Source organism: Schistocerca serialis, chromosome 5 (assembly GCF_023864345.2).
Source record: "Schistocerca serialis cubense isolate TAMUIC-IGC-003099 chromosome 5, iqSchSeri2.2, whole genome shotgun sequence".
Classification (NCBI taxonomy): Eukaryota; Metazoa; Arthropoda; class Insecta; order Orthoptera; family Acrididae; genus Schistocerca; species Schistocerca serialis.
In genome coordinates, this window is record NC_064642.1 from 34021763 (window position 1) to 34093851 (window position 72089).

Genomic DNA, 72089 nt, shown 5'->3' on the forward strand with positions numbered 1-72089 from the left:
TGTGAGAATGCTCTGAAAAGCTAATCATTTACATTTCATAGCATCTTCTCCCTGTCGGTTAAATTTCGCGTCTGTAGCACGTCATCTTCGTGGTATAACAATTTTAATGGCCAGTAGTGTATCTTCACAGCCTTTACGTTTGTTAACCAGCTTCTCTCTGAAACTTCCTGGCAGATTAAAACTGTGTGCCCGACCGAGACTCGAACTCGGGACCTTTGCCTTTCGCGGGCAAGTGCTCTGCCATCTGAGCTACCGAAGCACGACTCACGCCCGCTCCTCACAGCTTTACTTCTGCCAGTATCTCGTCTCCTACCTTCCAAACTTTACAGAAGCTCTCCTGCGAACCTTGCAGAACTAGCACTCGTGAAAGAAAGGATATAGCGGAGACATGGCTTAGCCACAGCCTGGTGGATGTTTCCAGAATGAGATTTTCACTCTGCAGCGGAGTGTGCGCTGATATGAAACTTCCTGGCAGATTAAAACTGTGTGCCCGACCGAGTTCGAGTCTCGGTCGGGCACACAGTTTTAATCTGCCAGGAAGTTTCATATCAGCGCACACTCCGCTGCAGAGTGAAAATCTGATTCTGGCAGCTTCTCTCTATCCGTCCGAACAGATCTCAAAAGGCCCAAATGGTACAACCGACCGCACTCTCAGCCTCAGCCTATAGGGATCACTAGATGCGGATATGATATGGAGCGGCACATAGTGAGCACACTGTTCTCCCGGCCGTCGTCAGTTGTCGCGACTATAGCAGCTGCTTCAGAATCAAGGAGCGCCTCAATTGGTTTCACAAGGGCTGCGTGAACCCCACTTGCCAATAGCGCCCAGCAGACCCTGACGGTGACCTATCCAATGCCAGATCCGACTGCGCTGAACTTCGATGACCTGACGGGAACCGGTGTTACCACTGCAGCAAGGCCAAGGTATTCAAGGTATTCAAATTATCACTCTCTTGCTGTCTTACTGCAGCAGGCGTGGGAACGCATCAGTGAACGATTCACCAATGACAGAGGGTAGAGAGCTATTAATCCTGAAAACATCTCTGCCTTGTCGCGATCTAGTATTATAATAAATATTCAAAAACCATAATCATAAAATGATTAGTGGGCTGTGAGTGTATGTGAGTGGGTTGTGGCAATAACCTCTCGGTTCAGGATTTTAGTGGGCATGGAGGCTAGGCAGGTGAGGTAGTTTTTCTACTGGTGAAGGATGTTGACACCCGGAGAACCAGTGACGGTGGCCGTTATTCGTCCTAAGGCGTCAGTTAAACGGAGTTGGCTGGAAACATATTTACTGTTCGCCATTTTACAACATACATTGTCTTCACCAGCGTGGTGAAAGGCGTGCTGAGTAGCACACCATTGTGTGGGGAGGAATGTGAGTGGAGCGCCTGGAGACTGCAGGCGTTGCCGCCGGTCAGGACCCAGTGGCGGTGACGTGCGGGTAGCCTCATCGGGAGTCTGCAGGCGCAAGCCCACAGTGGCTCTCCAACGGCGAGTGCGGCCCGCCTCAGAGCTCTCGAAGATGGCCGCGGTCTTAGGTGTGTATCAGTGGCATACCGGGGATGGCGGGTGTCGTGAAGATGGAAGCCCAGGACTCCAAGAAGCAACGCGTCCCACAACCAGAGAGGCGGTAATCTGGTGCCTCACCCAACGGGTTGAGTTTGGCGCCTTGCAGTCACTTCGGGTGGCGCTTCACCGCAGGAAGGCCCAGCTGATCTGCATCTTCTACAAGTCACGTATGTGGCTGAACGGCAGTGGCAGGTTGCGGCGACAAAGTCTTAGCTGTCTGGCTGAGGTCTCGGAGGGGACGTCTTCACGCACATATCGATTCACCAACGAAATTACCCTGTAACTAGCAAGACTGTCATTCCATCAGAATCGGAGATGTAGATGGAATGACCGGACACTGAGAATGAAGCTTCTGAAAGGGGGGGTATTTAACCTGGACATAATGTCATCGTGACAGGCGATCTGATCATTTGCCCTTTTAGCTCCGGGTTGTCAGCGATGTTGTCCCCGTCTTGATGCCTTAGTTATTATTCTCTCTGCCGTCGCAATAACTATTAAAATTTATATGTGTGTCCAGGAATTGGATCTGCTGTGGAACAGTGTGCATGCGGGAAAGAATGCTATCATGTAGATACCTAATATTTTAAAGAGTGCTGCATTCAATTGTGAGACAGTACTGAAAGACACAGGGCAGAACTGCTGTCCTACGAACAAACAAAATTGTGGGTTTTTATTTCAGTTTAATGTTACTTGTAACAGCTTTTGCATTTAATAGAGAGTTCTTGTTTGATTACTTGTCAGATTTGTAACTAAGCTGCAGCTTTTACACGAAAAGACGTGTCCACTTGTCATGTTCTTTTTCTTTAATTTATAACACAAAGAGCTACATAGCTGACAGTGGAAAAAAGACTTCGCTCGACAAAGTCTAAAGAGAGAATCAGTCACGACATGTCTTGATTAATGGAGTGTTATCAAGAAGAAGCAATCCGTCACATTACTTCATCAATATTAAAAAAATAAGCACAGGAGATCAAATAATAAGCGATTATCTTTAAGTACTGCGTGAAAGACATTAAGTGAAGCACATTTGCTCGCGCATTTTTATACACAGTTATCAGTCCTTCCACAAGCTTGACACGGCCGCCAATACACTCCTGCCGCAAACGAGTCTTGTGATGCGTGTTTGGCACCTACACTCCATGATCCCAGTAGTGCATTCTAAGCGCATTAAAGCATTGACTTCCCTGACATTTCACTCCCTTCCACTGTCCCTTGCAGTGACAAATTATGTGTCATTAAACCGACCCTCTTCTGATGATGGTCTTTGTAATTTATTTTCGTGAGATCTTCATTTCTTAATTTACCTGTCTGATCCAAGATAAGAAGCTCTTCATCCAATATTTCTTCTAATAGTCTTAATTCTTTTAACGAGAGCTGCGCTTTCTTGATTTTATGATATACTTTAATTTCCTCAGGTATTTTGCATTAATCTAAAGCTTTCCTTCATGCATCTTATTGTACCATTAAGAACGCCGCTTTCGCTAGATTCACAAAAAATGTTATGAAGGCATTTTTTCCATTATTTTACTGTCTTCTGGTACATTCAAGGTTAGTAATGTTGTAACGAATACTGACACAGTTGTAGAATTGCATAAGCCCCTTTAGAACAAGAAATGTATAGTGACGGACCACGCACGCAGGAGAAAACTTACATAGGACACTGTCAAAATATTTTCTTTAATAACTCTTGGGAATGGAGGAAAGGGAAATAGATGCTATACTTGTAGTGCATTCAGTTACCTAAAATGTGGGCTGGAGCGTGTCAACGGCAATTAACTACCGGCGGTACCAGAAATACCACTACAAACTTTGGGGGATGTTTCCTCAGACCAAAATAATAAAAGTCTATATACATATTTACGCAAAGTGCCTAAAGAGAATATCATCTTCTGTGGTTATTTGTTTGAAGTTGATGCAGAAATGTTGCGCATATATACAGGATGGAAATGAATAAAACTGACAAACTGCAGGAACCGACAGCCTGACTGGAAATGGAGGGAAAAAAGTCCTATTAACATGTGCCCGGACACATGTGCTGACGAATGGAAGTTCCTCTGACCACCTGCCGTGTTTGTAGCCCACAGACGGTTATGCAGACTCATGATGCCAGTTCTGGTAAAAATGGATTCGTCGGTAGAGAGGATTGATGACAGAAATCCTGTAGTTGTGATGGTCTGGTGCAGAAACCGTCGATAGAATCCTTCTCGTAGAGGGTAATCCGCTGCCGATATTTCTTGCACTCTTGGCAAGTGATCGGAATAGCAGCGGTCGTCATCCAAGATGTACATAATCGCACTTTGGCTTACACCATGCTGGTGTGCCACTTGCGTGGAGCTTCTACTAGGGTTCGTCTCAATATCTTGTAGATGCTGGTCCTCCAAAACAGGTATACGCGCAGTCCGCCGCCTTCCCGCACGTTCGTCTCTCTGAAAGGACCCATGATCAGACAAACGCTCAAAAAGGGCTTGAAATGTGAGGCGATGACGTTGGTGCCTGTTAGGGTATTTGTTTTGGTTTAGCCGTGCTGCATCTCTACCGTTTCCATCTGCTTGGCCGTACACAAACACCATCTCGGCTTGTTACCGACAAGAATACCGGACGGTTCTGCTGCCTACAGTACGCTGCGTCAATCACACAGCCAGTAACACACAAGGAAAGCATGGCACGTGGTCAGAGGAACTTTCATTCGTCGGCCCCATCTACAGTTGTGACGATGCTTTTCCAGACACATGTTCGTAGGACATTTTTTACGTCCATTTCCAGTCAGAAATCCTTCCTTGCAGTTTGTCGGTTTTATTAATGTTCATCCTCTATGCACAGGGTGTCACGTAAGACGTAACTCCCCCTTTATTTCGTGAGCGGTTACGCATATCGAACCGTGGTTTTCGGCAAATGTAGTGGGTTGAGGGGCACGTATATTTTTATTTGCTTAATGTTCTTAGCTCTGGTATCAACTGAGATATTGAAGTAAGTACGTTTCTTTTAATGGAGCCGTATACCTTTTATAAGTGAATTCGATAGCTCTTGAGAAGACAATTAGTGTGATGATTTTGACGTTGAAATCAGTCGTAAAAAATTCGAGAAATGTCCTGGTATGTGAGGGCACAGTGGCCGGAAACGGCATTTGCGGTGTAAACACTGCCAAACAGACATCTCGGACCAGGCTGTGTAGTTGTATACCGTAAGGTAGGCCTGCGGTACGAGAATAAAACTTCATTTCCCCCTGAACCAACTTACGACCTAGATGCAGGTTCACCTACGAATGTTGTGTATGGAAATACGACCTGGCATATTTCAAAGGGCTTAGGAAAACTATTTCACATTTGTGTATCCTCCCACATTTACGTGAGCTGAAACAGAGAAATCAAGAATTCGTGAAAAACAAAGAGGTCTTATACGCTGCAGAAATCAACTGCTGTATTAAAGATCTAAATGTTAGACGGAACATTTGACCTATATTTTCCTATACGTGTCTGTGTGCTTCTTAGAGGCAAAATACATGCTGTCGGACAACTGTCTCTATCTACACTGTTCTAAATTATGTCATATGGGATACTTCCGTTGAACTAAACATTTTACAAAAAATACTTTGGCGGCCACCTGTACACCACAAAATAAATATTCCTCTTAAAAAACGTCGTTTCATGCTGAACGTAAACGCGTAATGGCAGCGTTACAAGCTACGTCCAATACACGCTGTCGACTTATTTGACGTTGCAATGAGATTTCGTACACACGTAAATGAAATAAACACGTAACCAATAATGATTTTGTACCCACCCAAATCACATAACATATATTTTGCCTTCCAAAAAAGTAACTTTATCTTTTATTTAGCATGTGTTCAGACCTTTGACCATGGACTGAAAGGCACATTAGCAATCGCCGTTCGAAAGAACGATGAACAGATATAATTACCGTGGACGACATGGTTGAGCACGCATTGGCGATCCGACGACACATATCGTCTGGCGTAGTTAGAGTTTCACCGAAGAGCGGATCTTTGGCCGGCCGAGGTGGCCGAGCGGTTCTAGGCACTACAGTCTGGAACCGCGCGATTGATACAGTCGCAGGTTCGAATCCTGCCTCAGAAATCGATGTGTGTGATGTCCTTAGGTTAGTTAGGTTTAAGTAGTTCTAAGTTATAGGGGACTGATGACGTCAGATGTTGTCCCATAGTGCTCAGAGCCATCTGAACCATTTTGAACTGGATCTTTGAATGCTCCCCAAAGGAAGAAAACAAGAGGAGTCAGAATTTTGTCCTGTCGAACGTCCAGAGAAGTTCTCACTCAATATTTCATCTGCAACACGGGACGAGTGAGTTGGAAAAAATGGTTCAAATGGCTCTAAGCACAATGGGACTTAACATCTGGCGTCATCAGTCCCCTAGACTTAGAACTACGTAAACCTAACTAACCTAAGGACTGCACACACATCCATGCCCGAGGCAGGATTCGAACCTGCGACCGTAGCAGCAGCGCGGTTGCAGACTGAAGTGCCTAGAACCGCTCGGCCACAACGGCCAGCAGTGAATTGGACAACCGTCGTGTTGCAGCCACGTACACTGGCGAATATCCAGTGGTACGTCTTCTAGAAGAAACGGCAGAATGTTCTGCAGAAAGTGTGCGTACGAATGGCCATTCATAACGACTGAAGTGAGGTCCCACAATATAATTTCCTATAATGCCGCAGCATATGTTTACGCTCCACGGCCGGTGATGTCAGACCTGACGAAGCCAGTGTGGATTTTCGGCTGTCGAGTAGTGTAAGTTACACAAATTTACATTAGGGTGGTTAGTAAACGTTGCTTCATCGGTAAAGAGCACACGATGGGAAAACGTAGCGTCCTATTTCAGTTGCTGAAGGGCAAACGGAAAAATTCTGTACGACGTTCGAAATCACGGCCGTCGTATGCCTGATGTAGTGGCAGATGATAGGGAGGAAATTCTGTTTGTGCAGAATGCGAATGACACTCGTCTGGCTGATTCAAGATCCCTTGGCAATGTGTCTCGTACCACTGTGCGGATTGGCTCTGAGCACTATGGGACTTAACATCTGTGGTCATCAGTCCCTTAGACTTAGAAGTACTTAAACCTAACTACCCTAAGGACACCACACACATTCATGCCCGAGGCAGGATCTGAACCTGCGACCGTAATAGCAGTGCGGTTCCGGACTGAAGGGCCTAGAACCTCTCGGCCACAACGGCCGGCACCACTCTGCGGATTCATTAGCGTCGTAGCCACAACAGGTTGTTTGTGTTCGCTGTCAGTTGCATCATATTTCTTGTCCTCTTTTTGACGTTCAGTCAGCTTGTTCCGCACTAGAGTCTTAATAGTTCATGCAATTGTACGGCGCATCGAACATTGTCGATTCGTATAGATAGCACAGTACTTAAGGCATTTTTTTTTTACATTCACCATAGCAAAGTAGTCTATCCAACTCCTATTCACTGATGTACGTGTCTGCACGCAACTAATGTTGCTCGCTTCCCGCGCCCGGGTTCTCGGGTTCGATTCCCGACGGGGTCAGGGATTTTCTCTGCCTCGTGCTGACTGGGTGTTGTGTGCTGTCCTTCGGTTAGTTAGGTTTAAGTAGTTCTAAGTTCTATGGGACTGGTGACCATAGATGTTAAGTCCCATAGTGCTCAGAGCCATTTGAACCATTTGAGCAACGAATGTTGAAGCAGGCATGAGCAGACTGTAGTGATGACAAATAAACAGGAAACTATGTTGAGCTTTTGACACAGCGTAGCACGGGAGCCCCGCTTGACAGCATTTGCATGGCTAATGCCGATTCCGGCCACCGTGCTCTCAAATTCTATGATATTTTTAGAATTTTTTAGGACAGGTTTCAAATTCAACATTAACAAACGCTATATCATAGTAAGTGTCTTCTCAAGGGCTATCGTATGCTGTTATAGAAAGTATAAGTTTCCATTTAAATAAACGTACTTGCTTTAATATGTCCGTTAATACCAGAGCTAAAACCTTCAATCAAATAAAAATAAAGGAGCCCCTCGAGGCTCTAGCATTTGCCGAAAACCGCATTTCGATATGTGTAACCGTCCACTAAACAAAAGTTGTGTTACGTCTTATGTAATTCGCCCTGTATACATGGAACACTTAACTAACTAAAAAACTAAATGCTGTAGCTACAGTGATTGACTTGTAGAAAACGATTCTGGTTGTGAGACCCTTCAGGGTGGTTTCTTAAAATTTAGACCTCTTAAAACATTATTTAACCCTTTTCTGAGCTTTTTAAAAGTTTCAATACAATATTTGTTTGACATCGCTTCAACCGCATCAAAAGTTGTATCTTGTCTCATATTTTATGATTCTAATTTTTTTCGCCAGAGGCACCGGTAAGCTGCACTACTGCGTACCGTCACAAATGAAGCACCTTATATAAAAGTACTGGCTGTTAGCAGCGGCTTCTCTTATATAGTAGGTTTTTTGTGATGAGCGATGATGAGTGAGTACGCTACTGTGCGTGCAGTAGCGCCAGCTGCCCTCACGTGTTTGCCTGTTTGGGTGAGCACAGCTCGTCGTGTTCGCCCCCGCCCTCACCCCTCCACCACCACCCTCCCACCCTCAAAACTGCCTAAACACATGACGACACAGCACGCGCAGTTTTGCTGTCGAATGTTGTGTGTGGAGGGGTGAGGGTATAACAATTTTGACACATAGTTTACGGTCACTGATGTAAGAAAAAAACGATAATCCATTACTTATTTTTCCCTCTTACGAGTTGAGATTTTTTCTTTTTTAAGTAGCCTATGTTGTTCCTCGGGCTTCAAGCTATCTCCATACTAAATTTCCATTGAAAACGATTGAAGTAGATTAGTCTTCAAACGTAACAGAGGGGGTTGTTTTTGCGTTTAGTAACGCTGGTATGGAGTGTGAATTAAACACGTGGATTCTATAAGCATTGGAGTTCAGCTGTTGCCTGCAGTTGTGCCGACATAGCAGTAAAAGGAAGTGAAAAAAAAACTGTAGTTAGGTTGTAAGACGCGTATATTTCTATTGTCTACTGTCAAATCACAATTTATGAGAGATGTTTATATTTTATTAATAGGATTAAGTAGGAATAATTAATATTTGTCATGTTGGAAATAATTGTGGTAGCAGGGAATGTCTGCACCCAAGTATTGTTGACAAGAGAGACTGCAAATTGATATAATTTTGAAAAGGGCGGGAGAGACCGCGTGTGGATACATTTTAAGAAAAGAGCGGGAAAGACAACGCATTGATACAATTTGTAATGGTAGCAGGGATTGTCTGCACCAAAAAGCATTGTTGGCAGGAGAGACCGCACTTTAGCGTTCGTAGGAAGTCAGTAGTAAGCGAGAAGTGAAGCGAGTCGGTAGCAGCTCTGAAGCGAGAGGTTGAGAGGAGTAGTGTGCCAGCCAGCCACCAGCTATGATTTACAAGAGATTATAAACGGATGTACAGAGACATCAACTAACTATTATCATAAGAGGAACTAATATTATTGAATTATTTTCTTTGCGAAACTCAAGACTACTGAAGGTATGTTTGCGCAATGCTAGTTGTAAGATTATTGTAAAAAGTAAGTCCCATTTGAACCTTTGTAAAATTATTTCATAACCAACAGTAAATATCTGAAGCGTTTTCAGAATATAATTAATTTTTGCCAGCAATGTTGCATTACTGATTATAATCCATCCCAAAAACCATCAACATAAGACTTTGCAAAAATGTTATTGTTGTCAAGAAAAAGTGTAACTATGAATTACGTAACTTCAGTCAAATTAATTAGAGAATAACGTCAGCTTTGCTAATAAAGAATAACACCAGCTTTGGTAATAAATACAGCCACTTATTATGACAGCCCACCTGCAGTTAATAGAGTATAGTAAACTAGAGTAAGTATATTCATGTCGCAGTTCGATATAGCAGTCAGATGGCGATCCAGTAACAGTTAAAAAAGGTAGGGAACAGTTTTGGGTTATTGCCACGACGACGACACATTCTATGTTTCGTCGAAATAATCAGAAAATCACTTTTAATAAGCAGCAATTAAATTTGTACGCGAAGATTGAGAAAGAGAATAAATTTCAAAGGGAAGATTTCATTTGTTATTATTAAGCAAGAGAGAGAAATCCTAAGGGAAGGTTACATAGGTTATTCTAAAGGGGAAGGTTATCAGTAACAAAAGAGGTATATGGGGGACGGGAAGGTTTCAAGGTGCAGAAGTCCTGCGCGTCTTTGTGTTATCTGCGGCTGCGATCGCGTATCATAATCGAATGCATGCTCACTAAAAGCCTCCGCTTGTGCTACATGTAAAGGCATGACGTCTCTCTGTTTGTCGTACAACATTTAAACGACGCCGCCATTGTGAGTCTTCAAGCATCTCACAAACTATATGACGCTTGGAGGTATGGATTAAACACGGTGATGATTTATAAGCTTTGCATTCAGTACGTTGGATAGTAGAATGTAAAACAAATCTAGCAATGAAAGTGTTTTCACAAATATGATAAAGTTCAAAAGTCAAAGACCAAATCGCTTTCTCAAAGACTAATTATTCCTCCATATTTCGCGTTATATTCTTCGAATCAACAAATATCTCGCACTACAGTAGATACTTTCTAAAGTACCCTATATTCTTCCTCAGCGTTCAAGCTGCGTCTATAACAAGTTTCATCAAAATCGGTTCAGTTAAGAGAAGGCCTTGCTCTACAAACACGGGCGGAGCGCATGGAATCATCAGACAAGTGAAGGCACATCTGCAGGCAACCCTTCCCGGCCGCTGGAATGATCGCAGTGGGCCGGTGGTGTGGCCATGGCGGTCGCCCTATCCCACCCCAATCGTAATTTTCCTGTGAGGGTGTCTGGAGGGCCTTGTGCATGCAACACCTGTTACGTCGCCGGAGGAGCTAGTGGGCAGCATAGTTGGGGCAGCAGGATGTCTTCGAGATACACCAGGTATCTTCGAGAGGTTACGCCGTTCAATGCAGCGTCGATGTCAGCCGTGTCTCGATGCACCTGGACAAGACTTTCATCATCTCCTGTAGTGGGCGTCCATTTATAGCATACGACTAAATAAGTGTAACGCCATTCGGAGGCCCCGGCTGGCCTTTGTGAAACCTTGTTCATATGTGATTGCTGGTCGGTGTTGTGTGTCTGATGTGACATGTCAGTTTATAAACTTTTTTACGTCCGCCACATTATTTCATCAATCTCAAACAAGTAAGCACAGAAGACCAAATAATAACCGATTCTCTTTAAGTACTGTGTGAAAGACATTATGCAAAGTATAAGCGTTCACGAATATTTTTATACAATATATAACCAAAAATACTACATTTTTGAGCTTTTAATCAAAGAACTTCTACGACATTCTCAGTTATCTTTGAGATATTCAACTTCAAGTCCTATGAGATTTGCGCTGCAACTCATGAAAAGTGTTGCACATCAGTGGTGTCACGAAAAAATTATTCTAAGTGTGTTCTTTTTGACGCTATAATTCTAATCCCTCATAGATAATTACGGCTTTGTAAATCATGGACGTCTGTTATGCGTTAGCGCAAGTGAAAGACCGAAAAAACTGCATCCTTCCAGGAGATGGCAGTCAGCTGCTAGAACCGCAGGAATGTGCGCTGACTTGGGGATGGGGTAAGTTGGTGACTGGTATTCTATTTGTACTCTAAATATCTATATGTATAGTCACTGCTAGTTCCACCGACCAGTGGTTTGTGTTTCAGTCGTACTGATATGTTTTTTGCAACAGGACTTATTCAAGTTTTTCTTTCAGGGGAAATATAAAGTACGTAAGAAAGGTCCCGACAACATTAACATTGCTAGAGGCGGTGCACATACACGAACTTGACAAGAATGGGAGTTGTTACTGGGCATGGTCCAGCTAAAAGAACCATCTCAGCATTTCTCAGATCACTAAAGAAAGGTTTGGATCAACTGTTTCATCACTGGACTTTTAAATAACTCTTCCAGGATAAGTATTCAGTGTCTTCACACTCTGCAGCTCTTATCTTTTTATCATTCTTAAAGTTCTCGGTGTAATGACTTAAGCAACATAGTATGACAACATGTCTCTTCCTAATGGCTTTCTTCGATCACCTGTTCTCCTTGCGTGTGAGATTAATTTCAAGTAAGAGACTGCGAGAGCCCATGCATTTACCTTAATTAACTTACGACTATCTATTAAATTCTCAGTAGAGAGTGTCGTTAGATGCCGTGGCTCGAAGATAAGTTCAGAAAAAGTATTGATAACACTGAGAAAGCTTGAGTGCAGTTCCATCATTTAACCAACTGTCTTGTAAGTTCTGTCATTTTCAGAATCGTCGTTATTCACTGCCGTAGACAGAGAATCGTTTTACTTCCTCACACTTTGTTGTAGCTTTCTGAAAGTTACTAGCTCAATATAAGATGGCTTAGCTGACCATCACTACCTATTTAGTCCACTACAGCTGCGCAGTGAAAGTAAATTTCCTATTGCTGGAGCTAATCTCTGACTACCACTATTTAGCACCACGATCGGTGTAGCGAAGTCTTCCAGCCCAGATTCTATACCACTCATTCCTCACAGAGTCTTCTGATATAAGAGCTATACGTATGAATCACATACACCATTTGCTCGACGAAAGATTCGTATCTACAAACTGGAAAGTTGCACAGGTCAGTAAGATTTTGGACGATATACTTCCATCATTATGAGTTACCTTGAAGGAAAAACGATCTGCAGACACATAGCGCGGATTAATAGTGTTGTTCATGTGCAATACAACTAGCTCTTTACTCTCATGAACAAATGAGTGCTATCGACAGCGTATCTCAAGTTTATTCCACATTTATGGAGGAATGTGATACAGGGCCTCTGCTGGTCCTAATCTATATAGATTATTTAAGAGACAATTTGAGCAGCCCTCTTAGATTCTTTGTGCATGATGGTGTCATTTATAATTTGGCAAAGACATCAAAGATCAAAACCAATAGAAAACCAATTTAGACAATATATCTATATTGCGCGAAAAGTGGCAGTTGACTCTAAATAATGAACAGTGTAAGGTTATCCGCGTGAGTACTAAAAGGAATCCTTTAAATTTCGGATACACGAAAAATCACTCAGATCTAAAGACTGTTAATTCGGCTAACTACGTTGGTATAACAATTACGAACAAATCAAATTTGAACAGCCGCATAGACAATGTTGTGGGGAAGGCAACTTGCACTTGATAGTCGTAATATTTTGAAGACGCAATAAAGAGACTAAAGAGACTGGCTACACTACTCTCTTCCACCCTCTGCTAGAGTGCTGCTGGGCACTAGGGGTTTCTACCAGGTAACACTGACAGGGCACACTGAAAAAGTTCAGAGAGCAGCAGTTGGTTCTGTATTAGCACGAACAACCATTAAAAGGAATGCATTTTTCGTTGCGGCGAGAAATTCTCACGAAAAGTAAATCACCCATTTAATAATTTTTTCATAATGTGCGGCCACAGTCTTAATATATTTCTTTAAAGTCAGTACCGCCATTAGACAGTTTTTTTTTTTTTGATTATTTTTTGCACGATCATGATTTCGGCTTAAAATGCCATTATCAAGTGTTTTAATGGTATACAGTGTCTAAGATGGCATACTGTCGTATTTAAAATACACTAATAGACACATTGTCTAAGAGTCAATATAATGGTATTTTAAGCTGAAATCATGATTGTGTAAATGTAACACTAAAAATAAGAAAAATAGTCTAATGGCGGTACTGACTTTAAAGAAGTAAATCAGCCACTTTCTCCTCAGAATGCGAAATTGTTTTGTTGATGACCACCTGCACAGGGAGAAATGGTCATCGTAATAAAATAAGAGAAACTGGAGCACTCACGGAAAGATTTAATTGTTTGTTTATCCTGTGGTCTGTCAGAGAGTGGAATTGTGGAGGAATAGTATGAAATGCGCTGGATGGCACAGAAGATGAAGTGGTTGCATCTCATGGACGAGGCTCTTTAATCTCTGAAACTGAACATTAGAACTACATAACAGGAAGGTCTATTAAATGTTCCATGACAGGTGTCGAGGCGAAAGTCTCTGAAATCGCGAGGAATGATTGCTGGGAAAATATGGAGAAAGTCTCAAAAGTTGTTTCTTCTGTATAAGCAGATGGACAATGAAGATAAGCTTCCTGTATCTTTGCATCGGAAGAAAGATTCAGATATTCCTTTTGACAGCGTATCAGTTAATGGTCTTGTTTGCCACAGTCAGAGCTAGCGAGTCCAGAAAATATATTGTGCCTAGACCGTGTAAGACCTACTTTCTACAGATTCCCACGCTTTATCTTAGTGTCAATAGCTGAAACTTTTATCTCAAAACACTTTCAGAATCTTATATGGACAACAAAAGGAATGATACATAACACGCACTTTCTCACGCAGTTAGAAGGTGCTGCCTAGCATTAAACAGAAACACGATATGCGGTGGAGTGTGGACTGTTTATTAACGCTTTCTAGTTATTAAATAGTCCGTCTACAGGTAGAACATCATATTTGACTTATGCACAGAAAAAGTGTGTCACGAGTAACCTTCAAACCGAAGAAAGACTATTCCACTTCATAGAATTACCGCTAGATTGGATGTTCTCTGACCGTCACAAGTTTTTGTGTCTTTTGTAACAGTGCGTTATCGTATTTACTGAATATTAGTTTGATGTCAATAGACCAAGAAATTACTCACGTTGCTTTTCAGTACGATTATCATGCGCACTATGTCTTATGGGGTAGAGCCTCTTGAAATTATATTGTGTAATTGTGTTAACCTCTAAAGTCCTGAAGTTTGATCCGAAGTCTGATTTTATTGAAACTGATATTCCCAAGCGATAAGGACACAAATAAGTCAAAAATACAGAGAAAAATTCTATTTTCATTTTTACATATATTTTTCAGATGGTATCATATGTGATACCTGCAGTCTATGTTAATACAATGTAATGCATATGAGTGTTACAACAAAATTATTCTTATCAAATAAAATAATCCTGTTTTTGTGTGAGAAAATTTACTACTTATGAAAAATTTCTTTCAGATGTGAAGCACGCGAACAATTGACATGTGCTACATCGTACAAACTTTTAGACCTCTACAACCTTCTAACCTTCATTCTGATCTATTTTTCTGTATGTTGTTCATCATCTGAGGCTTGAGCTTAGCATTTGATGACCTTAATGGTAAAGCTTTTGGTGTTCTTGTTCGTTTTGCTGGTGGACCTTCATCATCATTACTCTCATCATCGTCATTGCTCGAGTCTGATCTTTGCATATTTTCTGGCACACCATAGAAAATAAGATTTTGTGCAACATCAAGCTTGAAAGCTTGATATTGCATGATGTCTTTTCTCATAAATTTATTACTTTGCCTTGATTGCCTATATTCTAGCCAAGCGGCTGAAACAGCAAAATCTATGAAGTGGTGGATCACGTGTACTGTCCATTTGTCAGTTCTGCTTCTCACTGGGTATTTTCCCACTACCCTATCCAGGAGGTCTACACTACCTATATATTTGTTATATTTGGTAACTGCATTTGGCCTAGGAATTTGGACATAACCTTATCTTTCTTTGATCAACGTTGAATTTGGACAGTGGGATGAACACCAAAAGCTGAAGATGCAACTTAAAAAGGTTTATTGTCAAACCATATCATTGCAGCTATTTTTTTATCACTCCTAAGAAGCTGATCAAAAGAACCTCTCCCTTTTCAAATCCAAATCTCTCTTGAAATTTACAGCTTTTGGAAGACGATTAGCCATGATAGTCCCAGTTGCTCACATTAGACCATGAGTTAGAAGACTATCTCGTAAGGGGACAGATGAGATACGAAGTATCTGTCAATGTATATGAGTGTCCCAGGTGGCAAGGAACCTGAAAGATTTAGAAGAACGCGCCCTCCAATATCAAGGTTGTCAGGAACTGGAATTTTTCCAGACAGTGATATCTTTACGCTTTCTTTGGTATAGCAAAAATTCAAGCGGTATTCCGTTGGATGTAGCTAGCTCAACGTTCTTCAAGCCAACTGGGTGAGATTTGCCCCTAACATACTGTTTTGTTCTTATTGACCTGTAAAGGGTACCGTCTGCTCATCTATACATGCATGAGTTGGCCAGGGATGATTTCAAAATGCATTTCTTAGTCTGTCAAGGAGTGGTCCTATCTTCCATTAGCTGTCACTTCGTTTTGTTTCCTCTAATACAATATTATCATTAACCAGTTTCAGATTATTTCTTATCTGGTAAAGCCTGTCTCCCCCCCCCCTCCCCCGCCAAACTTTCTTAATTGTGCTCCAGTACAGTCCAATGACTTTCCTGTTAGTGTAACATGAAGTAAATTTGTATAATAAGCAATATCATCAAACAATGTTTGGTCAATACATTGTGTTAAATATTCAAATGGTGACTTCACAGTTGTAATTTCAGGTGTTGCAAATTCTGGTACTTCAGGACTAAACCTAGAAATTAAAGTAAAATAACATAAATCTTTGCAAACTATATGTTAAATGTGCCATACAGATTTGTATCTAGCAACTACTTACTCTGCCATGTGTCTCTATTTTGCACCTTTGTGTTGGGTCTCACTCAAAGGTACCCCATCGTCAGCTGATTCGGAGTTTGTGATCTGACAGCTCATCTCTTCTTCAGACAGCTCAAATTCACAAATATTTGGATCTTACACTGACAAAAGTTCTGCTATTTCTTCATCAGTTAGCCGTACAGCATGGAAAATGGTATTACTGAGTTCATTAATTTCATTAAAGTAATTCAATAAATACGTACCCAATATATTTACATGTAAGGGAAACACGTAATTTAATACAAGTTATCAATGACAGGAGATTTATAGTAATGGAGTCCCGAGGTATCAGGGATGATAAATGCAATGAAGTAGGACATTTTGTTCATGAAGAGTAGTTCCTCGGTAGATATATTTATTTAAAGGGTAAATGAACCATTTGCGAATATAAATATGCTTCTAATTGTGTGAAATTGCAAAAGATAAGAATGTTTACCTTTTTTAATTCCCGACATGATGCATGCCGTCGTAACACTCTCTTTCCAGCTGCTGCTGCCACCTATTGATAGCGTGAAGAAATTTAAACAAATGACGAACAGAATGCGCGGAATGTATACTCTCTGACACCGGCAAGCGCTCACGCTAAAGCGGTCGAAAAACGCGTGAAAAAATTCTAGACCGGAGGTGTCATATAATACCTACGGACACTAGAGTTAAACTTATTTTCGTATCTTCTGAGACTCAGCTATGCTTGAAAGGGCCATTATTCAGCTAGGAGTTTACATATAAACACGATATTACGCCACCAACAATTTACTTGCAAACAAGTGACGTTAAAATAAGAGACCTGCTTCGAAAAACAACTGATGCTGTTAAAAATGAATTAAAGAATAGATCATAATGGAATTCTATCAAGTTTAAAATTTATACGGCTGATTGACTAATATCTTGCTTATACTTTCCTTTTCCTGAATATCATGCTTCCCAAACAATGAAAAAGTGCAAAGTCACTCGTGTTTATAATTTACCACCGAATATACACTTAAGCAAGTCATATAAATCTAAGTGCCCTGATCTTAATATACACTGTTGCTATTAAAAGTGAGTAAGAGAGTATGTTGCTGTTGTTGTGGTCTTCACTCCAAAGACTGGTTTGGTGCAGCTCTCCATGCCACTCTATCCTGTGCAAGCGTCTTCATCTCCGAGTAACTACTGCAACCTACATCCTTCTGAATCTACTCATTGTATTCATCTCTTGGTCTCCCCCTACTATTTTTACCCCACACTATAAAATCACTCAGCTATCTTCACTTACTGTTATTTGTATTTTGCCTATACTGAGCCGTTAATACTGAGATGTTTCCCACACCATCTTGTGTTGTGGCTTTATATGTATGAGTGATTGTCTGTGTGTGTGTTCTGCTGTATAGAATGCATACGCCGTTGGTAGGGGACAGGGCGATGGATGAAACTGCTTTCACACTATATGCTTCCGTTGTTATGGTGATCTGCTCCAGCTGTCCACTGCTGCAGATGCTGCATTGAAGCTGAAAGTGTTAATCAAAGTTGCTGAGAAATATTCTTCTGGGCTCTGTTGCATAGCAATCACATTTGCCTTCAGTTCTTAGAAACGTTGGTGGAAAAAAAAGAAGATCTGTGAAATCACTTCTTTCCCAAAGAAAGCATCAAATTATTTAATTAGAACTGAACACTCCCGTTGGAATTGTTCTCGAGCTGGTATTCATTAATAGATCACACCTGATTATACGTCGTTTGTGGAAATAATACGTACCTTATGGAAATGAACCAAGTTTTATTGACCTTAATGTCAATGAAATTCTTCTCGCAAATGAATTAGAGATTCTCTATCATATATACAGATGTATATTCAAATGTCCTTCAAAATCTCGCAATGGTGTACTACAATTGTGCACTACGCAATATAGAGCAGACTCCTCTCTCATGAAATTAAACCTTAACAAGAACGAAAGCTTACCATCAAAGAATAATTATCTAATACTGTCACATTAATGCATAGCAATCTTATTACATGATACATTATATTTGCCTCTCTTGTGGACGAACGTTTTTGGGGAAAACAAACATGAGTGTTCAGACAACACTATTTTGATGATTGTTCATGATGCTGTATACTATTAATGTCCAATATATCTGTAGTAACATTTTTTTGTATTAGTCCAGTTACCATCAATTGTATATTGAACTTAAATTATACATTTGGGTACATATACATAATGTGGTACAATATTGTGCTAACAAGTCTGTGTTGGTTGGTAATTATTGAGATGCAGCTTATTTGCATAGCTCATTTACCCTGCATTAGTTACTTTGTCTAGGGTGGCATGAGATGTGACCAGAATCTTTTTTCATCATCACTCAAAGCTTCTGTCACACGCCTTGGGACTTCCCAAACTGGTAATCTAGCCATTTGCCCGAGCCCCACAAAGGAAAACCTCGGGGTAGATTTACCATCGCCGTACTTCTCATTTGCAAAATAAAAATTTCATTGAAGAATACTGAATTTAAAGAAATTTAGAGAATAATTCCCTTTGAAATGAATTTTAACACTATTCACACAAGAAACGCAACACTATTAATCTCCTGTGTCTTGAAGTGAACCATCGACGCGTTGGGTTACATCCATCTACGATTCCCTTTTATTTGTCATCCCTGGGTAGCTGATTTGAATTTTGTTCCCATTTCACTATATCCTCGTGGGTATTATTTTTTTCCAGCATATAGTTTACATGAAAATAAGAGTCAGTGTAAGTTCTGTGAAAAAGGTGTTTGATCGATGCTGCACTGAAATAGAATCTAATCTAAAGTCCTTTCTAATTCTCTGTCCTGAATTCGAAATATTCGTAAGTTATAAGATGTTCATAATTCTTATCAATAACCATAGGAAGCACTATACGCTAATCCAACTAGTGATGCCATCTCAGCTTATGTTCGTCATCTTTCAGATGTATCTTAACACTTGTCGCTGTGTTTGTAAGTGCTCAGTATTCGCCTAGTTGGTAACTTCCTAAGTAACAATTGACATGACAAAATTTACACACAGAGATATGTTACAACACTGATACAATTACAAAGCAAATGTCCATTACAAAAGATTGAAATAAAGCATAAGCAGGTGTGTAATTAGGCTGTTTAGGTTTTTATGTTGGTAACGCCACGTAGGCCTCTGTATGAAAATCATTGACTGTGCTGTGTGCAGTCTGTGGCTGGTTTGCATTGTTGGAGTAATATTCGCCATTGTAGTGTTGGGCAGTTGGCTGTGAACAGCGCGTAGCGTTGCGCAGTTGGAGGTGAGGCGCCAGCAGTGGTGGATGTGGGGAGAGAGATGGCGGAGTTTTGAGAGCAGACTATCTGAACTTGTGTCTGTCAGAAAAAGGACATTTGTAAGACTTAATGTCATGAACTGATATATATATATATATATATATATATATATATATATATATATATATATATATATATAGCGTTGCGCTAAAAATATTGTGTGTCAGTTTGGCGTTGATCAGAATAAGTAAAGAAGGAAATGTCTAAGTACGTTCAGTTTTGCTCAGCTATTTGAAAATCAAATAACGTAGAACTTTTCCAGCTTTGTCGTTTATAAATTTTTTCTAAGGGGATGTTTCAGGTGTAGTAGCTGAGAACGGGTTACCTCTTCCGAACAGTATGACCTCAGCTCAGAGAGTTAAGAAAGATACAAACCTGCACTGACATTCTCAAAATTGACACAAGCAAAATAAATATCTTGCCAAAGACTAGATTCATTTGAATCATTAACCCATTATGCATTATGAGAACTAGTTGAAGTTATTATTATTAATTAATCTAAAAATTAAAAGAAATCACTCATACTGTAGTTAAATTCTCTGCATTATGGGAAGAAAATTCATTTCTACATTGAAAAACAAATACATAATGTCTGCATACATCTCGAACATGATGTCTAAAAAGAAAAACTTACTACTAAATTGCAAAAAGAAAGAAAATATTCTTAGTATGATTCATAGTTTCAGTATAAAACTGTCTAATCAGTATTAATTGAGATGAATCATGTTTTCAGAATCTTAAGTCACTGTGAAATGACTTAAATGATGAGGATACATTTCTTTCACCTAATCGTTCCTCACATCCTCCAAACCATAAGTCCCTGGCTGAGGTATTTTTGTAATCACAAATGGTCCTTGATGCAATAATTGCCATTTTTGGTTCCTCCTCTGTATAAGTGAAGCCCTAGGATGGGTTTTTACTAAAACTTAGTCTTTCACTTGATATGTTTTTATTCTTCCTAGTCGATTGTCTATGTAAATTTTTCTTTTCTTTGCCTTGTCGATTATATTGAGTAAGGCGTGGTGTACTTTATTTTTTAGTGACATTATGTCAATTGCTGTCTTAGGAATTGGTCGAATCCAGTTATTCTGGTCCTGTTTTCCAAACATCAGTTTGTACATGGTGTACCCTGTCATAGTATGTGTCATGTTATTCAAAATTTCCTGAAACTGGTCAAGATAATAGATCCATTTCGTTTGCTGGTTGTGGCAATATGTTCTCATGACCGATTTCATTCCCGAAAGATACGTTCCACAGGATTTGCCTAAGGGTGGTACACTGATGTTCGAATCTGTTTTATACCACAGTTACTTAGTCTTTTGCGTCCAACGAAATCGAGTGAACGTTGACCCATTGTCAGAAAGAACAGCCTCTGGTCTGCCTACATTGGCTATATAATATTTGACCAGTTTCTTGGCTATGGATGAACCAGTAGCTGATTTTAAAGGATATAGTTTGACATATTTAGTAAATAGATCGAGAAAGGCCACAATATACTTGCATCCTCCTCTTGATGATGGTAGAGGACCACAGACGTCGACCGAAATGATCGACAGTGGTTTAGTAGGGATAATAGGATGTAGGAAACCCATCACATAAAAATTTCCTGGTTTGGCTAGCTGACGAATTTTATATTTACTTAACTGTCGGTATACTTTCCTGCGAATATTTGGGAAGTAGCAATGTGCTTGAATCTTATGAGCGCATTTTAATACTCCAAAATGTCACCAAGTGATGTGCGTGTACAAAATTGAGTCATCCTCGTTCTTCTCAGGAATACACTCTCTCCAATTATCTGAATCAATGTGCCCTCTGAAAAATAAGACGTCGTCCTCAGTTTTGTACAGTCGCTTCAGATATTCGTTTCCAGGTTTTCCTAAAGCTTCTTTTGTTGAAAGCCAACGAGGATCTGCATTTTGTAGTTTTCTCATGTGTTTACACATTCTTAGAAAATGTTTTCTACCTTTTTTATTAGTCATTAACAGAATTTTGTATTCGGATGGATTGTCTTGTTAATTGTTGACACATCACCGTCTGGTATTCTTGACAGTACATCGGTGATGAAATTATCCTAGAGGGTGGCACTTTTCCTCGTACATCATGGCCTAGCGCCCTCTCCTGCCACAGTCATTGGTAATGTTGTGTCCGATTCACTTCTCTTTCTGACTCACTTTGTAGTGGATGTGGTACAGCGTTGTACACACTGGTTCCGAATTCGAATAGAGAGCTTGCCGACATGGTGTTTACTTACAGAAAGACAAATAGCAACGGGTGGCGGGCAGCAAGATTGTATCAGGAGACCTATCCCCGCCGACAACAACCACAGCATTCAATGTTCGCAACAGTGTTTCGCCGTTTGTCTGAGACAGGGTCGCTTCAGGAAGCAGAAAATCATGAAGGGCGAACACGAAATGATCGGACACCAGTCTTAGAGGAAATTGTGATTTAACACTGTGTAATGCGACCGCCGTGTCAGTACCAGGCAGTTGGCTTGCCAGTGGAGGGTGAGCCAGATGACCATGTGGAACATTCTCCATGACAGCTGTCACTACCTTATCACTTGCAGTGTGTGCAGGCTTACTAGCGACAGACTTTCCACATCGGGACCAGCAGTTGATTGGGCAACCACGATCCTCGGATTTGCGTCATCCGTCCTATTCACATATGAGACCACCTTTACGTGGAGTGGAATCTTGAACTTTTATAACAGTCATTTGTGTGATAGCATCCAGAACTCCTTTAGTATGGCGACAGCGATTCATCAGCATCGGTGCAGCCAGAAAGCTTGCGCTGGGATAGTTGGTTACCATAGTTTGGGACCAGCCTTCCTTCGACGTCGCCTAACAGGCCAGAACTAGTGGGGTTTCTTGCGGATGAGTTTGCCTCCCCTGCTGGAAGAAGTGCCTTTGATGATCTGAAGGGTTATGTGGCCGCTACATCATCGAGCTCCAGCCCATTTCGCCGTTAACGTCCGGAGGCATCTCAGTTGTGTCTTCCCTGGTCGATGGATCAGACGATGGGGTCCAGTAGCATGGCCTGCGCGTTCACTGGATCTCAACCCGTGCGATTTCTGGTTATGGGGTCTCTCAAAAGTATCGTGTAAGCAGAGCCCATTCCAGATGTGGAGACACTAGAGCAGCGTATTCATGCTGCCTTTGACACTGTACAGATGCAGCCTGGCCGATGTGAATGTGTGAGACATAAACATGCTACAGCGCGTACAGGCATGCATTAAGGCATATGGAAACCATTTTCAGTACATACTTTGACTGTGGTTGCATGTTACAGCGCGTATTAGACCGCACTCTCTGTAACAATATATGACCGAATAAATGGTCTTTAGCATGGGAATCATGCATTCCCGGACCTAAGTTCTAGACCGTTTTTTGTTCCCAGTCCTCTCATCGATCCCTGCCGCCGTTGGATAAGCAGCTGCCAGCAGCAAGTCGTATACTCTTAGCTCACTTATTTGTTACATAGTTTAATTCTTAATTTCTTTGCGTGTTTTTGGTACTTCCATTGTTTAATTCATACATTTCGGGCGTATTATAGTATTTGAGAGTTGTAGCATCGCGTTTTAGTACCTGAATTGTGTAAAATCGCGTAGTCTCCTTCCGCCGCCGAACAGTGTGTCAGCCGTGCTCAAGTAGCAGCATTACTGCATTTACTAGGCAATCTTGTATTTTAATAACTGTTTAAATTTAGTGTCGAATTGTTTGTGCTCTATGTAGATTAGTTCAGACGTTCTTTGCACAACAGTTTTTAGCATGGGTAGGGACTGCAACTTCTGTGTTCGGATGTAGGCTGAGTTGGCATCCCTTCGCTCCCAGCTCCAGGCAGTGTTGGTTTCGGTCACATAGCTTGAGGCTGTTGCCAATGGGCATCACTGTGGGAGTCCTGATGGGTGTTTGTCGGGGACGGCTAGCTCGTCCCACGCATCCCCCAATCGGACTACGACTGTGGTTGCCCGGGATACTGCCCACATTGAGGCTGATCCCTCACCTGTGGTAGACTGGGAGGTCGTCTCGAGGTGTGGCAGGTGGCGAAAGACATTCCGGAGGGCTGAACGGAAGGCCTCTCCAGTTTGTCTGACGAACCGGTTTCAGGCTCTGTCTCAGGCTCATACTGATCCTCGGCCGGACGTGGCCGCTTGTCCTGTTCCAGAGGTTGCCCCTCAGTCTGCAAGATCCGGGCGGTCGCAGAGGGTGGGCTTACTGGTAGTTGGGAGCTCCAACATCAGGAGCGTAATGGGGCCCCTTAGGGATATGGCAGCAAGAGAGGGGAAGAAAACCAATGTGCACTCCGTGTGCATACCGGGGGGAGTCATTCCAGATGTGGAAAGGGTCCTTCCGGATGCCATGAAGGGTAGAGGGTGCACCCATCTGCAGGTGGTCGCTCATGTCGGCACCAATGATGTGTGTCGCTATGGATCAGAGGAAATCCTCTCTGGCTTCCGGCGGCTATCTGATTTGGTGAAGACTGCCAGTCTCGCTAGCGGGATGAAAGCAGAGCTCACCATCTGCAGCATCGTCGACAGGACTGACTGCGGACCTTTGATACAGAGCCGAGTGGAGGGTCTGAATCAGAGGCTGGGACGGTTCTGCGTCCGTGTGGGCTGCAGATTCCTCGACTTTCCCCATAGGGTGGTTGAGTTTCAGGTTCCGCTGGATAGGTCAGGAGTCCACTACACGCAGCAAGCGGCTACACGGGTAGCAGGGGTTGTGTGGCGTGGACTGGGCGGTTTTTTAGGTTAGATGGCCTTGGGCAAGTACAGAAAGGGCAACAGCTTCAAAGGGTGCGGGGCAAAGTCAGGACATGCGGGGACCAAGCAGCAATCGGTATTGTAATTGTAAACTGTCGAAGCTGCATTGGTAAAGTACCGGAACGTCAATCGCTGATAGAAAGCACCGATGCTGAAATCGTTATAGGTACAGAAAGCTGGCTGAAGCCAGAGATAAATTCTGCCGAAATTTTTACAAAGGCACAGACGGTGTTTAGAAAGGATAGATTGCTTGCAACCGGTGGTGGCGTGTTTGTCGCTGTTAGTAGTAGTTTATCCTGTAGTGAAGTATAAGTGGATAGTTCTTGTGAATTATTATGGGTGGAGGTTACACTCAACAACCGAGCTAGGTTAATAATTGGCTCCTTTTACCGACCTCCCGACTCAGCAGCATTAGTGGCAGAACAACTGAGAGAAAATTTGGAATACATTTCACATAAATTTTCTCAGCTTGTTATAGTCTTAGGTGGAGATTTCAATTTACCAGATATAGATTGGGACACTCAGACGTTTAGGACGGGTGGTAGGGACAGAGCATCGAGTGACATTATACTGAGTGCACTATCCGAAAATTACCTCGAGCAATTAAACAGAGAACTGACTCGTGGAAATAACATCTTGGACCTACTGATAACAAACAGACCCGAACTTTTCGACTCTGTAAGTGCAGAACAGGGAATCAGTGATCATAAGGCCGTTGCAGCATCCCTGAATATGGAAGTTAGTAGGAATATAAAAAAAGGGAAGAAGGTTTATCTGTTTAGCAAGAGTAATAGAAGGCAGATTTCAGACTACCTATCAGATCAAAACGAAAATTTCTGTTCCGACACTGACAATGTTGAGTGTTTACGGAAAAAGTTCAAGGCAATCGTAAAATGCGTTTTAGACAGGTACGTGCCGAGTAAAACTGTGAGGGACGGGAAAAACCCACCATGGTTCAACAACAAAGTTAGGAAACTACTGCGAAAGCAAAGAGAGCTTCACTCCAAGTTTAAACGCAGCCAAAACCTCTCAGACAAACAAAAGCTAAACGATGTCAAAGTTAGCGTAAGGGGGGCTATGCGTGAAGCGTTCAGTGAATTCGAAAGTAAAATTCTATGTACCGACTTGACAGAAAATCCTAGGAAGTTCTGGTCTTACGTTAAATCAGTAAGTGGCTCGAAACAGCATATCCAGACACTCCGGGATGATGATGGCATTGGAACAGAGGATGACACGCGTAAAGCTGAAATACTAAACACCTTTTTCCGAAGCTGTTTCACAGAGGAAGACCGCACTGCAGTTCCTTCTCTAAATCCTCGCACAAATGAAAAATTGGCTGACATCGAAATAAATGTCCAAGGGATAGAAAAGCAACTGAAATCACTCAACAGAGGAAAGTCCACTGGACCTAACGGGATACCAGTTCGATTCTACACAGAGTACGCGAAAGAACTTGCCCCCCTTCTAACAGGCGTGTACTGCATGTGTCTAGAGCAGGGCTGGCCAGAAATTCTGCACGCGTGCGGTGCTCCTGCACATGTGCAACTTCCGGGTCACAGTGTGCAGGCCGCAGCCATCAGCGTTCAGGTGTGCATGTTTCTACCCACAGATGTAGCTTTATCTACTTGCTGGGATACTCTGTACCGGCGCATTCTAGTGCTCTTTCCACAGCTTGCAAGCCAACCATGGGAAGGTATTTCACGTATTAAACATTTAAAATATTGTCACAGTCTACTCATTGAGATGTCTACTTTCATGTTAACAGTTTAACCCAGTAAGACAAGCAATACAGTTAACAACCGTGGGTTTTTATTAAGGCAGCTTGACTGACGGCACGTAAATACGAGTAATATTTTTGATCTAGCATTTAACAAAGAGAGCATTTAGCGACCCCCCCCCCTCGCCCCTCCCTGGTTCTATAAAAAACCCCTATTCCTCGAACGCCATGCGCTCCACCTCGCCTTCCGCATCCGCCTTCCATCCCCCATGCGCATCCTCTAAGACCACATCCCCTTCCCCCACCTTCTCCTTTTCCTTGAACACATCCACACACTATATATTGTCCGCCGCCTTAATCCCCCTCACCCCCTGGTTTCTCCCATCCTCTCCACCCCCAACCAGTTGCCGCGCCTTTACCGTTGTGTCCCACCCTCTCTCCATCTCCACACTCTTCATCTCCTTTCCCACCACAACTTCCACCATCTACCCCTCCCAGATGATGAGCTTCGCCCTGACATCTACCCTTCCTACCGACTCTAAGCCCCTCTTCCTGCCTCCTCCTCAGGGCTCCCTCTCCCCCTCCCTCCTCCTGAGCGGCTTCCCCCTCCTACTCCCCCTTCATCTCTTCTACCCCCTTTCAGTGTCTCTGCGCTCCCTCCTGCCCTGTCTTCCCTCTTCCTCTCCCGCCGCATGTGTCTCCTGCCTCTTCGTGAAACCACTGATGCCCCTCCTCTCTTCATCCCGCCGCTTCCCCAGCTGCCCCATGCTCTGCCCTCCTTTTCCATCCTCTCTGACCTTTTCCCTCGGCAGGTCCCACCTGGCAGTTTTATTCTTCGTCATGTGTGCTCTAAGTGGGTTTTAAGTGTGTGGTTCTGGAGTGTTTTTACTACTGTGGCCGACTTTTAACCTGTGCCTGCGCATTCAGTGTCTTCTCTGTGTTTTACGAATCGCCAACTGTGTTTTTAACTTTCTGGTGACTTTTTTAACTGTCCCCCATGAACGTCTCCATGTCAGTGTATATTTTACCTCCATTTTTTCCCCTTACTCTGTTTTATGTTCCCCTTTTTTATCTCCTTATGTCTGTATCATTTTATTCTTGTTTTAGTTGTAGTGTCACTCGGCTGAAGAGCGGCGGATTGTGCCGCTGACAGCCCTCCCCTGCCCATATGGGGCAGGGGAATGAAATCACAATGAAGAAAAAAAAATAGCGACTTCCAATGAACCTTATTCATGATTTCAAGTAACATTAAAATAATGCAACGTTTCCTATAACTAATTCTCTGTACTCTCAGTTACACCTACATAATTTCTGTCTCACCGACCTCTGTACAGAATGATAACCGCAGATCTCTCGATGATCACCTGTTATTTCAATACCATTATTGCTACATCTTTCATCAGCTCCATCTGAAATCTGCATAATAACCGACAATTAGATGAATGTTACGTTTTATCGACTTCAGTTGAGCGTAGCCCTTCACACATTAAAAAAAAAAAAAAAAACCCTAAATGTAAGTATACATTGGAACAATCGGTTTAAAGTCCAACTTTCCTGATAATCGTGTAACGTGGAGCAGAATGAGGCACTAATGCAACAATAATTTTTAATTATGAAAGGAATAAATCCGAACACGTTTATCACTGGTCATGAGAAATGATAATCGAGTTGATGTGTCTCATCCATTTTCTTAAGGACATTTAATTTTGCTTGCCGTCCTTCACTCTTGAGTACACTACACTCGTCTTTGTGATATTTATTGTAGTGTCTTTCAATTGGAAACACGTTGGCCGCCTATTATTCGGCGACACACCAAACACTGTGAGTTTTCACCAACGGCTACAAAAAAGAATTGCAGTTCCCAGTCGTTTTTAAATGACTGAGAACATAGATCTCCCGTCCTTTGCTTTTTCACAGTACCTGCCATTTCTCAGTACTTCTCTGTTAAGGTTACGGTTACCAGGGGTAGACAAGACTGGGTATGTTGCGCTCTTGCTTGTACCACATAAACAGGGAAGTGGAGCAGCCGCCGTTCATTTAGGACACATGTCTAATAACAGATGTCGCTGTCGCACACGTGCGCACATGTGCAGCACTTCCGCACGTCTGCACACTGTGCAGCGTTTGGCCGGCCATGCTCTAGAGGAACGGAAGGTTCCAAATGATTGGAAAAGAGCACAGGTAGTCCCAGTCTTCAAGAAGGGTCGTCGAGCGGATGCACAAAACTGTAGACCTATATCTTTGACGTCGATCTGTTGTAGAATTTTAGAACATGTTTTTTGCTCGAGTATCATGTCGTTTTTGGAACCCAGAATCTACTCTGTAGGAATCAACATGGATTCCGGAAACAGCGATCGTGTGAGACCCAGCTCGCTTTATTTGTTCATGAGACCCAGAAAATATTAGACACAGGCTCCCAGGTAGATGCTATTTTCCTTGACTTCCGGAAGGCTTTCGATACAGTTCCGCACTGTCACCTGATAAACAAAGTAAGAGCCTACGGAATATCAGACCAGCTATGTGGCTGGATTGAAGAGTATTTAGCAAACAGAACACAGCATGTTGTAATCAATGGAGAGACGTCTACAGACGTTAAAGTAACCTCTGGCTTGCCACAGGGGAGTGTTATGGGACCATTGCTTTTCACAATATACATAAATGACCTAGTAGATAGTGTCGGAAGTTCCATGCGGCTTTTCGCGGATGATGCTGTAGTATACAGAAAAGTTGCAGTATTAGAAAATTGTAGCGAAATGCAGGAAGATCTGCAGCGGATAGGCACTTGGTGCAGGGAGTGGCAACTGGCCCTTAACATAGACAAATGTAATGTATTGCGAATACGTAGAAAGAAGGACCCTTTATTGTATGATTATATGATAGCGGAACAAACACTGGTAGCAGTTACTTCTGTAAAATATCTGGGAGTATGCGTGCGGAGTGATTTGAAGTGGAATGATCATATAAAATTAATTGTTGGTAAGACGGGTACCAGGTTGACATTCATTGGGAGAGTCCTTAGAAAATGTAGTCCATCAACAAAGGAGATGGCTTACAAAACACTCGTTCGACCTAGAGTATTGCTCATCAGTGTGGGATCCGTACCAGATCGGGTTGACGGAGGAGATAGAGAAGATCCAAAGAAGAGCGGCGCGTTTCCTCACAGGGTTATTTGGTAAGCGTGATAGCGTTACGGAGATGTTTAGCAAACTCAAGTGGCAGACTCTGCAAGAGAGGCGCTCTGCATCGCGGTGTAGCTTGCTGTCCAGGTTTCGAGAGGGTGCGTTTCTGGATGAGGTATCGAATATATTGCTTCCCCCTACTTATACCTCCCGAGGAGATCACGAATGTAAAATTAGAGAGATTCGAGCGCGCACGGAGGCACGTAAAGTGCCCTCCGCCACACACCTTTGGGTGACTTGCGGATATAAATGTAGATGTAGATGTAGATCGATCAATCCCTAGAGTTTGTACATGGTGGAAAAAATCACCCTGTAATTGGTGTGGAGCGGGTTGTGAGGCCTACCTGAGTAGCTTATACTTAAGTTGTTTTAAAAACAGCAGTATTTCCGTGGATGCAAAACGTGCACTGGCATTTTTATATTTATTTAATTTCTTGCCAGCGTTGTGTTGGTAATATGTAAGCTTTGCATCAACTATTGCACAACATTGCAGTTGATTTTATTTGCGTGGAATGAAAGACTTTCATTTTTTTAAAAAAAGGTCAGTAATAGCATTGTTCGCGAAAGACAATTTTTCGGGTTTTACAAACGACGAGTTTAAATTACACTTAATAAAAGACATGTAAATGATTCATCAATGTGGTGACGGGAGAAGGACGAAGAAAGTCCCACAGGATTCACTTTTGGATCCGCTTCTATTTCTTATACCCTCTGAGGCAACTAAACAGGAGTACACAGGTAAAGCGCCCACGTGTTTATATACTACTGGAGGTTTTCACTAAATTGTAGCACACAACGTGGAGAACTTTACAACCTTCGCAAGAGTTTTTTTTACGCTCGTAGCTGAATTTTCTTTTTTTAAAAACAAAACTGTATTTTTTTCTATGGCGTTGTAAGTGGCCTTCGAAGGCGAAGCACAGAGATGTAATATGTTTCAGACTTCATCAGACAGTGGCAAGATAAAACACTGTAGTGTCATGCCACCGCGAGTACAGACAGATCTCCCAAATGTTTGCCTTGCTTTACCAAATGTAAGCAAACGTGCAACTGAGGTTCGATTTAAGTGTTTACCTGTGCGCTTGTGGCCCATGAGTATGTTTCTGCTGTTGTAGCGATGAGACAACTTGCTCGTAATTCTATTGAGTCTTCCACTTTCACAACGTACACATCAATCGAAACTGTGAATATGATTTTGGTTTATGGCGAATGTCGCCAAATGTGTAGTACAACAGTGCGGTTGTATGCTAGAAGGTATCCGGTTTGTGCCAAGCTCTCACGATATATCTCTGGAAACATCATTTTAAAAAAATAAAAAAGCTGAAAGTGTGAAGACTAGTACGGTAACTGAGAAGAACAGCAACTGATAGCAGAAATGCAAGACACACACACTTCACGCGTTGCTGCGAGGCGGTTTGAATGTGTGAGTGAGTTCAGCCGAGACGCGTGTTCTGTGAATACCATACAATACTCTGCTGCGTTTCGTTCTTTCCACCGTTCGTTCCATCAACAGCTTCATGGTAATTAGTTTTCAAAATCAATTACAGTTCTCCAAATGAGATCAATGAAAACTGTAAAGAATCCGACGTTTCAGCATAGCATCTAGTTCACTGTAGAAGCATCGTACACAAACCACAGGCAATTCAGTCTTCAAAATAGACGTTACTGATCAATTGACAACCCATAAATGCCGAAAGAAGTGGACGAATAACTATCTTTACCTTGAACTTGGTTTTCAAGAATCGCATTAGTGGTCCCCGCTGTAATGACGGTGCACTAAATACCCTAAAGTATCTACAAATCTTAGCAGATATTCTGATGCAAGTTTGCACCTGACATCCATATGGTTGCAACGTGACAGATACTCCCCACCCCCACCCCCCCCCCCCGCCCTATTCCATTAATACCTTCTTAGCAAACTATTTGGACACAATTGGATCGATCCTTTTTGAAATCGCAAAATCGTCTGCAGACTTAACACCTTTGGACTTTCATCTGTGGGGAAAATTTAAACAAGAGGTTTACGAGCAAACGCTGATGACTCGCGAAGATATGGAACGTCTTATAACACGAACCTGTGCTTTGATAATTCCCGATGTTATCCAGCGTGCAGTATGTGTCTCCCAGGAATAACTTTATGGCATGTATCAGCGCTCAAGATCAACATTTTGAGCGCTTGATATGATAATCATAGTGATAAACACCAGACTTTTGTATTTGTTTACATTTGTTTCAGTAAGACACACGCAAGCGCGGTGGGAAACCGGTTTTCAGCGATGTTAATCTGTGTCTACCTGATCAGGCTCCACACATATTACGATGTTGAAGTCCGCTTCGAATGGTCTCTGCAAAGCTATACGAAAAATATTATTATACTTCCATTTTTAAAAACGAAATAGATGTTATAATTTGTCAGCTATAAACTTTAAAAATTACTGTCTTACATCGCAAAACTCGCCACATTGTGCGCTGTAGCTCGGTAAAAACCACTCCCCGACAAACAATTACTTGTGTCGATATAACTGTGTGGGTCTGTCTTAGCTATTTCACCCCGCACATGTGAATGACCTTCTGCTTTACATGCATCAAGACGTGTGAGAAGTTATGGCAAATGAATTAAATGTTACACTTAACGTTGTAAGAGTCAAAGGAACGGCAGAACAGAATTATTGAGTAATTGTCTCAAAATGAACGCTCCTCCACTAAAAAAACACAATATATTTAGTTTTTTGCACCTAACGGAATAACAACAACTGTTGATGTACCTAAGGAGTAGGAATCAGTAAACAGTGGAGGATCTTCAACATTTTTGACTGTATATATTACTGAAGACTTTAACTGAAAGGAACATATTACTGAACTGCTCAGACACTAAGTTGAAATACTTTTGTCCTTCCTAAAATGCCTAATTTTGGAAACACATGACGAAGTATTGATTACACAAGAGCGAGGAGTCAGAATAATATGTCGTATTATCCAAGATTATGTTATACATACCTGTTCAGGAAGTTGGACATTACAACCACTTTTCATAGTATGTGTATTCACTAATGAAAGTCGTCCCAAATAATCCAAAACAATCTGAGAACAATGGTAATGTCCACTGCTACAACACTACAACAAAAATTATCTTTATATCTCACTACTAAATTTGTCAGTGACTCAGAAATTTTAATGTGCAGCAACGTAAAGCTTTGTTCAGTTGCCGAATAGCATAAAACGTCTGTCGGATAGCAAGGAAACTTTTAAATCTAACGCAAAATGTTTTTTTTCTGAAGAACACTTTCTTTTCTATGGACGAGTATTAAACTAAAAGTTGGTAGCATTTGTGGCTAAAAAACCGTAAGTGTGTAACAAATGACGTATGTAGTATTATAGGTTAACATATTCAGTCTCATTCAGATTAAGCTGATGAGGTACTTGTTAACCTGTAAATGGCCATCGTGTTGCTACTATTACAAACAAATCATATACACGTATCCTATAAACTGATTCGTTCCACCTGATTTCGATGTAAATCATGCATGTGATCTGCGGAACATTTAACAAACTAGCTCACTTAGTCGTACGTAGAATAGTTGTAATTTTTGGCACTTTGTTAATGACCATATTTGACGGACAGGCGCAAGAAAAAGGAAATCCTAGTGGACATTCACCAATCCATACAAAACTACAGCTCAATCCACGCAGCAAACTGCAGTTGTTGTCAACACCTAAATGCAGTGAGAGGTGGAAGAATGTATTACAGGGGCTATAACACTAAACTTCATGTCAATAAAGACTCATTGTAATACATAACTTGATGAGACAGTTCATAACCTTAGCAAACTAGCATTCGGAAACGGAAGCACTATCGAGATTCCACTCTAACACTACAATTTTCATTACGGTAGTAAAGAAAGAACGTATACAAAATGGATGTCCGAATGGGCCATAAATAGGAAAGTGGAAGGTCAGTGCTATGACTGCATCCAGTCTGATATCTACAGATACCCCACGTTCCACAACCTTAGATTCAGAAAGCAGATTAGAGTGTCAGTAATCAGGATGGGATTCAGTTGTGTCATTTTTTGGCGTTTCTTAATTAGCACAAAATACAGGAGAATACTCTCTGTGACTGCGAGACTGACATCAGTTTATCTAGAGATTTAAATTAAATGTTTTTTTTTAAGATTAAAATGCACACTAAAAATTATTTGTGAACCTAGAAACGTTGAATAACTATTTCCCCATGGATGTTTATTCCGACAGACGCCAGCCTCTTTGTGCACAGACCTATTTACACATTATTATTAGAGAGGAAATCAGCTAACATAATGCTAATGCTTATATTTTTTATCTTACAAGTGGTTTTTAATGTTATTATCAAACTACTCTGGTCTTCCAAGACTAATATCACATTATAGCTACAGAAGAATTTTTAAATTACTTTTTAAACATTGTTAATCTGAAATTTGTCCGGTCCGTATTGGGTGTACCAAAAAGATACCAACAAAATTAGAAGGTTTGTAATGGCTCTCATGGAGACAAAAATTTTCTTTGTGGAATCTATGTCTGTGAACAAAATTCAGCACCACTCCAGAGTGTAAATGTTATGGCATAACAAAGCCTGCATCTAAGCCACATAGGACATACGAACACTCTAGGTTTGCCTAAGCGCAGTTGCGGTAGAGTAGAAAGTCAGACACATGCAATCAAAGCTAAGTGTTCACATGTAGTTTGAACCGCATCGTCGGGTACTTCATCTGTGATATCTGTTTTGTTTTTGGTGGAGTTAGAGGAACACACAGCTTAAGGCATCTATGGGACTTAGTCATAACAATAGGCGAAGGTGCCGCTTGCAGTAGATCGGAGTGCGTGGTTCCAGAATGACTGGAGAATCATGCATTTTTGTCTATCTGCCAGAAATCAAATCAGACTGGTTTGTGGATTGGTCAAATAATACCTTAACTTGACTACCTCGGTTGCGTGATCGAAGCCTCCTGGAAAATTTCCTGCAAGGTCATTTGGAGAAAGTGTTGCAAGAATCCCTTGTGGACTCACCGAAGGACATAGCTGCAAGAGAAGACGTCTGCACTGTGCTAGGGGTCTTGGAGTGCCTGCGTCAATAAATGATCTGTAGATGCAAAATGTGCTGCAATTCTGGAGGCAAGCATTTTGAACAACTCCTGTATTTTTATTTACGTCCTCGTAAAAATAGGATAAACAGTAACATTCATCCTTTTGAAGATGTGTGTACTCTACGTCAGTAAATGATCTTAAGAACTTTCAGCATTGCAGCGCGTCAGCAATCGTAAGTATCGAAATAATTATGAAATTGAGGCGGATTTTTCATAATTATTTAAACGATCTTATATTTCCTCTCGTTTTGTGTGTATTTACATTTCCTTTCTTTTAAGTTAAATGAAAATACTGGTACTATATCTGCTTGATAAGAAATAATAAGACAGAGGTAAACAAGAATAACGGTTTATTATTAGCACAGTAGAGAGGTTAAATAACAAAGGAAACTCTTCTCAACAAAAAAAATTATGCAACTTCTCTGACACTAACAGGAGCACACAGTGAATAAACGTAACTGGATGTGAAAACACGCCACTGATAAACCCTAAGAAAGAAGTCTGAGCGATCAGGATTACTGGCTGACAGGTACGTCTCGGCACATCGCTGGAAAGTCCTGGTTCGTGTTGTGGCAGCCTCCAACGGGCTCTGCTTGAGCGTTTCGGATCCCTATCAAGTCGGATTGAGGGAGGACATAGAAGCAATACAGAGGCGGGCTGCAAGATTTGTTACTAGTAGGTTTGATCATCACGTGAGTGTTACGGAAATGCTTCAGGAACTAGGGTGGGAGTCTCTAGAGGAAAGGAGGCGTTCTTTTCGTGAATCGCTACTGAGGAAATTTAGAGAACGAGCATTTGAGGCTGACTGCAGTACAATTTTACTGCCGTCAACTTACTTTTCGCGGAAATACCACAAAGATAAGAGAGATTAGGGCTCGTACAGAGGCATATAGGCAGTCATTTTGAAAGGTGGCTACACTGAGCCACAGCGCCAGAGATTGCGCCAAAGAGTATTATTCAGCCGCCTCCACTGGCAGTGCTTCTCGAGAACTCGTAGTAGTCTGTGCTTGCTGAGATGTCGTAGTGAAGAGTGCTTGTCGAGAAGTCGTAGTGGAGAGTGCTTGTTCCATGTTTTATGCAGTTGTTTGATGGGATAGACAGCAGATGTTGTTCTAATGGAGATATTGTAAAGATCAGAGTGCTTTTCATCAATATATATGAAGGTAAAATATTCCCTGTTTTTTCATTATTTCAGTGTCTTAAAAAATGTGTCATTACAGGTTCAGTCAACAAAGCATCTGGCTCGTGTTCTTGTATTAGAGTGTAATTCTGGTTTTCTTGCGCAATTATAGTATTTCTATTTTTTTAATTACTTCAGTATAAATGATATTTAAAATTTCTTGTCTTATTGAGAAGAACCATGGCAGATGTGTACGTTGAATCACACTTCCACACACAGAACAGTTACACTTGTGCTTGTTGTTGCGTTGGTTTTGTAGCTGCTGGGAACTTAATTAATTAATTGTGTTAACGAAAATTTTCATTTCATTCTTTGTTGTTGTTCTATGCAGTCAGATTGCGTTCAAAAACTAGTCAGGGCCAACCGTTTACGAGATTCGTAATCGGACATACAACTACTAAAAATTAAAAAGTATTTTCATTTTATTTTAATTAAGCCCCCATGCACGTGGCGACCCTGCCAGGATCGTCCCTTGGAATTATTCTGATTGTAAAAATAGTAGACAGTAGTATTGTTGTAGTAATTTGTAGTTTAGTAATTGTAGTCTATTTTGCATGTGTAGATTTGGTAATTGTCATTCTTCTAATGGTATTTCAGAATTTAATTTTGTTGTCTTGTATACGCGTTTGACAATTTAGTGCAATTATTTCAATTGTTCGTTAATCGTGTTTGAGGGAATCATTTCGTGTGAATGGTATTGTTGGAGATGAGGAGTCATTGTGTGTAATTTTCGTACAGTGACGAGTTTTGTATGTTTTGTAAATGATTACGCGATCGATGAAAAAGGCAAAATTGATGAATAGTCAGAATGGCGAAATTGTTGACATGGCGAACTCGCCAACACAGGAGAACAGTATGATGAATAATAAAGTTGAAAACAATTTAATAAGTCGGGAAAATAGTCCGGAACCGATTCAAAATTTTTCACAATCAAAAAATTTTCAGAATACGTGATTAACGACAGAAGATATGGAGCAGTTGATGGGTGCTATATTAAATTTGGGATCACGAATGGAAACACGGTTAGACTCACAAAGGGGAGCAATGGAAACACGGTTAGACTCGCTGGGATCACAAATAGGAACAATTACAACAGAGATGGGAACTTTGGCAACACGGTTAGACTCACAAATAGGAACAATTAAAACAGAGATGGAAACAATGGAAACACGGTTAGACTCACTGGGATCACAGGTACGGTCTGAAATTAAAACAGAGATAGGAACAATTAAAATTGATATGGGAACAATGGAAACACGGTTAGATCCACGAATAGGGACATGTTTCAAAAACATGAAAGATGAATTAAAGAAAGAAATTAGAGAAGAAGTACAACCGATTTTGAATACTCACAATAATAGATTAATTTCAATAGAAATCAGACAAAAGGAACAGGATAGAGAACAGGAGGAAAGAGATCGCGTGATAGTACAAAAATTTTCAGAGTTAAATTTACAATGTGCACACGATAAGGAGGAAATATTTGAGAGAATCGACGCATCCATACCAAATGACAGAATAAATAATCTAACACAACAATACGAACAGTTAAATACCAAAAGTGTTAATACTGAAACCCGAGTCGCGACACTTACGGAAGACGTAAATAAACAGAAAGAACAAATAGGTGATTTATCGGAAAGAGTTGAGGAGATTTCAGATAAATTGACAAGTCTTAGTTTAAATGGGGACAGAGATTCAGATGATACAGCACCATTGCCATTTGCAGAAACCGAAGAGTACCAGAACATAAATAAACATGTTGAAAATCAGGGAAAATTTAATGAACGCGTTAAAAGGGAAGTTGAGGCATTACGAAAGCAAGTCAAACAAATTGAAGGCGAAATCGTAGGAAAAGACAGTAGAAGAAATTTAGAATCACAAATAGCAGAGGGGTTTGAAGAAAATAATTTGTTTCATTTACGGGATGCAACAAGAGAGCGCCAGGCGCGTGAACTTGACAATAATCGACATTCGGACTGGAACAGTCGCGGTAGGTTTTTGTCGCCACGAGGTGAAAACTTTGACAATAAACACTTTTTGACTGTTCGGAAATTTAAGATCTTTCGCAATTCTAAGAATGACATACATCCATGTTCATGGATAGATCAATTTACGTACGCACTTCCGCCAAGTTTGGCCACTGGGTCACAAACAGGAAATTATGTGCGGCTATTAGGTCCTCAGGGGATTCACTACACTAAGTGAATACGGGCCGTAGCGTGCATAGGGCCCCGAGCTGTAGTGGTGCTATTTCCCTTTTAGTTTTCTGCACCGCTGCCTACTCTTTTACTATTCTTTGCATCTGTCAAATCAACTCTTCGACTATCAATCTATCTAGAGAGTAAGTAAACAATAACCGGATATGACTATTTTACCCAAAAGTGATTTCGGAAATTACCATTTGGACTTACTATATCTTCAGCAGCATTCATTCGTAGTTTAAACGAAATTTTACCTGTTTATCTTCGTGACAAAATTACTTCTTATGTTGACGACATTCTTATTGCTAAACGTTCTTGGAGTGAGCACAACAAAATTTTGGATTCATTATTACGTATTTTTGCAAGAGTTGGCATTACAGTGAACTTGGAAAAATCTGAATTTGGTCGTTCTCAGGTGAAATTTCTCGGTCACATTATTTCTACAGCAGGTATTCTTCCTGATCCAGAGGAATTAGACGCTATTCGTAACTATGCTGTTCCTACCACAAAACGTGATGTTCGTAGTTTCCTTGGTGTCTGTAATTTTCTTAGACGCTTTGTTAAATTGGACAATTTGGCCACACCTCGTTTATGTGAACTATCTGGAAAGAATTCTAATTGGTGTTGGGATGAGGAAGCTCCGTCAGAATTTGAACAACTTCGTGATGCTTTAGTTGCTGCTCCACTTCTTTCACATCCGGATTTATCTAAAGATTTTTGTTTGGCGACGGACTCATCATACAAAGGCCTAGGTGCACATTTATTTCAAGAGATAGAAGAAGACGGCGTTGCAGTACAGAAAACTATTGCATTTGGAAGTCGTGTTCTCTCTAAAACAGAAAAGAATTATTCGATTACTGAACTTGAAGCTTTGGCTGTTGTTTGGGCTTTCACAAAATTTCGCACATTTTTGTTTGGCAGACATACAAAGGTTTACACCGATCATCGAGTTCTGGAATTTCTTATGTCAACAAAATTAACTCATGGCAGATTGTCACGATGGGCGTTGTATCTACAGGAATTTGACTTTAGTATTGTTTACATGCAGGGTTCTTCAAATATTGTTGCTGATGCTTTATCACGTGCACCTATGGGTTTGAAACAAAGTGCTGAAGAGGACTGCAAAGAAAACAATTATTGTTTGATGTATATTCAAGGTGTTGCGTTTGAGAATTTTATTTCTTCTTCGCTCCAGGACATCGCTAAGGAACAAAATAAGGATCCAATCTGGAAGGACATTAAAGAGAAGTGGAGGAGAAAGGAAAGCGTAGCGATCAGACAGCATTATTTAGTTCGCAATGATATTCTTTTTAAACGAAAATCGGTCGACAACACTGTTTGGTTAGTTTGTATTCCTGATGAGTGGGTTAATAAGCTGATTTGGTACACACATTTCAGTTATGCACACTTTGGTCCCAGAAAATGCTTTCATAAATTACGGGAAAATTGCTACTTCAGTAATACGGAAAAACGTATTCGATCTGTTCTGGCCAAATGCAAATTATGTCAAAAGGCTAAGCCGCCAACTATTTCTCACAGAGCACCGTTGTTTCCTATCATTCCAGTGAAATTAAAGGAGATGGCTGCAGTCGATTTGTTCGGTCCAGTGGTTCGTTCTACTAATGGTTTTGCGCACATTTTCGTAGCAGTGGAATTAACATCAAAATATGTGTGTTTTACATCTTTACGCAAAGCAACAGCTCGTTCAGTATCTAATGCTTTCATTAAACATTTTCTTGAAGAAGTGGGTCATGTTGATTATGTTATATCAGATAATGGATCACAGTTTCATTCTAAAATTTGGCTTCGTACTCTAAAGCGTCGTAAGATTAAACCAATTTTCATTTCACTTTTCACCCTCAATCTAACGCTTCAGAGAGATGGATGAAGGAAATCAATAAATTGTGTCGACTTTATTGTCATCAGAACCACAGAACATGGGATCAGTAGCTTCATATTTTTCAAAACATTCTGAATGAACTCCCTAATGACTCAACTTCTTTACCGCCTATACTGAAAAACAAAGCACCGACAAATCGCATTTCTGAAAGCGTTCCTTTTCCGCCTACACGGAAACTGCGGCATTCTGAAGTTGTGAACCTGGCTCTGCAAAATATTGCATCTGCGGCTGCTAGAAGAGAGAAATCAGCTAAGCGTCTTGGTCGTTTAAAAATCTTGTCAGTTGGTCAAAAGGTGTTAATTAAGTCTCATCGTTTGACTCACAAAGGAAAAGGCTTGTGTCGCAAATTTTTTCTGCTTTATAACGGTCCGCAAAATTATTCATGATAACACTGTTGAAGTAGAAACTCTTAAATCTCGACGCTCTAAGGGAATACATCATATATCAAACGTTAAAATTTTTGTGGAATGACATACTTTTGAGACATCAACAGTTGTACGTAAACACACGGAGAATGCAAGGATACCGCGCCGTGTTCCGGCGGCGGCACATACTCAAAGCAACAGTCAAGTCTGCGCGCCGCACAAGGCAGTCGCTGACCGCAAACAATTACTTCCTACGTCACGCGCCTACAGCTGATCGAGCGCTCAGTGCGAATGCACTGACAGCTGTAAACAAATACACAGTCTAATTTCTCCGATTAAATTCAGTATAAAGCTATAGTGACTTGATGAATTATGTTATTAACGTTCAGTATTTTTCAGGATACGGTTCTATAAAATATTTAAGAACTTCAGGTAAATTCTGTGCGTGTCCGACGTTAAGACGACTTGCTTTCGAGAAAATTTCAGGAAGAATGTAATTTCGAAGAAGAAAGTAATAAACCAAAAAGGTAACTATTAATTGATTTTATTTTTCACGTAACATATTTCCACTTAGGTACTTACTTAGACGTAATTTGCTGCTCGCGATTACGTGATTCATACTTTGTGCTAAATCTCATGTTCTATGAATTTACTTGTGAAGCGACGTGCTTGCGTACATTAACTGATTTTGACAATGATTGATTAATGAATAGGGTTGTTACTTGTGTATATTATGCATCGCTTGGCTGCTATGCTTTTTCACTGATGTCATATTTTTCTATTATGTGCCAGCTGTGCTTATTTATTTAAATTATAATTGTCACATGATTAATTGTGCTGATATAATTATGTATGTAAGTTATACTTTGTGATTTATCTGCTTGCGCCTTCATGTTTACTTATTAAGATTACATATGAACATTTATTTACTTATGCTGATATGATGCTAATGACCTGTTTATTATGTTAGATAACATATTTGCTGCCTTGGTTATGGATTGCATATTTACACATTTCTGTTTTGTTGTCATAACTACTCTTTAATTTGGTATATAGAAATGCTGATGTACTGTGTACGAACATAGAGTGTAGGTCACACTATTGTATTAATTATAGATTGTTCGCTTGGCAGAGCCTCGTTGTAAGAATTGTGCTGCATCCACTTGTTGACATTCTGTTCTCTACTGGTATATTTACTCGCTATTGCATGTTTTGCTTACGCTCAGTGCCTTGTATTTTTTAAGATAAGAAAATGAACTGCTATAATTCGACAAACGACATTAGTACAAGAAACTTCATAGAAGTCACATGAGCTGGAGGTTTTATGGAAGCTGTAGAAATTTATGCTAATAGGAAGGAAGCTAACGACATGACATACCAACACTAGGGTTAGACCATTGACAGTTATTACACTGCATTCTTCGTGAGCAATTGAAATAGGAAGTGACACTTGACACAAGAAATACTCCACATGTATGTTTCTGATTTGCCATGATTCTTGAAGTGGTGTACGCACTATGAAATATTACTGTCATTCATACTACGTAATCGTGCTTAACTACTGAGAGTTATTCGAACTAAAGTCTGTTAGAGGTCATGTATGCATTTTTTTTATTTAATGATGGACAAGGTAACCAAAATGTACTTTATAATTCATAATGAGTGAAGATTTGGCTCAGATGGATTACACAGAGGTTGTGTGTGGACATTGTGTCTTCGGATTGTATGGGATGATGAATTGAAGTTTGCACTAGGATTTTATCTGTACTTGTTCGAGGAGAATGACTAGAGGAAAGAGTTGTTATGGAAGTTAAATGATATTGGTAATAAGGTTTATATGTATCGACGTATTGAAGAGGTATTATTGAGGTATTGAGATTATGTGAAGTTGATGATTATTGGAGTTTTGGTGGATAAGAGGTAAGGTAAATGCTATTGATGATAAGGTTTATATGTATCGATGTAAGAGGTATTATTGAAGTATTGAGATTATGTGATGCTGATGATTATTGGAGTTTTGGTGGATAAGAGGTAAAGTAAGTGATGAGCATATTTTTTTGTTGGTTTTATGGAACAAGGAGGTTGAAGATGGCAGACTAGAACACTCAAGTAGAAGGAAGATGTCTACACACACACTTTGTTAAATCACTAAGCAGTATATACTTTTCTTTGGAGAGAGGAAGCATTTGCATATCTTGGCACACTGACAGTTGTTCAGCAACCGTACATTTTGATCTGGCTTGGCAAACATTGGTCTTGACATGATGACTATGACGTTGACTAACTATTATTGACTGTTATACATTGCTGCCACTACTACTTGATACACAAGTTGAACATCAAATTTGGACAGAATTGCATTTACACAGTTAACACTATTCAACTACACAGTAGCACTTAATGTGGATGAAAGATGAATGAGTGTGTTTTGTGTGTTTTCCCTTCCTAATGCCAGAAAAGTGGTACCGACTTACCTTCTAAATATTGTTTGTTGTGGCTTGCACTGACGCCCATAAATATTATAGGTTTACTGATATTTGTGCATTTGTAATAGTTAATATGACAATTATCTGATAGCATTTGTGTGTTTCTTATAATTTGTATGTTTAGTGTAAGAGCATTGATAATAATTTTGTAAAAGCAATTGTGTGTGCATTCAAACTGTTGTTCACACCTGCACTTGTTCAACATAATGGGTGCCACTTAGAAATGTTTAATTTCTGCTGATGAACTCTGTGATTAGTGATAGTGAATATCATGGACTGTTACTTGCACTTTTTCTACATGATTGGTGCCACTAGGACATGTTTCATTTCTGCTGATAAAGTCTGATGAACAGTGTGATTAGTGATAGTGAATATTATGGACTGCTGTCTGCACCTGGTCAACATTGCTGGGTGCCACTGATGGACTGCTTCTACTGAGATAATGTCACTTGTTGGTCTCTGCACCTGTTCAACATTGCTGGGTGCCACTGATGGAACTGCTTCTACTGAAATGTCACTTGTTGGTATCTGCACTTGCTCAACATTGCTGGGTGCCACTAATGGAACTGCTTCTACTGAAATGATATCACTTGTTGGTGTCTGCACCTGTTCAACATTGCTGGGTGCCACTGTTGGAACTGCTTCTACTGAGATAATGTCACTTGTTGGTGTCTGCACCTGCTCAACATTGCTGGGTGCCACTGATGGAACTGTTTTTACTGAAATAATGTCACTTGTTGGTGTCTGCACCTAGTCAACATTGCAGGGTGCCACTAATGGAACTGTTTCTGCTGAATGATGTCACTTGTTGGTGTCTGCACCTGTTCAACATTGCTGGGTGCCACTGATGGACTGCTTCTATTGAAATGATGTCACTTGTTGGTGTCTGCACCTGTTCAACATTGCTGGGTGCCACTAATGGAACTGCTTTTACTGAAATGATGTCACTTGTTGGTGTCTGCACCTGTTCAACATTGCTGGGTGCCACTGATGGACTGCTTCTACTAAAATGATGTCACTTGTTGGTATTTGCACCTGTTGACCATTGCTGGATGCTACTGCTGGAACTATCAACTACTTGTTTTTTTTTTTTTTTTTGAGTCATTCAAAGCATTTTATGTGAACATTGGTATAAACTGATTTTTTGTGTATTGTGTAAACTATTATGTAAAGTCACATGTATGAGGGAATTTGTATTGCTTACTGTATTTTATATATTAGGTTATTGAAAGGTCAGTGCAAAGTCAAAATTTTATCTAATTATGTGATATTTACGTATTAATATTATCTTTTACTTTTGTCTGTATTTCTGTGGACGAATTTGATGGTATTTTCACCACCAACGCTGGCAAAAATACCATCAAATTCTGGCCCGTGAAGGAGGGGCATATGAAAGGTGGCTACACTGAGCCACAGCGCCAGAGATTGCGCCAAAGAGTATTATTCAGCCGCCTCCACTGGCAGTGCTTGTCGAGAACTCGTAGTAGTAAGTGCTTGCTGAGATGTCGTAGTGAGGTGTGCTTGCTGAGATGTCGTGGTGAAGAGTTCTTATCGAGAAGTCGTGGTGGAGAGTGCTTGTCGAGAAGTCGTAGTAGTCAGTGCTTGCTGACATGTCGTAGTGAAGAGTGCTTGTCGAGAAGTCGTAGTGGAGAGTGCTTGTTCCATGTTTTATGCAGTTGTTTGATGGGATAGACAGCAGATGTTGTTCTAATGGAGATATTGTAATGATCAGAGTGCTTTTCGTCAATATTTATGAAGGTAAGATATTCCCTGTTTTTTCATTATTTCAGTGTCTTAAAAAATGTGTCATTACAGGTTCAGTCAACAAAGCATCTGGCTCGTGTTCTTGTATTAGAGTGTAATTCTGGTTTTCTTGAGCAATTATAGTATTTCTATTTTTTTAATTACTTTGGTATAAATGGTATTTAAAATTTCTTGTCTTATTGAGAAGAACCATGGCAGATGTGTACGTTGAATCACACTTCCACACACAGAACAGTTACACTTGTGCTTGTTGTTGCGTTGGTTTTGTAGCTGCTGGGGACTTAATTAATTAATTGTGTTAACGAAAATTTTCATTTCATTCTTTGTTGTTGTTCTATGCAGTCAGATTGCGTCCAAAAACTAGTCAGGGCCAACCGTTTACGAGATTCGTAATCGGACATACAACTACTAAAAATTAAAAAGTATTTTCATTTTATTTTAATTAAGCCCCCATGCAATTTTTCCCTCGTTCTGTTTGGGAGTGGAACAGGGAGAGAGGATGCTAGTTGTGGTATGAGGTGCCCTCCGCCACGCACCGTATGGTGGATTGCGGAATATGTATGTAGATGTAGATGGATGTTGCTATCGAGCGAAATAGTGGTAGCGATGATTTGTGGTCGGTCATTAGGATAAAATGACGAATTTAGATATAGTCATGAAATTGTTTTTAAAAGAAAAGACAATGACCAGGGCTTCTTTCTCTGTATGTCCAATACGGCACTGGACTGACACCAGTGTCTTCCAGATGAACGTGACCAGTCGTTGTACCCATCGATTATACACCAGAGAACGACTCCTGTGCCATTACCAGATGCGTTCGCTGAGATGACCACAGGAAGTGACGGAATGTAAACCATCAGACAGGTGCGCTGAAGCAAATCCCGCATAAGGGCCTGGAAAGCGCGGTCGCAAATGGTGTCCAAATTCCATGGCACGTTCTTGCTTAAGAGATGTGCTGTGGAGCGTTAGTTGCAGCTTGGGGAACGAACTTATGATAGTAACTCAGTTGGTGCAATACGGATTTCAATTGCTTGAGATGGTGGTAAATCTTGCATAGCCTGAACATACGTTTTGTGGCATTGGCCAGATGCCGGAGGCGCTGAGAATATGTCCCAGGTACTCCACTTATGGAACAAAAAACTCCGCTTGTCTAAGTTACAATGAAGATTTGCACCGTGGAGCACAGAGCAAAAAGTGTCTAGGTTACCAATCAGGTCTTGTGCGGACTGTCCCGCAGTGATGATGTTCTCTAGGTTGTTGCATGCTCGGTACATCCTGCATAAAGTGATCCAAATATGAGGCGCTCGTAATCCCAAAGGGGAGACGATTGAGTGGAAGAGATTTGATTACCAGCAAACCGCACGGCACCTGATCCATCAGAAGCCACCGACATGCGTTGTGTTCTTGAAATCACCACATACGCAGATGGAGCCATCCGGTTCGTCGACCAGCACGAGATGTGTCACCCACTGACTACTGGAATTAGCCGTCAAGGTGCCGGCGTCTTGCAAACGTTGCAGCTCCACCCGTAACTTATCCCTCAGGAGACTGGGACGTTATGAGGCTTGAAAAAGTGGGGCATAGCCGTTGAGAGAAGGGTGGCATGTGCTTCAGATCTCACAATGCCTGGAGTAGAAGGCCCAACACTAAATGATACTTCTCATGAAGAGTGTGGAAGTAAGGATTCTCAGTGAATGGCTGGACGCTACTGGTCGAATCGTGCACTTCCAGTCCCAAAACGGCGAAGAGGTCAAGTCCTTATATGTCAGTCGCCTATGGATCATCAGCGACAAGAGGCGCCCTTTGACAGGTCGTGGTCCCTAGTTGGAAGAGGACCGCGAACTGTCCTTTCACTGCCACTACGTCACTGCTGGACCTGAAGATGCGCTTGGAGAACGCTTGCAGTGGAGGAGAGCCCATCCGCCAATAGGTGTTCTACAGGATGATCGGGCGTTAGGATTGGTGTCCTCCTGAAAGTCGACAGGGCGATCATTGACTATCACCTGGAGGGACATTTATCGATCACGGACAGGAAGAAGGGCACGGACCTGAAGCACCTCTGAGGCCACCATATCCGATTCCTCCGTCGGGGAAGTGTCCGCTTTAGCCGAATACATCTTGGTGGAGGACCCCCTGACCTACGCTTTGTGACACGTCTTGTCACAGAAGGCACATCTGGCACGGTGAAATCGGCACTGGTGCCGAGGATGCACGATGAAACAGTTAATGCAGGAAGGCAACTTTTGGGGGCTGCGGGCCACATAGACAGAAGAAGAGTCTTGTATGCAAGCTGATGCACGGATGGACTGCTCGAATGCTCGAACGATCTGAAGACAGTGTGGGATCCTTCAATTTCAGTAAGTCCGTCTGAAGTCGCTCACTGGCTGCGTGTACCAGGATCATGTCCCGAACGATTGACGAGGCGTGAGACTGTTTACAGGCTTCATTGGAACACCGAAACTGGTATTCCCGAGAAAGACCTTGGAGCGTCGCGATTCATTCCCGATAGGATACTGTTGCTTATGGCAGCTGAAAAATTTGTGCCACGCTGCAGCAACGTGTACCTGCGAGTCAAAACATTCTTGGAAATAAAATTTTTCGTCTTCGTATCATAGGGCATGTGGTTTGAAATTGCTGAAGAAGGCGGTAAACCTCTGGTCCAACAAAAGCGAGGAGAAATCTCCTACGATGGGCATCGCCTGAGATACCATACTCCAGAAAATACAGCTCAAGACGTGCCACACAGTTTGCCCAAGGTTCGACTTTCCTGTCGAAAGAGGGAAAGGGAGGAGGCGCAGCGCGAAACTCTTTAGGCGAATGTTCGGCCGAGAAGGGCGTTGGAAGCCATTGGCGGACGCTGCTGCCAGGCTCGCTACCGTGGCGACCAACTCTTGCATGACCTGCCAACATTTGTTGCGTCAAGTCAATGGGTTCGGATACTGGCTGGAGAAACAAGAAAAAGAAACCTGGGAGAATAAGGAACAGAAAAACAACAACACACACGCGACCGCCTGGGTCCAAATCTCCCATGGGGAGATACTTGATAAAAAATATCAACACACAGGTAAATAAGAACAAGTGTTTATCACAACCACAGTAGACAGTGAGCCATGCACGGCTCGCATTTATCCCACCTATTGATTGTCATCTTCTATTACGGTACTGCCGCCTCGTTTTCTTATTCCATTTACTGGCGTCACTAGCTTCCTGCCCTACTTGCCCGTGACTGGCAGTGGCAGCGCGTATCGGTAAGTGCACTGTCGTACCATCTCTGGAACGACAGATAGTGGTTCCAAGTCATCGTGTGTCTGGCAGTCAGTTCGGGACGGATCAGCAGTGGAATCAGGACGCAGCAGCAGTGAAGTCGGGGGACTGAGCACCGGTGGGCGGTGAGGTGCCGACAGCCAGTACTCGTCGATTGCTGGCGACACACATGAACTGTCCGACGGAGGGAGATTGGAGCGGGACGACCGTTGGTTAGTCGTTCGGTTGGTCGTATCATCGGCCGACGTATACTTGGTCCTTTCACCGTTTCCGGGCCTGGGCAGTTGGTCGGTTGGCGTGGATCAGCGAGGAATTCTCCGCGGGACGTACTTTGGTCGGGGCCGCTGGCAGTCTCTATGCGGTGTTGGAGTGAGTGGGGCTGTTCCCATTGCTACGAGGTCCGTGGCTCACCGACCCTGGACACGAAAATTGAGTTTTGATTTAATCTACCAGCAAGTCAAGACTGTTCACATTGTGTCGTTTGGAGATCGTTATTGGCTGTTGGGATATTCCCGCGAGCAACAACGTGGTTTTCAAGATGGAAAATTCTAGCCCCCCTCCGGTGGAGTTTCACTGTATTTGGTTATTCGAATTGAAGTGCACCAGCGGAATCTTCTGCCTTGTGGCCGTTAACGTACCGGTTACCTGCCCTGGCCGTTGGCGTAAATTTCAGGCAGTGTAGTTTTCTCATCGTTGTTGTTGCTGTCCAGCACGTTGGGTAGTTTGACGGCTCCATGTATCATTGATTGTGGGCGCCAGTATCTTCTACGTTGTTCTGTTGAACTCCCTGTTGTGCCCTGGTCGGGTGAAGTGGAACTTACCTTGTCGGTGGATCTATTGGCTGTCGGTCGGTTGGGTTGTCGTCAGATCGTGAATGGTTGGCCCGACTGCCTGTCTCACCTAAGCCAGAGTTAGTGTTTGAATTCCAGGCTGACCCCCAAACATCTGAGCGCCCTTGGGTGTACTGCCTTTTTTTTAAATTTGTTCTTGTTGTTTGTACTTGTACGGCTTGTAGCCGATTTTTAAAAAATTAAAGTTGTTTTTCCATTAAGGCATAAGATTCTTTAGGCCTTCAGCCTAATTTAAAGAACTGTTTCACGTAAGAACTTCGGCATTTTAAAGGTCTTAATGTTGTTGAATTTTAAGTGTTGGGGTTTCACCCGATTTTGAGTTTGAGTAGTTTTGCTCTTAAGACCTTCAGCCTAAATTAAAGAACTGTTTCACTTAAGACCTTTGTTTTTTTTAAGAAAAATTAATGTTATGGAGTTTTAAGTGTTAGGCCTTCAGCCGATTTGAATTTAACTTGTTTGCTCTTGAAGTGTCTGATTCTTTGGGCCTTCAGCCTAACTAAAGAATTGTTTTAAGATAAGGCTTTGCCTTTTAAATTTCTGTTTTGGTTGAGTTCTGCCTAATTAAGAACTGTTTTACCTAAGGCCTTGTTTTTTTTTTAAATTAATGTTGTTTAGCCTTAAGTGTTAGGCTTTCAGCCGATTTTGAATTCAAATTGTTTGCTCTGAAAATCTCAGATTCTTTGGTCTTCAGCCTAAATAAGGAACTGTTGTAAGATAAGGCTTGCCTTTTAAATTTCTGATTATGCTTACGTTTTAAGTTATTGACCTTCTGTCGTTTTTAAATTAAATGGCTTTCAACTGGTAATTAAGTGCCAAAAATCAAAGCTGTGTGTTTAAAAATAATTTTTTTGGCTCTTGTAATGTTTGATCAAATATCAATGTTGTATGTTCGTGTGTAACTGACAGCCCCTTATTTTGGCCCCTTTCCACAACTTATACTACCTGCCCTGTCCTGTGGGTTAAGCTGGGTGTCTCAGACAGATTAAATAACAAAGGAAAACTCCTCTTCTCAGTAACAAATACTACAACTTCTCAGACACTAACAAGTATACGCCTGGAACACACAGTGAACAAACTTAGTACGACGTGAAGACTATGTCACTGATAATCCCTAACAAAGGAGGTTGAGCGTTCGGCGTAGTTGACTGATATTTACGTCTCGGGATATCTCTGGAAAGTCGTACGCCCCGGTGTGGTGGCTATCAGCCGGACTCTGATGGGCTGCTGAGAGTCGGCGCGTGAATTGGCCCAGAACTCTGGTGGAGTGAACCGCCGACGTGTTGGTTTACGCCGCCCTACATAGCCTGGGCGCGGAGGTGTTCGCTCTGATCCAGTTCTGCACACGTGACACAGCAGTGGATATAGGTCCCTGGCACGTAAGACCTCTGGTGTGCTTGTCCTGCCGTCTGTCGTCTTTCTTGTGATCGACGCAGTCCGGGGTGGCAACGCGTTGTACATGAGCAAACCCGGGATTCTGCAGTGTCTGAGGGGTTGCCGATCGCTGTACGCTAACGAGGGTACGTGGCAACTGGTTTTTCGAAAACTGTGACGCCTGTTATTCACTGAATGCCACTGATTGCCACAGTCCAGCGGAGTGAATGTTGTCCAGTGGAGAATGTGTTGATAGGTGCTGTGTAGGCACATGTGCCCTATTGATTCGATGTTGTCGGTGTCGCTGTGTTACATCCTTCATGCCGACAAACGTGGAGTGAATTTATGGCTACAATGGAAAATAGACAGCCTGAACGGACCCATCTCAGAAACTTTCATCGACGGCGCTACATAGTATCGAAATCACAGGAATCAAAGCTGTCAGTGAACAACAGACGACAAACGTCCAATCTGAGAAATTTAGCCTGCGGTCTGTCAGCGAACAGATCTACGTTCACAACCAGTAGGGTGGTCCAGCCACAGGCGCTGGCCTCTGTAACTGCGACGCTGTGTAGTGTCTTTGGATGACGTTTCCGGAAACAGGTTCTCTTCTTCAATTTCTTCAATATGTGCTCTACAATCCATCAGTGTCCACATTTTGCGCCCACTCAGTTTTCTTCTTATCCGATGTGACGTACTTCCTTATTTGGGTATGAAATGACGGACTTCCGCACAACGAAGTAATCAGTTTCATGTTCAGAACAAATAAATCCCAATTTCTCGGTGCTGTAATTGCTCTGGAAATAGAAATCAGATTTTGAAGAGTGAAAAACAGTTGAATTCGTCTCTTTTAGAGCTACGGTAGCGGCAGCAGAAGTCACCATACTTCCAGCACACTTGCAATTGATATATCTATGAAAGGAGACCATATCACCTTTAGTGAAGATTTATTCACAATTCGTTTGGATAAAAACAGAATTAAGATATTATAAACGGTTCATTAAACATCTGACATGCACAGCTTAGATGAGTCACCTTGCATGTGATGTTACTTTTTTATTATAAAATGATATTCTACCTCGTTCTGGTTAGCTGTTAAATGTATTACTATAAGTGGCTGAATAGACAAATTACTAGAAACCAAAATAAATAAACAACTGATGTATGCATCCCAACTCGTAGCTATGCGCATTTAACGAAAAAATTTTTTTTGACTTGATTGGCTCTGACACCGTGAACATTAGATCTGACGGAAGTATCGAATGTAACACACATCCAGTATATTTTGAATAGTTTCGGTCGAAAACTACGTTTTTAGTAAGTAGCAACCCATCTAAGTAACAAAGGTAGTTCTCATGTTTCCTCAGTCTGTCAGCCTATGCAAAAACGAGCAACATAAGATTAAGTGCATCCACACTTCAACCATATTTTTGACGGAGTGACCTTCTACATCACGTAACTGAACTGTTCAATACACCTGTATTTTGGTCAAGTACCGAAGGACCCGATATATTATAATTCACTGCACGATCCAAAGAGATCGGAATTGCAAATTGTATATTCTCTATAATTTTGACGTAAATACAAGAGTAATACTGACATAAAATTAACGGTTTTAAGGAAGTGCATAATTATTTCTGTATTTATAACGTACTTCACAGTTTCGTTCATTTATGACATCGAGAACATTTCGCTTTAGTATTATTATCATACTTATTGTTTTCCATAATTGTTCAAAAAGATAAAATCTATGTCCTTGTTGTGGTCTTCAGTCTGGAGACTGGTTTGAGGCAGCTCTCTACGCTGCTCTCTCCTGAGGACTGCATTTACTTTTGCTTTCATGAAATATTAAAATATTAATCTAACTGTTATTCTTTGGATAAGGGCATCGATTATATCGATCATGTGAGATTATCTTTGTACTGAAACTGATGTATCTCTGTTCTTGCTCACTTGGAGTGTACATCATATCTTGGCAGGAGCTAACTGTTGTAAAGCAATTCTTGTTGCAACATATTACAGTTAGAAGTTAGCAGTTCTTGTTAGGAAGAGCATTAATTTGTGAAACCTGAAAAATATGAAATACAATAATTTTTGACGAGAAAATATGTTCCTACATAATGGCTTACTGTTTCGATGTATGGATAAACAGAACCCGGATACCTATTGGCAACTTTAGCATGAAGATATCATTAACCTACGATCACTGTGCCGAGAGAATGAGGGACTTATAACATTCGACGAGAAATGAGTTAAGATACAGAATACTTTTTACTGATTCTCTCTCTCTCTTTCTCTACTTCGCGGTTTTTTAGTACCCAGGTTAATTAAATTTTGGTAATTTTTTTGGTTGAAAATAAAATAATAAATAAAAAATATATAAAAAGGTACAATTTTGTTCAAACTTGTTGATAACTTACATAATGATAATCAATAAATAAGATACATAATAGCTTGTTGATGTATTTTAAATTAAAATTATAAGTGTATTTAATGTAAGAAACAAGAGATGACAGTTTGACATAAATATGATGTGACAGTTCTTTCCTTACCTTCTGTAAATACAGTTACATCTGTTACGTAACTTGTCTTGGATGTGGTAGTACTTAATTAATTATATATTGATAAATTAGGTTACAATTTGTTTCCGAATTTAAGGTAACAGTGGAGACTGGGAGTTTATTTAAAATGACAGTCACATGTAGAAGGTGCGAGAGCTCGGTAAAACTTCGAGGCAGTCACACTTGATGCAGCGAAAGAAGAAGATATGTCAAATGGTTCAGATGGCTCTGAGCACTATGGGACTTAACTGCTGAGGTCATCAGTCCCCTAGAACTTAGAACTACTTAAACCCAACTAACTTAAGGACATCACACACATCCATGCCCGAGGCAGGATTAGAACCTGCAACCGTAGCGATCGCGCGGTTCCAGACTGAAGCGCCTAGAACCGCTCGGCCACTCCACCCGGCGAAGATATGTCACATTTCAGATAGTATTACATTCTATGGAATGGTATAGCAACCATAGAGCTACATTTTCAGATTGATTCGATTTAGTGTTGGAGAACCTTAGTTTAGTTTTGCTATGTTTGTACGTTTATCTGGTCTTCCTGTGTGTAACACAACATCCGATTCAGTGTCCGTGTTTGTATCTGTGTCGTTTACTATGTACTGCTGATATGTCATATGCGGGGCCTGTGTGGTCCCTCCTGCTTGTATGGTGAATGTAGTGCTCGCGACACTTCGTCTGCGATATTTTTTTATAGAGTTCCAGTCATCTTGTCGGCGTATCAACTGTCCTGTGTCCTGGTTCCCTAAACTGGTTCTTATGTGTCCCAGGGAACCGCAGATGAGCACTAAGTGTTCGGGTGTGCAGTTCTCATGACAGTCACAGGTGTGAGCCTGTTTTAGGCCAAACCTATAGCGATAGACAGGATACGGGCCGTGATCTGTGAGAAAGTGCACCATACCGCGTGTTGGATTTATGTACTTCAAATTTATTCGCTCTCGCCTACTGGGGAAGAAAGAGCAGACTCGTCTTCCCGTATTCTGTCTGCCGTATATCAATTCTCCACTTGTTTAATTTGCCTCTGTGGGTTTTTCCCAGTTATTTCTCTTATTTTGTCGCGTCTTCCCCTCTTCAGCCAGTAGTCTGCTGCTCTGTGACGAATTGTAATACCTATACGGGGAACTCGCACTACCACACACATATCGCCTCAATCGAAGTCTTGGCGTGACACTTAGAGTAGTCTGTAATATATCTGCCTCGTCTGTAGGGGTAGTCTGTATCTTATAGTGTTCAGTCTTGCAAGTTTCTGCATGAGTTTCGTCGCATTATTAATTGTCAGTGTGGCATATTCGTTAAAGCGTAAATGTACGTCAGTATAAATGCCTGGGTACATTGTCATAGGTTTCCTTTTTATAGATATGTTGCTTAACTTTATAATTAATTTGTTTTCAGTATGCCTCTTAGAGGTAGGTAGACAGTTCTCTTAGTTGCTGTTGCGTGTCTGTTGTTCTTGCAATATTTGCCGATGAACGCGCATGGCTCTGAGCACTATGGGACTTAACATCTGTGGTCATCAGTCCCCCAGAACTTAGAACTACTACAACCTAACTAACCTATGGAAATCACACACATCCACGCCCGAGGCAGGATTCGAACCTGCGACCGTAGCAGTCGCGCGGTTCTGGACTGAGCGCCTAGAACCGCTCGGCCACAACGGCCGCCCGCGTGGCTTTACTCTCCAGCTGGGACCTGGAGTTTGCAGATACCACGACCATAAGGTCATCTGCGAACGAAACCACCCCGTTTACAATGTCGTTGTGTTCTAGTGTATTCAGTAGTGGATCTATGGGTATATCGGAGAAAATCGGCCCCCATATGGTTCCTTGCGGACAACCCCTTGTTACCCTTTTGTATAACATTTTGGCGACAAGTGTTCCATTCCACTATCCTGTTTTTACAGTAATCTGTGAAGCTGTTGTATAGAGCCAGTGGAATATTTATCTCTCTAAGCCTTCCAAACATGGCCGGCCACAAGAGGTTGTCGAAAGCACCAGCTATGTCAATTAGTACTGCTACTACGTATTTGTCATGTATTGTCTGTGGCATTTCTATGGCTCTCTTTACTGCGTCGTCAGTAGATTTATGTTGTCGAAAACCAAACTGACGGGCTACGGCTCAAGAGCTGCCGGTGCGACTGAAGTCTGTCACTCTCGCCTGTACCTTAATGTTAATGAGACATAGCGGTTTATATGTCTTAGGGTCAGCTGGATCTTTGTCCTCTGCTTTCTTGATTATTACTGCATTGTACGCCTTGAAAAGATAGTAGAAGCGTCAGAATCATTAAAATTTGTCACATTATTTGGATGGAAAAGTTAGCATCACGTGCTCTTTATAATGCAACGATGCCGCCATTTATTACGCGAGAAGAAATAGACAAGTTCATGAGCCGCAGACTTAAAAGAAAGAAAATCACTAAAGCAAGATCTGGTAATATTTTTTCATATAATGTAAGAGTTACATCTGGTGTAGTATCATACCATAATCAAAGAAACTGCGATTTAAGGGGGGTAGGACGTCAAACGGGCCGACTTGGAGCAGGAGAGTCACCACAGGACATTTTAATTTCTGCTGTCTATACTTTTACAAATAAATTCATTAAACTTTGTCATCATGACCAGGAAGGATTGAGGACTCACACTGATCGCAGTGGAAGTTCAAAAACGTAGCAAAATACCTTTTGTTACATGTGAATTTTCATCATTTTTTCACTTATTACTGGCTGCATTTGTTGCTATAGGTACACTTTTCTTCCTAAGTAAGAGAGATTCTTCGATGAATTTTTCATAGCATACAAACAGTAGTTACAGGTGTATGAAACTCTAGAATTTTCCAAATCTATTAAAAAATGTGGAAAAAATTGAGATAATCAACTATAAAACTTGAGTTTTTTCTAAACATGAAGTTTAAAATGTAACAGTTCATTCATTTTTTCATAAATTAAATAACTTCTAGAGTTTCATACACCTGTAACTATGGGTTATATGCTGTGCAAAAGTCATCGAGGAATCTCTCTTACTTAGGAAGAAAAGTGTACCTACAGCAACAAATGCAGCCAGAAGTGAGAAAATGATGAAATTTCACATGTAAAAAAATGTGTTTTGTTACGTTTTTGAGCTTCCACTGCTATGAGTATGAATCCTGAATCCTTCCTGGTCATACTGTTAAAGTTTTATGAATTTATTTGTAAAAGTATAGACAGTGGAAATTAAAATGCCCTGTGGTGCCTCTCCTGCTCCAGGTCGGCCCGTTTGACGTCCTACCCCCCATTAAACGAAACATAGGTAATACTTTTTCCAAGGAAACTTATCTATTCGTGAGAAACTTGCTTTTGAATTGCTCATAAAATAGCGTGACAACTGAAGTTGGAATTCATACGTTGACTACTCGCCTTGTGCAGAGGTTGTTGCGGTGTCTTGAGGAATGTCATGTTTCCGGTTAAGCGCCGGTGTCAGAGCGGCTCCCGCTGCCGAGGAACTATCAGCTGGTGCCGCTGTTTACGAGCAGAGCACGCTTGCGTTTCGCTTGCCCTAGACCTGCCAGCTGCCGAGCAGTCAGCGCGTTGAGCTGGCGGCCTTGTAGGGAGGGCGGAAGGGTCGTGTGAGCGCCAGGTTCGGCTGGCCACCAGCGGGCGTAGCGCAGTACCGGGAAGGGGAAGACGGCTTACCTCTGCTGACCGACGTCAGACAGCAGTCGGGAGCGCTTTAGAGATTGAGCGTAGAGAGCAAGAAATCCGGTTGCTGTCTCTCAGTCCACAAAACCGTTCGTTATCTTCTCCCGGCGTGTTAGTTGACACACCAGTAGACGGATTCTACGTATCACGTTGTAGACGGATTCTACGTATCACATTGTAGACCAATTTGTACTAACAAGAACAATATTTCATACTCGTGTCACTTACGGTTTGTAAACACTTACTCGCAACTGTCAAGCAAACTGTTCGTTCGCGGATGTGTGTTTCTGGAACTTTTTCGCTTCTATTATCGAATATTTTCGTCCATATCAATTTTCGCTCTTAATTACGGTACATCCCGTGTACAAACATAACGTAATACGTAAATTTTCGGTTGCAAAATAATGATTATTTAATATCGCGTTTCACCCTTTTTGGGTCTCTACAAAGCAAGAGAAGCCGCCCGTTGTGGCCGAGCGTTTCTAGGCGCTTAAGTCCGGAACCGTGCTGCTGCTACCGTCGCAGGTTCGAATCCTGCCTCGGGCATGGATGCGTGTGATGTCCTAAGGTTAGTTAGGTTTAAGTAGTTCTACGTCTAGGGGACTGATGACCTCAGATGTTCAGTCCCATAGTGCCCAGAGCCATTTGAACAAAGCAAGAGGAAAAAGAAATCATTAACAAGAGGAGGGCAAGCTGCTACCATGATCTCTACAACGAGTAAATAAGTAATTTAGAAAATATCGTAAATGGAAAGCTTAAGGAATATTATGTTAATAAGTATTCGTAAAAAAAAGTGCGAGGTAGGGCGTAGACATATAACACAAATAAACCGGTAAGAAATTTTGACAGTAATAGGTAAAAGGGAGAAACAGCGCAAAGAAGCCAGAGCAGCAACCTCAAATCTTACCCAAAAACACACCAGCATCCGCAGACGTAGCGCAGAAATAGGACCACGCTTACAGATCTGTACAAATGTGGCGTCATCCACATAAACAGCAGCAGTTTTCTTGTAAAATTGGAAATTTATGGTAAGGTCTTATGGGACCAAATTGCTGAGGTCATCGGTCCCTAAGCTTACACACTACTTAATATAACTTGCGCTAAGGACAACACATACACCCATGCCCGAGGGAGGACTCGAACCTCCTATGGGGGGAGCCGCGCGGACCGTGACAAGACAGCAGGCTTGTAAACGTAGCCGGCCGCGGTGGCCGTGCGGTTCTAGGCGCTGCAGTCCGGAACCGCGGGACTGCTACGGTCGCAGGTTCGAATCCTGCCTCGGGCCTGGATGTGTGTGATGTCCTTAGGTTAGTTAGGTTTAAGTAGTTCTAAATTCTAGGGGACTGATGACCTAAGATGTTAAGTCCCATAGTGCTCAGAGCCATATGAACCATTTTTTTGTAAACGTACACGTCGAACTGGAGGTAAGCTCTACGCTACGTTATATTGAGCAACGGATACTTTACCTAGTTGGCGAGGATAAATGTGACACAGAAATTACAGCATTTGAGACATGATGAATACTTGTAATACAGAACAATAATAAAAACTACAAAAGTTTAATACAACTGCAAACGAGGGCGGAAAAGATAAGTAGGTCCAAAACAAACTGACGTGCATTTCGGATATATGGAAAGAGTGCTACAGTAGAATTAGCAGCAAACAGTGTATGCACTAACATGAGCCGTCAGATAAGATATAATTATGTGGTTGAAAAATGACTATAACCAAGAGTACAAGTAGATAAATAAGTATGTAAAATTCAGAATTAAAATACAAACCCCGATAATGTGGTGACTAGTGCGCAAGAACACAACATTTATCTACGTAACATACAAGGCAAGAAATTTAAGCAAAACAGCCTTAAAAAACACAGTTCATTGCGGCAATCAAAAATGGGAATTCAATTTGCACATCAGCATGTTTCGCATCTCCTTATCTTTTCCCCTCGATTTGTAATTCTTTTAAACGTTTGCAACTCTTTATTATTTTATATTACAAATGTTATCATATTTTAAATATATTAATTTATATATTACGTCCATACGCGCCCCACTATACAGATTTTTCAGCGTCGTCCTTTTTCTGCGCTTCTACGTCTGCGGATGATGTGTTGGAAATTACACTTACGGTTGCTGCTCTCTCGTTTTGCTCCCCTTTACCAACTACTTTCAAAATTCCTTACCGCTGTATTCGTCATACAGGTCCAAGACCGGTCTCGCACGCTTTTTGGCGAACGATGATTTGCAGAATCCTACGTAAGTTTTCCCACACAAATTTTTTTAATTACTTATTTACTGGTTTTAGCGGTTCATGATAGAACCATGCCCCTTCTCTTTCTAATATTTTCTTTTCCCTTGCTTTGTAGATGCCCAAAAAGGTCAAACACGTTATTAAATAATCATTTTGCAACCAAGATTGTTTCCTTTTTGGAAGAACCTGTAACGGTTGCTATACCAGACAGGAATAGGATGCAACAGATAACGTAATATTTAAATGCATTCCTTGACTGTACTTTTTTCTTCTTTAAAGATAATTATTAATTTACATCGTGAATATCTACACGTTTCTCTTCCACACTATAATTTATAAGGTTTGTTTCTCCTATCCAACTATTCTTCGACGTTGAGTGACATAAAGTACGTAAGAATTCTACGCACTCAACATCACGACACGTCGGACCACATTACGCCCTTCCAGGTTCTGTGTTCTTTGGCCCATTCAAAACATGCAGCTTCATGTGTCAGCGTCAGCAACGGCCCATTCCGGGATACCCAACATCAAATGTCCATTGCATGCAGCTCCTTTCACAGTTTCAAGGAAAACATTGCAACTTGGAACATGGCATTGAAAGAGCAACAAAAGGGAAATAAATATCATTCGACAGAAACCGTGGACTCTCGTTCGGCTGCAACAGTTAGTGCTTTTTTTTTCCTTGGGCTGACACAAAATTACATAATTACAGTCATTTGTGTGCACAATAGTCGCTCGGTCGTAGCTCTATGGCTGAAGAGAAGGGATTTCCTGCTCTTATTCTCAAAAGGAATGGAGGAGTGAAGTCCTTTTAACGTGCTGTAACGCTAGAAATCTTACGGAGTCCTACACAAGTGGACTATTTACTCAACACAGTTGCCGACATGTGTGAATATTACAGTACTATTAGTTTAATAAGTCGGGGTTCCAAAATATTTACGAAAATTCTTTACTTAAGAATGGAAAAATTGGTGGAAGCCGATCTCGGGGTAGAGCACTTTGGATTCTGGAGAAATGTGGGAACACGCTAGGTAAGCCTCACCCTACGACTTCTCATAGGAGAAAGGTTAAGGAAAGGCAAACCTATGGTTATAACATTTGCAAACTCAGGGAAAGCTTTTGAAAATGTTGATTGGAGTGCTCCTTCAGATTCTGAAAGTTACAGGGGTAAAATACCGGGAACGAAAAGCTATTTAGAAGTTGTACAGAAACCAAACGCCAGTTATAAGAGTCGAGGGGTACGAAAGAGAAGCAGTGGTTGAGAATGGCGTGAGACAGGGCTGTAGCCTGTCTTCGATGTTATTCAATCTTCAACACTGAGAAATTTGGAGTAGGGATTAAAGGGAGAAGAAATAAAAATTTTGAAGTTGGCCAATGACATCGTAATTATATCGCAGACAGCAAAAGATTAGGAAAAGCAGTTGGTCATCGCCTTAAAAGGAGGATATAAGATGAACATCCCCCCCCCCCCCCCCCCCATGAACCATGGACCTTGCCGTTGGTGGGGAGGCTTGCGTGCCTCAGCGATACAGATGGCCGTACCGTAGGTGCAACCACAACGGAGGGGTATTTGTTGAGAGGCCAGACAAACATGTGGTTCCTGAAGAGGGGCAGCAGCCTTTTCAGTAGTTGCAGGGGCAACAGTCTGGATGATTGACTGATCTGGCCTTGTAACATTAACCAAAATGGCCTTGCTGTGCTGGTACTGCGAACGGCTGAAAGCAAGGGGAAACTACAGCCGTAATTTTTCCCGAGGACAAGACTTTTGGTCAGGTGATTACAGGGTTATAAATACAAAATCAAATAGGGGTAATGCAGGAGTAGGTTTAATAATGAATAAAAAAATAGGAGTGCGGGTTAGCTACTACAAACAGCATAGTGAACGCATTATTGTGGCCAAGATAGACACAAAGCCCATGCCTACTACAGTAGTACAAGTTTGTATGCCAACTAGCTCTGCAGATGATGAAGAAATTGATGAAATGTATGACGAGATAAAAGAAATTGTTCAGGTAGTGAAGGGAGACGAAAATTTAATAGTCATGGGTGACTGGAATTCGTCAGTAGGAAAAGGGATAGAAGAAAACATAGTAGGTGAATATGGATTGGGGGGAAGAAATGAAAGAGGAAGCCGCCTTGCAGAATTTTGCACAGAGCATAACTTAATCATAGCTAACACTTGGTTCAAGAATCATAAAAGAAGGTTGTATACCTAGAAGAATCCTGGAGATACTAAAAGGTATCAGATAGATTATATAATGGTAAGACAGATTTAGGAACCAGGTTTTAAATTGTAAGACATTTCCAGGGGCAGATGTGGACTCTGACCACAATATATTGGTTATGAACTGCAGCTTGAAACTGAAGAAACTGCAAAAAGGTGGGAATTTAAGGAGATGGGACCCGGATAAAGTGACTAAACCAGAGGTTGTACAGAGTTTCAGGGAGAGCATAAGGGAACAATTGACAGGAATGGGCGAAAGAAATACAGTAGAAGAAGAATGGGTAGCTCTGAGGGATGAAGTAGTGAAGGCAGCAGAGAATCAACTAGGTAAAAAGACGAGGACTAATAGAAATCCTTGGGTAACAGAAGAAATATTGAATTTAATTGATGAAAGGAGAAAATATAAAAATGCAGTAAATGAAGCAGGCAAAAAGGAATAGAAACGTCTCAAAAATGAGATCGACAGTAAGTGCAGAATGGCTAAGCAGGGATGGCTAGAGGACAAATGTAAGAATGTAGAGGCTTGTCTCACTAGGGGTAAGACAGATACTGCCTACAGGAAAATTAAAGAGACCTTTGGAGAGAAGGGAACCACTTGTATGAATATCAAGAGCTCAGATGGAAACCCAGTTCTAAGCAAAGAAGGGAAGGCAGAAAGGTGGAAGGAGTATATAGAGGGTTTATACAAGGGCGATGTACTTGACGACAATATTATGGAAATGGAAGAGGATGTAGATGAAGATGAAATGGGAGATAAGATACTGCGTGAAGAGTTTGACAGAGCACTGAAAGACCGGAGTCAAAACAAGGCCCCGGGAGTAGACAACATTCCATTAAAACTACTGATGGCCTTGGGAGAGCCAGCCATGACAAAACTCTACCATCTGGTGAGCAAGATGTATGAGACAGGCGAAATTCCCTCAGACATCAAGAAGAATGTACTAATTCCAATCCCAAAGAAAGCAGGTGTTGACAGATGTGAAAATTACCGAACTATCAGTTTAATAAGTCACTGCTGCAAAATACTAATGCAAATTCTTTACAGACGAATGGAAAAACTAGTGGAAGTAGACCTTGGAGAAGATCAGTTTGGATTCCGTAAAAATATTGGAACACGTGAGGCAATACTGACCCTACGACTTATCTTAGAAGAAAGATTAAGAAAAGGCAAACCTACGTTTCTAGCATTTGTAGACTTAGAGAAAGCTTTTGACAACGTTAACTGGAATACTCTCTTTCAGATTCTGAAGGTGGCAGGGGTAAAATACAGGGAGCGAAAGGCTATTTACAATTTGTACAGAAAGCAGATGTCAGTTATAAGAGTCGAGGGACATGGAAGGGAAGCAGTGGTTGGGAAGGGAGTGAGACAGGGTTGTAGCCTCTCCCCGATGTTATTCAATCTGTATATTGAGCAAACAGTAAAGGAAACAAAAGAAAAATTCGGAGTAGGTATTAACATTCATGGAGAAGAAGTAAAAACTGTGAGGTTCGCCGATGACATTGTAATTCTGTCAGAGACAGCAAAGGACTTGGAAGAGCAGTTGAACGGAATGGACAGTGTCTTGAAAGGAGGATATAAGATGAACATCAACAAAAGCAAAACGAGGATAATGGAATGTAGTCAAATTAAATCGGGTGATGCTGAGAGAATTAGATTAGGAAATGAGACACTTAAAGTAGTAAAGGAGTTTTGCTATTTAGGGAGTAGAATAACTGATGATGGTCGAAGTAGAGAGGATATAAAATGTAGACTGGCAATGGCAAGGAAATCGTTTCTGAAGAAGAAAATTTTGTTAACATCGAGTATAGATTTAAGTGTGAGGAAGTCGTTTCTGAAAATATTTGTATGGAGTGTAGCCATGTATGGAAGTGAAACATGGACGATAACCAGTTTGGACAAGAAGAGAATAGAAGCTTTCGAAATGTGGTGCTACAGAAGAATGCTGAAGATAAGGTGGGTAGATCACGTAACTAATGAGGAGGTATTGAATAGGATTGGGGAGAAGAGAAGTTTGTGGCACAACTTGACTAGAAGAAGGGATCGGTTGGTAGGACATGTTTTGAGGCATCAAGGGATCACAAATTTAGCATTGGAGGGCAGCGTGGAGGGTAAAAATCGTAGAGGGAGACCAAGAGATGAATACACTAAGCAGATTCAGAAGGATGTAGGTTGCAGTAGGTACTGGGAGATGAAGAAGCTTGCGCAGGATAGAGTGCCATGGAGAGCTGCATCAAACCAGTCTCAGGACTGAAGACCACAACAACAAACACAAGATGAACATCAATGAAAGTGGAACAAGGATAATGCAATGTAGTCCAATTAAATTGCAGTTGCTATTTGGGCAACAAAATGACTGACGATGGACGAAGTAGAGAGAATATAAATTGTTGACTAGCAATGGCAAGAAAAGTGTTTTTGAACAAGGGAAATTTGTTGTATCGAATTTAGATTTAAGTGTTAGGAATTTTTTTCTGGAAGTACTTGTCCGGACCGCAGCCAGGTATGGAGGTGAAACATGGACGGTAAAGAGTTTAGACAAGAGGAGAATAGAGACTTTTGAAATTTGGTGCTAAAAAAGAATGCTGAAGATTAGATGGAAGATCGCGTAGCAGATAAGGAGATAGAACTGGGGAGACAAGGAATTTGTGGCACAGCTTGACTGAAAGGAGGGATCTATTGATAGGACACATTCTGAGACATCAAGAAATGATCAGTTTAGCATTGGGGGGAAGTGTTGGAAGTAAAAATAATAGAGGGAGAGCAAGAGATGAATAGAGTAAGCAGTTTCAGAAGGATGTAGGTTGCAGTAATTATTTGGAGATGAAGAGGCTTGTACAGGATAGAGTAGCATGGAGAACTGCCTCAAACCAGTCTTCGGACTTAAGACCACAGTAACAACACTCTCAGAACACCTTAAACCCATGAGAAGCTCATGTCTTAGCCGAGCTGTGCACAAATACCTCTAGAAGGACAAGTATCAGAACAAAGTTAATGCGCCAGTCTTTCAAGAAGAGAGAAATGTTCCGCTTATTCCTTTGAACACTGTATAGACACAATTTGGCTTTCCGATAGGAAGGCATTTAACCAGCCCCACTTAAAAAAAAATTAAAAACGAATTTATCGTTGTATATTTATAGATCGTCATACGTTCACACGGGATCATGTTACAGACTGAAAGTGACGGCACACCCATGTTTTTTCTCGCTACCGGAGGTCACGGCGACCAAAGCCTGAAAAGGATTGGATACTATCTTAGGACTGACGGGGAAATAGAATTTCGAAGAAGTACAAAGATTTTCGTCCTTCAAAAACATAGCACATTGTTAACGCATAATCCACGTTTCTATTAGTAAACAGCTCTTCTAATCGCAAATATGAACGTCGGCCAAAGGTGCAGAGCTTCTATGTTAAGTTCACATAATTCTCCAACGAGATAAAGCAGGTAATCACAATTAATCTTGGCGACTTTCAGCCACTATCTCCAAAATTTCACTGTTTTTAAACCAGCTTAGGCAGAGAAATTGAGAAACATCTTAAAAAAAACGGTAGCAATCGTCATGACAAAATGAGAAGTAGATCCCACCAAAGAGAATATCGGCACGGTAATAAATACTTCGCCAGATGAGGTATGGGTTGTATAATGATATCCACAACACATCTGTAGGCGGATTATTTCGTTATCAAACAAGAAGATTAATTATGCATAGCAGGGAAATTGATTTTGGTATAACAGGGATTAAGGTGCATACGCTTGGTGGCTGAGATAAAGAAGCGGAGGATAATTTGTCTGTCTTATTGCTCTTAAAGGAGACATACTATCGTCAACTGTAAATGGCTTTCCATTGTCGTAATGTTTGCTGCAAGAGAACTATTCCGTTATTAGATTAGGTTACCATGTACTTTTTGTGGAACTATCGGCACAGAACTAGCTACAGCACAGATTAATACAGCACAATTAGCGTTTGCACCTGAGATCACTAAAGAAAGCCCGTGTGGTGGCACTAGACCGCGAAGTTGACGCTAGTCGATGTCATGGAGGTGGAATAAGTTTTTGGCGTAACTTTCCTGACTGCCAGTCGCACAGTCTTTCCATGTGCCTCGCAGACTGTGTGCAAGTGACATCTGGTAGTCACCCACGGAAACGATCAGATCATTGGCCTCGTTGGTGAGGACAAGAACCTACGAGCCTGCACTGGGATCCATAACAACATCCACCCATAACAAAACACACACACACACACACACACACACACACACACACACACACGCAGTTTCTGTAACAATGCTCGACTTTCTTAAATAAACATATGTTCTCATTAACTCCAACACTTAGTTGATATCGAAACTTGGTCATTGCTATAAAATGTGTGCAATCGGTTCGCTGATTGTATCCTTCATGAAAACCTACATACGGTTGTTGAACGTCAGCCATGTTCAATATTGTAATATTGTCTGCTCTTTTCTGACACCTTTTCTAGATCATACTGTGAACATATTTGTTCTTCGAAACGTAATAGGACCACACATAAAATTCAACTACCGACTGCAACTAGATTTCGTTGCTTTTAAAAAAGCCTTTGACGGTGTACACCGAGAATCATTGTGGAATATTGTCAGCCTATATAGAGTTGCTACCAGCTTATTGATGTTTTCCGCGGCCTGCATCTAAACTTGAGTTGCTGTATAAGAACGGAAGATGGGAAAAGCCCTGTCTTTACCATTCTGACAAGCCTCAGACAGGATGCATTTTGTCGCCATTCCTTCCCATATTAGTCATAGATTTTATAATGACAGAAACTATGCACAACTACAACACGGTAATAAGTGGGAATGAGCAATCTAGGCTTATGGATCTGGCTTTTGCTGATATCATGCTATCACTGTGTAAGAGGTCCATGACTAAGGAATTTGTTGCTAGCGCACTCGAGCAGATGTAATTTCGATGGATTGCTCACGTGCTGCCTGCGATATGTAAGCTATAAGAGAATCTCAGACCAGAGAGCAGTGTTGGGTGCAGTAGGAACTGTGTAGCAGTAGGAGTAAGTAGTAGCTAGCAGTCGTGTGTATGGAGTTGGCTGGGCCGGTCGTGGGAAGCGATGGCAGTGCCTGAGCGATATAGTATAAGGTAAAAGCAGCCTCGTGCATATGTCGTATTGTTACATCAAGTCCCATGTAAATGTTTAAAAAAATCTCTTAATAATAATCTTCCTTATAAAAATTAAATTTTGACAATCATTCATCTCAATTTAAAGAATTTACTAATTTCTCCAATCCATGGTCATCCCGATTACTGTAAAGAAAAATCAGTTTCCTTTTATACATGACAAATCTATCGGCCAGCGTTGCACTGGGCTGTGCCAGAAAAATTTATTATAAGAGCAGATATATACGCATTATCCGGCGACTTCATTGATGTAGGAATTTTCAATTTATTCAGAATGATCTTTCAGGGCCATGACGCAGCACTGCTGACGTCCAAAATTTACCAGTTTAAATTCACAGTCAGTTATTGAAAGGTTACCTATGAGTCACATTTTTTTATTAGGAGATCAGTCACATTTCATTGTTCCAAGGTTACGGAATTTATCTGTGGGAGGTTACACTGAATGTGAATGCTATACTTATATTTTTGTTGTTGAGAGGTTACAACTGTTCACGGAAGACTTTTCATAATTGTTATCATAATAATATGTTCCGCCAATGGAAACTACCAACAATGGCTATACTGCCTCGTCCACAGACTTCACATATAATCACATGCATCTTTCCGTGAATAAACTGGATAATTACTTACTTTTGTCCTTCTTACTGACTTAATACTTTAAATTCATGACTTATAATTTTGGAAAATCTATACTGATATTTCAACTATAAATCTGTCCACTCTGTCTGTTTGAACACAATAATCCCAAAAATTACTAGACGAAATTTCCTGAGGTTTTAACAGGTAACTAGAGCAAGGCGCGGGGCAAAATAAAGGCGTTACTGCATCATGAAACAAATATACTAATTTAAAGTTTTGTCTGAAAACGCTGTGTCTGCCTCTTTGTCTGTATGAACAAGCTAATGCCAAAACTATTAGACGAATTTTAATAAGGTTTTCACAAGTAAATTGAAAGTATCTTGGAGCAACGTTAACGCTTTACTTCATCAAAATCAGGTCAAGGAAAAAATATCGTGATTTAAAGGTTTCCTAAAATCGCAATATCTGCCTATTTCTCTGTTTGAACACACTAATCTATAAAACTACTTGACGGATTTTCTTGCGGTTTTCGCAGACAACTAGAGCATATCTTGGGTCAACATGTCGGATTTAGTTCATCAGAATGAGATCACACTTATCCGAATCTGCAGAAAAAATTAATATTTGGGTCAACATTTGTACAACTCTAATTCCTCTTTCAAACCCCACCCTATGGCGAGAGTTTTAGTTTAACGAATAAAAATTTACGAAGTAAGTATTTTTTATTTATCTGCAACCATTTTCCACGCAAAAATGAGAACATGGATTTTCTCGAATTACAACGCCAACTACCAAGAATCAAAAGAAATGTTTAAGACAAAATGTACGTAATTTTTTTATGTAGAATCTGATTCTGCAATAAAAAAATTGGGGTTCCCATTTGAAATTTTAAAGTTGCTTTCTGCCCCACCCCCAGGGCTGGGGTGGCGGGTTAATTTTAGCACCAGCAAATATCCCCCTCGAAAATAATCTACTTTGGATTCTACACATTTTTTCGTGTGAAGCTTACTTTTCGAGTTATTCTGGTTTGTCAATCTAAAATTTACACCCTGTAGAACACTTACAGTTTGTCATCACTCACAGACAATAGAGCCACTTAAACTCGAAATGCTACTTCTTTCATAACTTTACTGCCACCTTTCATCTGTATTGCTACTTAATATTCTTTTTCCCATGAGATTTCCCCTGTTCACTTATCGCTGAACTAATTTCATATTTCATATCCATTAGTCACTCTTTTCCTCATAGTTCTTATCACATTTTCTAGACAGCAGCGATTCGCTGACTACCGTACGTGAAAACAGAAGCATCCATGAGTCTAAATCTTCTCATTATCAGCGATACTGTACTGTACCCATCGAATGTTCGGCTCCGAAATAACCCCTCGCCTCCTGTAGATACGGTGCAGTTACCGTTTGTACAGCTGACAACGATGCACTTGGTGCTACAAAATGCGCCACAAAATGAAAGTGATTCATAAATGGAGTTTTTTTGGAAGTTCATCGTGGATAAGAAATAACAAAAGAGTAATATGCTTTCCATAATAGCATTCTTAATTCCTGAAAGTTGCTCGCAGAACTTAGTATCATTGAAGTTCCAGAATATTTCATTTACTCACATCAAAAAAAGTTTTGCATCACCCCGGTTTGCAGAACTCCTGAAGATAGACGTTCACTGTGGATATTATATCACAGATGAAGTGCTTCTGACTGTTCAGAAATGTCACTGAACCCGCCCAAAGATGTAAACAATCACGCATGAGCAGCGTCTATTAGACAGAGGGGGTCTGACAGCCGATCGGGTCCTGTCATTCCACCAGGAACGAGGTATACGGTTCGTGTTGTCTATGCCTAAACGGTCAATACCGCGATTCAATTGCGTCCGCATTGTTACTTTGTGCCAGTAAGGGCTCTCAACAATGGAAGTGTCCAAGCGTCTCGGAGTGAACCAAAGCGATGTTGTTCGGACATGGAGGAAATACAGAAAGACAGGAACTGTCGATGACATGCCTCGCTCAGGCCGCCCAAGGGCTACTACTGCAGTGGCTGACCGCTACCTACGGATTATGTCTCGGAAGAACCCTGACAGCAACGCCACCATGTTGAATGATGCTTTTCGTGCAGCCACTGGTCGACGTGTTACGACTCAAATTGTGCGCCATAGGCTACATGATGCGCAACTTCACTCCCGACGTCCATGGCGAGGTCCATTTTTGCAACCACGACACCATGCAGCGCGGTACAGATGGGCCCAACAACATGCCAAGTGGACAGCTCAGGATTGGCATCACGTTCTCTTCACCGATGACTGTCACATATGCCTTGAACCAGACAAACGTAAGAGACGTGTTTGGAGGCAACTTGGTCAGGCTGAACGCCTTAGACACTCTGTCCAGCGAGTGCAGCAAGATGGATGTTCCCTGGTGTTTTGGGGTGGCATTATGTGGGCCCGACGTACGCCGCTGGTGGTCATGGAAGCGCCGTAACGGATGTACGATATGTGAATGACATCCTTCGACAGACAGCGCAACCATATCGGCAGCATATTGGCGAGGCATTCGTCCTCATGGACGACAATTTGTGCCCCATCGTGCACATCTTAACATCTTGTGGATAACTTCCTTCAGGACATCGACATCGCTCGACTAGAGTGGCCAGCATGTTCTCCAAACGTGAACCCTATCGGTAGATACGTGGGATAGATTGAAAAGGGCTGTTTATGGACGACGTGACCCACCAACCACTTAGCGGGATCTACGCCGAATCACCGTTGAGGAGTGGGACAATCTGGACCAACAGTGCCTTGATGAACTTGTGGATAGTATGCCACGACGAATACAGGTATGCATCAATGCAAGAGGACGTGCTACTGGGTATTAGAGGTACCGATGTGTTCAGAAATCTGGATCACCACTTCTGAATGTCTCGCTGTATGGTGGTACAACAAGCAATGTGTGTTTTCCATTAGCAATAAAAAGGACGGAAATTAGGTTAATGTTGATCTCTATTCCAATTTTCTGTGCGGGTTCCGGAGTTCTGGGAACCGAGGTGATGCAAAACCTTTTTTGATGTGTGTATTATCACCCGAAAAGTATCCTTCAAATTTCAGCGCACGAAATACGTAGTCCGACAGTATTACACTTCTATGGCCAGTCATACTTCTCGTAACGTAAATAAATACACAAATTAGGGAATGTAAATGGTTCGCAGTGGGGTCATAGAATCTGTTTTGCAGTGACGTTTACATATCCTGTCAGGTCTTTAAGTTCATCAAATTGTATGACATGGGGAAAAAACAGACATCGCCCCCTGATCAAATGCTTCTGTATTAGTCAATTAGATTGTATCACCTGTAATATTTCTGAAACAAAAAAATGAATTTTTCATTCTTTTTCCGATTGTCCGTCTGTCTTTCCGACTTTTCAAAAATCCTTTTCTCTGGACTGGGTAGACTTACCAACTTGAAATTTAGGTCCCATATTGAGGTCTACGGACCCTTGGCGATGTAAAAAGCGAAGCTTCTAAGTTAATGCAATAGAAAGATATGGTCACTTATGTGACTTATTTTGGTACTGGCTAAGTCAGTCATTAAAAACTTACGGGTGGTTCCCCTTGACGTAGAATGATGAAATTTGGCACGAAGAAAGATTTTACAGAAAAAGTAAAGGAAAAAACAGAAAACTATCAATTTGTAATTATATCAGAAGGAAAAATATTTCTTTTGTGATTCGTTGTTTGACTTCAAACTTGAAATAAAAGCATCCTTGGAGGTCTTGAAATCCCTGTGACCGATATTTCGCCAGTACCAACGTCGATAACAGGCAAAATCGTCGGAATGGATGAGCTGTCTGTACACATACATAATTAAGTTTGTACGGCCATCGGTGTGCGAATCCTACTCGCGCCTGGGCAATTCTTTTCTATTTAGAGAAGCGCTTGAGAAACTAATACCAGAGGACTAAGGAATGAGGCGGCTACGCGGGTAGCAGGGGCTGTGTGGCGTGGACGGCGGTTTTTTAGGTTAGAGGGTCACGGGAAAACGCAAGAAGGGCTTCAGTCACAAAGGGTGCAGGCTGAACACAGGAAGAACGTAGATACAGGATCCATTGGTATAACAGTTGTAAATAGTCGTAGCTGTATTGGGAAAGTACCAGAGCCCCAAGCGCTAATACCAAGCACTGATGCTCAAATAGTTATAGGCACTGAAAGCTGGCTAAAGCCGGATATAAGCTCAGCCGAAGTTTTGCGAAGAACCTAACGGTGTTCTAAAAGGATAGACTAAACACGGTTAGCGGTAGTGTGTTTGTTGCTGTTAGAAGCAGTTTAACTTGTCGCGAATTTGAAGTAGATACTTACTGTAAGTTAGTATGGATAGAGGTCATTGTTGGCAACCGGAATAAAATAATAATTGTATCCTTTTACCGACCTCCCAATTCAGATGATACAGTTGCTGAAAGGTTCAAAGAAAATTTGAGTTTCATTTCAAACACGTACCCGACTCATACGATAATAGTTGGTGGTGACTTTAATTTACCCTTGATATGTTGGCGGAAATACATGTTTAATTGCGGAGGTACGCATAAAATATCATCCGAAATTGCGCTAAACACATTCTCTGAAAATTATTTCGAGCAGTTAGTTCATGAGCCCACGCGAATAGTAAACGGTTGTGAAAACACACTTGACCTCTTAGCAACAAATAATCCTCAGTTAATAACAAGCATCAAAACTGATACAGGGATTAGTGAACACAGTGTTGTCGTAGCGATATTGAATACTGTAATCCCCAAATCCTCAAAAAATAATCGAAAAATATACCTATTCAAAAAAGGAGATAAAAATTCACTTGACGCCTTCCTGAGAGAAAATAGCCACTCATTCCAAATTAATAATATAAGTGTAGACTATATGTGGCTTAAATTCAAAGAAATAGTATCGGCAGCAATTGATTTATACCAAATAAATTAACAAACGACGGAGCTGATCCTCCTTGGTATACGAAACGGGTTAGAACACTGTTGCAGAAACAACGAAAGAAACATGCCAAATTTAAACAGACTCAAAATCCCCAAGATGGGCGATCTTTTACAGAAGCTCGAAATTTAGCACGGACTTCAATGCGAGATGCTTATAACAGTTTCCACAAAGAAACTTTGTCTCGAAACCTGATAGAAAATCCAAAGAGATTCTTGTCGTATGTGAAGTATGTTAGCAGCAAGAAACAATCAATGATCCCATGTAGGCTTTCACGGCCGGCGTCTTTATCAGTAAACACTTCCGGGCTAAGCTGCCGTGGTCGATCTGTAGAAATTCTTCTCCCTGACGTTTCGTTCTCAACTACGAAGAACATCTTCCGAGGTGAGTCGACTCACCTCGGAAGATGTTCTCCGTAGTTGAGAACGAAACGTCAGGGAGAAGAATTTCTACAGATCGACCACGGCAACTTAGCCCAGAAGAGTTTACTGATAAACAATCAATGCCTTCTCTGCGCGATAGCAACGGAGATACTATCGAAGACAGTGCTGCCAAAGCAGAGTTACTAAACACAGCCTTCCGAAATGTCTTCACAAAAGAAGACGAAGTAAATATCCCAGAATTCGAATCGAGAACAGCTGCCAACATGAGTAACGTAGAAGTAAATATCCTAGGAGTAGTGAAGCAACTTAAATCACTTAAAAAAGTAAGTCTTCTGGTCCAGACTATATACCAATTAGGTTCCTTTCGGAGTATGCTGATGCATTAGCTCCATACTTAACAATCATATACAACCGTTCGCTCGACGAAAGATCTGTACCCAAGACTGGAAAGAAAGGTAGTAGGAGTGATCCACTAAATTACAGGCTCATATCGTTAACGTCGATATGCAGCAGGATTTTGGAACATATATTGTGTTCGAACATTATGAATCATCTCGAAGAAAACGGTCTATTGACACACAGTCAACATGGGTTTAGGAAACATCGTTCCTGTGAAAAACAACTAGCTCTTTATTCACAT